The 60948-nt window shown below is 44.1% G+C and overlaps 1 protein-coding gene across 5 annotated transcripts; it reads right to left on the bottom strand.

Moving 5' to 3' along the window:
• Positions 1 to 25378: 25378 nt before the first annotated feature.
• LOC128341301 (pantetheinase-like) lies at positions 25379 to 57414 on the bottom strand. 5 transcript variants are annotated; one of them, XM_053287689.1, is made up of 9 exons: positions 57302 to 57414; positions 48663 to 48895; positions 47458 to 47588; positions 42443 to 42635; positions 40942 to 41233; positions 38335 to 38705; positions 36251 to 36421; positions 34849 to 34925; positions 25379 to 26117 (listed from the first exon to the last, which is right to left on the bottom strand). In XM_053287689.1, coding segments are annotated over exons 2-9 (1452 nt in total). In that variant the 5' UTR covers positions 48879 to 48895; positions 57302 to 57414; the 3' UTR covers positions 25379 to 26116. The 5 variants fall into 5 exon arrangements, with proteins under 5 accessions (XP_053143664.1, XP_053143657.1, XP_053143640.1 ...); XM_053287682.1 differs by lacking the exon at positions 25379 to 26117 and adding an exon at positions 53006 to 53219 and having other exon boundaries at positions 31294 to 34925; positions 48663 to 48821; positions 57302 to 57399; XM_053287665.1 differs by lacking the exon at positions 25379 to 26117 and having other exon boundaries at positions 31294 to 34925.
• Between the last annotated feature and the right edge of the window lie 3534 nt (positions 57415 to 60948).

Consider the following 60948-nt stretch of genomic DNA (forward strand, 5'->3'; position numbering starts at 1 on the left):
CATTATGCCTGTTCTTAAACAGTTGCACTGGCTGCCAATACATTTCTGGACAAAGTACAAAGTACTGGTTATTACCTTTAAAGCTCTGAATGGCTTAGGTCTGGGTTACCTGAGAGAGCACCTTTGTCAACAAGGTCCCCACTGCTCATTAAGGTCATCAGGAGGGGTCTGACTTTGGGTACCACCAGTTCATCTGGTGATGAAGTGGGATTGGGCTTCTCAGTTGTCACTCCTAGGTTGTGGAACAAGCTCCACATGGAGGATTATCTTCCTTGGAGGCCTTCAGGAGAGCCTTAAAGACCCATCTTTCTAGCCTGGCTTTTAATGATATCTAGTTTTAATTTTAATGAGTTTTAATCTGTTTTATCCCTTCCAACTCTTAAATTCAATAAAGATGCTGTAGAAGATTCTTGAAGCAAATGGGTAGGACTAGAAGATCTCCAATATCCTTTCCATTTCTAAAATTCTTTGATTCTGTGATTCTTTGTAAAAGATGTTTGGTGACTATGCAAAAAGTTGTGAGATAATTATTTTGTCATTATTGCTGGGTTTTAAAAACCAGATGGTATTTCTATCTTTCCCCTTCAACACCACTGGGAAAATGTGCCTATGATTTAAGCAAAAGCTGAGATTCTCAGGATTCATAAGCCAGGATTCATAAGACCACATGATCTCCAAGCAACAATGTAGTCTATGCCTGAAGTCCACATGAAAACAAATGACAACAAGGGATGGAGCCTGTGAGATTTAGAAACAATGCTAACATGTACTGCACCCCAAAAGAGGCACCACTTCTCACAAATAGTGCTACCAGATACAAATGTGATTGAATTTAAGTGTTGATTGTATCACTTGTGTGATTACATTTTACATAGAATCACAGAAAGGTGTCTTATAGCAACTCAGGCCCCTGATCCATCTCACTCAGTATTGTCTACTCTACACTGACTGGCAGTTGCTCTCCAAGGTTTAGGCAGGAGTCTCTCAGCCCAACCTGGAGATGCCAGAGATAGAACCTGGGACCTGCATTCAAAGCAGATGCTTTGCCACTATTCCATATTTTCCAATTTGTGCAAATCCCCACCTATACTCTCATTTTGTAAAGATATCATAATCTGTAGCCTGTGCTGTTGCTTCACCTCTGCCATACACACAAGTTTTGTCTCATAATTGTTTTATTTTTATGAGAAAACCCATGTAGTGTGTCAACAATTCTGTTTATATTGCATAAAATTAGACTGTGCCAGATGCTCTCAGAATAGAAATGCTGTTAAGAAATATCACCTGTGATCACTTCCGCACTTTACAACTGTGCAGCCCCACCCCCTCCAATCCCACATTAATCACGCAAGCACTGCCAGTTTTTTGCTAAATCATTATGGTGCTGCAGGTTCTCTTATACAATGGAGGACAATACAGTGCATACTTATAGCATCTAAACAAAATGGCCTGATTGTTTCTGCTCATTTATGTTCCATTTACATTACAACCTAAACAAGCAAGCACAAAATCTCAGCATACAAAAACATGAAGGCCAATTAATCTAGTTAATGTGGCAAGGTGAGTGAAAGTGTCTCTGCTTGGAAGCCCAATCCTGTTCCTTTCTGTAACTATTGAACTGATTCATCACGACCCATATGCCCATATGAATCTGCAGGGCTCCACATTCATCACCTCAAAACCTGCTCATGGCCCCACCATTGACTGAGATTCGGTTGGCAAGGACAAGAGACAGGGCTTTCTCGGCTGTGACCCCTCAGCTCTGGAATGCCCTCTCAGAAGAACTTTGCCATGATCCCTCCCTTGAGTTTAAAAAAATAAATAAATCTCAAACCCCATCTGTTTAGATAGGCTTTTAAAATATTTTAATGATAAATTGATGGACTATTTATTTATTTATTTATTTATTTTTAAAAATTCTGAGTTTGTTCTCATTGATTTTATTCTATGCTGTGTTTTGTTTGTGTATTAAACTTGTGTATTGTGTATTACACTTTATATTACTTCTGCTGTTGTGAACTACCCCAAGCAATATTGTACTGGAGGGGCAGAGTATACATATTTTAAATAATATTTATTTATTTATTTATTTAACATATTGTTATACCACCCAAAATGCAAGTTCTCTGGGCAGTTTACATGACAATAAAAACAACCAGTAAAAAGATTAAAACATTTCAACAATTAAAATTTAAAAAGTTAAAACTATTAAAACACAATTAAAACGCAATTAAAATAAATAAATTTTCTTTGCAACATTGTGCTTCATATAGATTACTCCATTTTGTCTTCATAACATCTCTCTAAGATGTTATGAGAGAGCAAGTCTTGACACACAATCATTTTAGGTGAGCCAGGAGCATAACCCAGGTTAGTGTGGTGGTGGATCACACAAGCAGCATCTCCATTGAACTCTGCTAATCTCACATACACATGATCACAGCAGCAACCAGCACAGCACACAGAAGTCCACTCTTCTGCCAGTAGAAGGGAAAAACCTCAGCCGTGCTGTGATTGGCCACTTGGGGGCAGGAGGTGGGGCAATCCCATTTAAGCCTTTGACTATAGAAAGGGCTGTGCAGAATGGCACTTTCATGGAGCACAGCCCCTCCAGCCACAGGACTTGCTTCAAAGCATGGTGGCCACCAGCCAAAGCCTTACAATGGAAGGGTAAGCGGTCACACAATTAACAAGCCCAGGCTCCAGTAACCCTGCTATGTACTAACCTTGGTTAAGGCCATGGTTTATTTTCAGGGTTGGTTAGTTTGGGGTAGCCTAGGTATGGGTGCCTTGCCCCTGTCGACATGACCAGCTAACCCATGTTATTCTGCCACTAACCTGGTTTACTGTGATCATGTGTTGAGGCTGTGGCTTACCTAAAGGCACTCAGCAAGTGTTATAGCTGAGGAGGAAACTGGATGTTATATCAGCGAACATGTGTTCCCAAGTCTGTATTAGCTGAGATAATGTGAATTCAGGGACAGGGGGCACTTGTAGGGCAGCACCCTTGGGTGGAGGGGAAGGGAGCATAACCCCTATCATTCTCTTTGACATGCAAATTCCCTGCAAATCGCCCCACAGTTGTTTGAGCCTCCGCAGAGTTGCATGCATGCTCTAAACAACAGCACACATGCACAGCGCTAGCCAGGGCAAAAGTGTAGCTGCCATATTTCCCCAATAGTGCCACAGAACCATGCTGCGTCCAAGGTATTGTGGGGGGAAACAAGGCAGCTGCTGAAAGAAACTCAGTCACAAAAAACCCCAACCCTTGAAAAACATTTTTATTATTAAAAGAAGAAAATAAACCCAAATCCGCTCCTGTTGCCACACTGAAATAAGTCCCCACCCCTGGTACCTGAGGGAGCTTGGTGAATCTCATACTCATGGTACACTAGGGATGTGCATAAAACCGGTTTGCCCGGTTTGGTTCAAATTCAAACCGGGTTCGAACCAGGAGGGGGTGGTTCGGTTTTGGTTTTGCTCAACCACCCTCTGGTTTGGTTCGAATTTGAACCAGTTTTGAACCTCCAAAAGTCAGTGGGGTGGTAGCTGGCACCCATGGATACCTGCCACCCAAACCCCAAAGCAATCGGACACTTGTACGATTTTTTAATGAATTTTTGAAATTTATTTTTATTTTTTTCTCATAGGGTATAATGGGACACAAACCAGCCCATATCCCCTATTGTGGAGCACCTAGGGGCACAAAAGTGGGGTGGGTGGTAGTTCACCTTACCACCCACAAAACCCCAAGGCAATCGGACACTCCTCTGATTATTGGTGAATTAAAATTATTTTTGAATTCCTCATAGGGAATAATGAGGATTGCAGCAAATGTATAGCTTCATGTAGCGGGGAAAGAGGTGTCCTAGAGCAGAGTGTGGTGGGTGGTAATTCCCAAGGTGGGCCAGGTAGCTATCAGAATTATTTGAAAGTAATTGGGCAAAAGGCTGATTTTTAAGCGATTTTTGAAGTTTACGCGTCTTTAAGGTTTTTCTCCATAAAGAAGCATGGAGGTGTCAGCAAATGTATAGTTTCATGTCGGGGGCAAAGGGATGGCCTAGAGCAGAGTGTGGTGGGTGGTAGTGCCCAAGGGGGGCCAGGTAGCTATCAGAATTATTTGAAAGGAATTGGGCAAAGGGCTGATTTTTAAGTGATTTTTGAAGTTTATGTGTCTTTAAGGTTAGCAATGAGAGTGGGTTCATGGTTTGTCATTGAAAATCTTATATGCTACCAAAGAATCTACACTCAGAACACTTCAGAAACAACAAAACCCAGGACCCCATGTGTTAGCAACCCATGGAGGTGGTTGGCACCCTCGCTCTGGGCCACCCCAGCACCCCCCAAGTGCAGTTATGGGGCTGCTGAAACCTCCATTCTTCCCTATGGATAAAAACCTTAAAGCCACTTGTGGGGTGCTGGGGTGGCCCAGAGTGAGTGGTGGTCTAGTGCAAAGAGGGTGAAGACATCATAAAGGCAGTTCCCAGACGGTTTAGAAAACTGAGGGCACGGCAGGCATCTTCAGGTCTCTTCCATGGAATCTGTACATGCCTGCTCTTCAGGTGCTGAGAAAAGAAGGAGAAGTGTCCTACCCTATTTGGGGAGCAATGTGCTCCCAATTTTTGATGGTCTGTGAAGGGGAAAGCAAGGTAGGAGGTATTAGATTCTCAAGGACAAACCATGAATCCACTCTCATTGCTAACCTTAATGACATATAAACTTCAAAAATCACTTAAAAACCAGCCCTTTGCCCAATTCAAAGCCCTTTGCCCAAAATCAGCCCTTTGCCCAATTCCTTTCAAATAATTCTGCCTGGAATATAGGCAGTGTGGAGCCGCACTGCGGCAACTCACAATCGGTGAAACGGGGTTAGCAGAGTGCTCGCTCCACTAACCTCATTTAAGGGTGGGGGCAGTTAAGAAGGTTTGCTGCTGGGAGCCATGCAGCTCCTGCTGCAGCACACGACCTCTGAAATCCAGGCTGGGCTCCCCTAGACCAGGTTTCGGAGGTGGTGTGGAACAGCCTCAAAATGTGCCATGGAGGATTTTTTCCTTCTCCCCTCCTGAAAAGCCCACTTCCTATGGCACACAAAATTACTTCAAAAGAACTTTCCTCCTCTCCACCAAGTGATGCCGCTCCTCCCAATTATCTCATGAAGTTCATGCCTTCCCTCTATTCTTTCTCCTCACTCAGACCTTCCTTGCTCTTCCCACACCCCTTCCACTCCACCTTACCTTGTAGTGGTGGCAGGAGGAAACACCACTGTTGCTCATTGGCCACTGGCCTCCCTGCTCTTCCTTCCTTTTGAAGAGGCATGAGGTGGGGAACTAAGCAAAAGGGAGTGTGGACTTACACTTCCTGCTGCTCCATTCCTCTCCCCTTGCAATGTAAATAGATGGGCAGCAGGGTAGGTAGGAACATAACATGATAACATATCCTTTCTCAAGTCCTGCCTCTCCAAGAAACAGTTGATAGATGTCCTGGAAATTTTTCTGGAACTGTTAGTGGTAATGTCATATATATAAAACAATAGCCTACCCTCTCAAAATGTGTAAAGGCTGAAGATAACAGACACAAATACTGTAAAGGGAGATTACAAATACAGTCTGGACTGGCAAAGCTCATAGTACTGCACTAGGGACCTGGATTTAAACTCATAAAACATTTTCAACAGTCTTCTGAAGGCATGTCAAGATAGTTAAATGATAAATGAGAGCCACACCTCCCTCTACTTTGTTTCGGAGTGAAAAATACTTAACTAAGAGGCGGGGGCGGGGTGGAAGAGGACTGGATCAGGAAGAAAGTCAATGTACTGAATCTAAGAGTAATTAAGCCAGGAATCATTAGCTCCAGACCAAGTAATACAAACACGGAATACAATGTCTGAGAAATACAGACATCATGTATTAAGATACAAAAATGCCCAAATCAGGGTAAATCTAATACACTGCTATATTGATGGTGTGTATTAACTATAATTGCAATTCTAAAACAGGGTAATGATACCCAAATTAGATTCAACTGATTTTAGAGAGCCGATTACAGAATGTTTCCGTTATTAATCATGTGCTTTAAACCAGTTAATCAAATACATCTTTTAATATATTTATGCTCTGCCTTATCAAAATTAGCCACCTAATGGCGCAGCAGGAAATGACTTGGCTAGCAAGCCAGAGGTTGCCGGTTTGAATCCCTGCTGGTTTGTTTCCCAGACTATGGGAAACACCTTTATTGGGCAGCAGCGATATAGGAAGATGCTGAATGGCATCATCTCATACTGTGTGGCAATGGTAAACCCTCTTGTCTTCTTCCAAAGACAGCCACAGGGCTCTGTGGTCACCAGGAGTCGACACCGACTCAACAGCACACTTTACTTCTACCTTATCAAAATTATTACAAGCTATCTCACAAACTACAAGAATATAAACAGAGTAAACATAAGACCAAAGAACATAATCACAACAGCAGCACTAAATCAACAGCAGATAAAGTAACTCATCATAAAAGGAAGCATATAAAACAATAGCAATTTTCACACATTACATTCGACTCTTGTACAATCTGTGTACAGTATTCACAGGTAGAGAGATGTATGCCGGGACAGTTATTCACATGTTATGCTAAATGCACGTACATTATTACACTTCCTATCTATACCACACATTTGAGGGTCCTGTACCCAGGTTCACTTTTAAAATGAATGCAGGTACAGCCATTCACACAAAAACATGACTTCTGACTATGGGTACAGCATAGGAACATAGGAAGCTGACTTAAACTGAGTCAAATTATTGATCCAACTAGCTCAGGATTGTCTACACATGCTGTCTGAATAGGGTTAATGAGTAGCCTGAACTAAACAGTATTCAAGCCTCGATAATACCATGGCATGGATGAACATGGCCAGGCTACCTCTGTGCAGAAAATATCACAGCTGGTACACCAAAATGCACTTCATACAACCAGTGCCACCTGAACAGCCAAAATAAGGGCTGAATCTCAGAGCAAACTGAAAATCTCATCCCCTTAAGGATCTAATCCTTCACCCTTAAGGATCTAATCCTTAACCCCCTTAAGGTTCTCATCGTCCTATCTAGAACCAGTTGAACACCACCTTCTCAGTAAGGCAGACTACCTATCAACAGCACCTCCATCTTGTCTGGATTGAATTGCAGTTTAATAGTTGTCGAGTCTGTACTTCCACTGTTTCTCCTGACCTTTAGAAAAAGGAGGATAGAGGCGGTTGTCATTAGCATGGCGAGACAAAAATAGAGCCATAAAGTACCCCTATTATAATCTTTCACATAGCTGAAAGGCTGTCTGTTTGAGTTCACCTCTGGGATAATTTGCTGCACAAGTAGAAGCAAAACCATCTAACAGCTCAGGGGAGGGAAATGCTGAAAGTGGTACCTGTGGCTACCAAACTTGCTGGTAGACCACTTGAGAAAACTCTGATGATGGCCCAGCATTCCTCACTCCTTTCTCAGGAAGTAGCCCTGCAGCTAACAAGACCTGTAATCTACAGATCTCTCCTCAAACATATGCTGTATCTAAAATATGATTTATTAAAATGTATGGCATAGAATTTGTGCGCGCGCACACACACACACACACACACACACAGAGGCAGTCCTTGACTTAAGACATTCTGCGTTAAGACAAACGACATTTAAGACGTTAGTAAATTGCCACCTTGTTTCAACTTTACAACTGTTTTTCAACTTTACAACACTGGCCGTGGGAAGAGAGGCTCCGTTAGATGGCTGCTTGTGTGTAGGCTAGAGGAGGTGATAACAATGGTGACACAGGCTTCTATTGTTATCAGCACTAGCGGTGGTAGCTGCTGCTGCTGCATCTAAGGCTGTGGAGGGTTTGGCTGACCCAACCCTCCAGGATGTGCCGCCACACTGCTGCTGCTTCCACTCTTCCTTCTCCAGGCTCAGCTGCTGTGCTGTAACAGCAAGAGGGAGAGAGCCCTGCCCACATGCTCTTTCCTGCCTACCCTCTTTCCTTCCCTGTCTATCCATCACTTGGGAGGAGAAGGAGATGGAGGTGAGCTACCCAGCTGCCTCCCTTTCTTCCACAGAAAAGAGAAAAAGCCAGTGGGTGGGAAGGCCGAGTCACTTCTGATACTCTACAACCAAGCTCTCTGCTGCATGCCTGCATGCACACACCACCAGCTTTGACAGCAGCAGAAAATAAAACTGGGGTCCAGCCAGGGCCGGTGCTAGGGTTTTTTGCGCCCTAGGCGAGATCACCTTCTGGCGCCGCCCCCCCCCCCCCGGCCAATCATATTTCAAACACAGATGTATTATAGGAAGAATGAAAAGCACAGAATTTGAAATTGTTAATTTATTTTTAAAAAATTGTGAAAACAAGTCATAAAACAATTTCTGGTTTATTTTCTCAAACAGAACACAGTTTTAGCACAGAAATCACTTTGAAAAATGTTAAATGTGATGCTGAAATTTAAGTCTCTTTAATGTTTCAATTTCAAGCAAATCAAAATCTTATTTTACGTGCCTTTTCCTTTGCAAATTTTGTTAACAGTTCCTTCAGGTCAAGTGCTGATGCTTCAGCATGTTCGATTGATATAGTTGCCAAACCAACTAGTCTCTTTTGGAGCATAGTTGAGCGTATGTGTGTTTTTATAAGTTTGAGTTTTGAAAAACTGCGTTCACCACTTGCCACTGACACTGGAAGTGTGAGAAGGATCCTAAGAGAAACAAAAACATTAGGCATACTATTCTGGATTTTGTGTTGTAGTATGAAGAGAAGTACTTTTTGTGGTGGCATAGACTCTGGAAGCCTTCGAGCAACTGCTTGAAGTTCACAGCACAGATCTTCAGCATCAATATCTTTGTTTTCATTGTGTGTCAATGACTGCTCCAAAGTCTTGCAGGCCTTTCGTACATCTTCAGTACATTTTTTGTTGATGCTGTATATATCATACAGGAAGCCAAATACGGAATTATAGTGTTGTAGTTGTTGGAATCTCTCTTCAACAGATTGAATGGCCATATCTAAAATAGCATAATAGAAATCCACTTTGAATTTTTGCTTTGGATCTTGTGGAGCCTCATCTGGGGCCTCATACCCAAACTGTTCTTTCTTTCTCCTTTGTCTAAATTGTTCTGTCTCAAAGTTTGGTAATATTTCTAACTCCTTTGCAATCACACTAGCATCTATCAAAACTTGTTCAAAACCATCATCACACCTACAGCCCACAAGATAATTCTTGGTTACTTGTAATTGACTTGTAGCTGAACTTAAATCAGTTTCCTTATTTTGTAGTAGTTTGCTTGTCAGATTTATTTCAAAAAGCATGTTGTACCATACAACAAGGGATACCACAAACTTGAACTTACTAATGCCTTCAGCAAGACCCTTAGCTTCAGCAAGAGATTCACTTGTTGTTTTATGTGGGTGTGGTTCATTATAGATCTCCATTAAAGCATCATATATACCACCAAGATGATATCTCAGTGGTTTCAAAGCATCAATCCGACTCTCCCATCTTGTTTGACTCAAAGGCTTAACAGTAATGGTAGGTACATGGCTAGTTAGTATTTGCCAATGCTGAGTTGATGCAGAGAAATAATTATAGATCTGTTGAGCCAACATGAAGAAGCCTGTTGCTTCCCGGCAACTCTTAGCAGCATCATTGACAACCGAATTGAGAGAGTGCACACTGCAGGGCACGAAAAAGGCACGTGGATTTATATCAAGAACTCTCTTTTGTACTCCATGTTCTTTACCTCTCATGTTACTCCCATTATCATAACCTTGACCACGCAGATTCCCAAGTGGTAATCCCATTTGCTCAAGCAGCCAAAGAAGAGTTTCTGCCATAAAGGCACCAGTAGTCTTCTTTAGAGGAACAAATCCCAAGAAATGTTCTTTTATTGTAACCTCAGGCTCAGATGTTTCAGTATCTGATGGCATGATTACATCAACAAAACGTACAATCATAGTCATTTGTTCAGTATGACTAACATCAGGTGTACATTCCAAAATAACTGAGTAGTATTTGGCGGAGTTTATACGTGCTAAAATGTTCTGTTTTATGGAAGTTGCTAGAAGCTCTATAAGCTCATTTTGGATCTCTTTTCCTAAGTAGTGAACCATAGTTTCTTCATCTTTAACTCTGCACACATGTTCAGTCATGACAGGGTCAAAAAGAGCCAAAAATTCAACAAGCTTCAAGAAATTTCCATTGTTCTCACTGTACAACTTTTCAGTTGTACCACGAAATGCCATGTTTTGCATGCCAAGAAATCTGACCGCAGCAATCAAGCGTTCCAAGACTTGTTGCCAATATTGCTCTTCTTCCCTTATTTTCTGTTGGTTGATATTATCAATTGTTTTTCCTTTCTGTAAGCGCATTTCAAGTTCTCTCCACGCCTGGTAACTGTATAGATGGAGAGTACTCCTCTCATGTGCCGACAGAATTGCTCCAATGTTCTTCCAGTCTTTTGAACCTGGGTCTTGTAAAGCTGTTGCTCCACCATCTCTTTTGCTGAACAGCCTACAGCAAAAACAAAAAACCACATCTTTTGAGGTAGAATATATCAGCCAATGACGTCACATTTCTTCACCATTTGCCAGTTTCCTCTTGTAATAGACAGGAGAGAATTTTCTTTTTTGGGAGTCTTTTGGAAATTTATATGATACAATCTGCCGTGGGCCATGCTGAACAATAAGCTGTCACAAATTTTCACTGCAATAGTTAGGCCAGATAGCAGGGTCACTGTAATCCAAGCTAGGCACAATACCAACGTGTTTTGTAGTAATTGCAGTACTCTCAGTTTCCTCAAAATCCTCGGTTTCCTCTGTGTGTTCCACTGGAATATCTCCAGACTGTGAGACTTTGTCCTCAGAAGTAATACCACTTGTAGTAAGACCAATACCACTTGTACTAGGAGTTTCCTCAGTGGTAGTTTCACCAATGGTACTGTCATCTTTTTGTTCTGTACTTGTTTTACAAAGGTATTTCCGGAAGAACACCTCTTGCTTGGCGTCTTCCTTGACTCTTTCTGCCTTTCGTTTGCGGAACTGAGCTCCAGATGGTTTTTTCCTGTCAGCCATAATTCCCTTGGAAAATAACCATATTTAAGAATGCCCAAAAGCCTCTCCCCGCGGAGTCCCCGGGCCGCACCACGGCCCGCGCGCCCGCCCGCAGCCAGGCCCCTGCTGCCGCGCCTTCCCCCTCGCCCGCCGCCCCTGGCCCCAGGTGGCCTTGATGAGGCCCCCGCCGCCTCCTGGCCTGGCGCTGCCGCCTTCTTACCTCGTCGTCGTCCAACCAGCCCGCAGCTCCGCCAGTAGCCCAGCACCTCCGCTCGCTACTCCGGGCCAGGCGCCAAGGAGGGAAACTGCGGTCTGCTGCTGCGCCTGCGCGCGAGGCACGAGGCACGAGCAGCACAGCAGCAGCGCCTGCCTCGGCCTCCGGAGGGCGGGCCGCGGGTAAAGAGAAGTGGGCGGGCGCCAGCAGGCTGTGTGGCGCGTGAAAGAAAAGGAGCGGCACCGGGCGGGGGGTGGCGGGGGTGGGGGGGCGGCAGGCTGGCCAGCGCCCCCTCCATTTTGGCGCCCTAGGCAACTGCCTAGTTCGCCTTAATGGACGCGCCGGCACTGGGTCCAGCCTTGGTTCCGGACCTGCCTTCCCCCCATTTATGGCACTGAGGTCTTTCCCACAACCTCACTGGGGAGGGCAGATGGGCTAACAAGACCTGTAATCTACAGATCTCTCCATATGCTGTATCTAAAATATTATTTATTAGAATACACACACACACACACACACACACACACACACACACACACAGGCTCACCTGCCTTTCCTGACAGACAAGTGACTGCTGTATTCCCCTCTACCGCATCCCTCGCCCAAATGAGTGGCGGCATGGCAATGAGAAATACTGGGAGCAGGAGGATGCCTCCTCCTGCATCCCAGGGTGCCCCAGGGCACAAGCGTGGCCACTGCTCTCATTAGAGCGGCCACCGTGCTTGGCGCCGTCACTCCTTCCCCTGGGCTTGCTGCTGGAAATGGTGGCAGGCTGGCGGGGAGCCGTTTAATCTGGCGACAATCACTGTGGTTCACAGACAAACCACAGGTTCACTTAACCTCAGTTAAGTGCCGAGTTTCAAAAGTGGGCCTTGGAGTGGGGGCAGTGCTGGGAGCGACCTTATTCCCAATGTTTCATACATGCAGCCTTACCCAGGCTGAGCATGTGAATACTCTTAGTGATTCCTATCACGAAGGAAAAACAGTTCTTGTGTTAAGATCTTTCAACTTAAGATGCAGTTTTCAAGAACCAGTTGTGTTGTAAGTCTGAGGACTTCTTGCAGTTTAACTTGCTTGTTTCTTAAATGAGTATTTTCAAGAGGCATGTATCCCTCCTCGTTTTGTACCAAGATAGATTACTAGGGATGTGCACGGAATGTGTTTTGCATTCTGTTCCAAGCTTCGGACAGAATGCAAAATGTCAGGATGGTCCGTCGGAACAACCCCATTCTGACCCGGAATGTTCCGCTGTTCCGGCCAGTTGGTAAGGATCCTGAGAGCAAGGGGTGGGGCACAGGAGGTACCTTTAAAATTTGTTCTTCCCTCCAATACTTTCAAGAAGTGGTGAGTAGTGGCACCACACCGGCATCCCGCGTGGCAGAGGCCTCTTGTACAGCGTGCAAATAGGCTCTGCACATGCATAGTTGCCATTTGTGTGCTGTAAGAGGGGCCTCCGCTGTGCAGGATGCCAGCCCAGTGCCACACCTCACCATTTCTTGCAAGTATCAGTAGTAAGAACAACTTTAAAATGTACCTCTCATCCACACACCCAGGCCTCAAAATGGCGGAACATTCCCGGTCAGAATGGGGTTAATCCATTCCAAATCTGGAACAGGCCCTTTATTTAAAAACAGTTTCATAACACTCGAAATGGCCCATTTCAAGTCGGAATGTTCTGCACATCCCTAATAGATACTTGTTCAGTTTTTTGTTATAACAGTATGTAAATACTTAGCTAATGCACACTTAGCGGATGCAAAGCTACCTTCTTACTAACATTAGGAAAGTTTCTCAGACCAAGAACTTTCCTTTAAATCGTTCTTAGTCATTACCCAAATTTTCCATGGCACATTTGACCATTCATCATGTTGCCAAAACTCTGAAATGTTTAATTCAGATGTTTTAAAACAAGCTCTTTTCTTGGGGTGTGACAAATTATAGTTGACAGTAAAAGGAAAACTGTAAGTCACATCATTTCTTCATTCTAACCTTTGTTTGTTTGTAGGTTGACAGACTGAAAAAAATAAAATAAACAGAAGGAGCAATATCTTCTGCTGATTTGTAGGTGGCACCATAAGTGGGTAAGGAAGCATGGCAGATTAATACTAGATGTTCTACTGTCAGGAACTTTCAACTGGTGCAGAACACAGCAATCTGCTGTCTAACTTGAGTGCGGAGGGCAAGGAACCAAGGAACAGGAAGGTTAGAATATCTCAACAGATTCTAGACCATATAAAGGCAGTTCACAGGATCAAGAATAGGGTAGGAGAAGTGTCCTGCCCTATTTTGGGAGCTGCACACACTCCCAATTTTTAATTGTCTGCAAAGGGAAAGCAAGGTAGGAGGTGCCAACAGTGATGGTCTGTTAAACAGCAGCTGCATTGCAGCGCTCTGTCCTACCCAGCATCTGCACCCAGCTGCTGAATGAGGTATGAGGAAAAGCCCTGCGACATACTGCTGTTTAACAGATCATCACTGTTGGCACCTCCTACCTTGCTTTCCCCCTTCACAGACCATCAAAAATTGGGAGCACATTGCTCCCCAAATAGGGTAGGACACTTCTCCTTCTTTTCTCAGCACCTGAAGAGCAGGCATGTACAGATTCCATGGAAAAGACCTGAAGATGCCGGCCGTGCCCTCAGTTTTCTAACCTGTCTGGGAAAGTGCCTTTATGATGAAGATGCTGAGTTAACTTTTAACTCCCAACATGCCCTCTGCTCCCCACTTTAACATAGAAGAGTTAGGTCCTCCTCCAGCCATTGAAATCAGGCTTGGCCAGAGGGTGAGGCAAGCAGCAAGGCTCCTCCATCAGTGTGAGGAGGACAACTACCTTCTGGACTCTCCTTTCTGAAAACTCACCACCCCCGACACACACGCGTGCGTGCACACACACACACACACACACACACACACACTTTTCTTAACATTAGTTTGATTTAAACAAAAAAAATTTTAGATTGTGAGCCCTTTGGGGACAGAAGTATTAATTCTAAAGAATATTGTAAGCCGCTCTGAGGCTTTTGAGAAGAGCAGGCTATAAATGTAACAAACAAACAAACATTCTTGATCCTGTGAACTGCCTTATTGTCTTCTAGGCACAAATCTAACTGCTAGCTTTAACCCCTACCTTTCAAATGGCTGGGCCCTAAATAAAAGACTGCCTTCCCCCATGTGTCTTGAGAATCACTCATTGTTTACACAGCCAGAGGAAGACTTCAATAACTACCAAAATAAACAGCATAGAATGACAAATCTGAACTTTGCCAAAGTCTTTTCTTCCTTCTAACTTTGTTTAGAACAGGGGTGGGGAACTTTGGCCCTCCAGCTGTTTTTGAACTGCAACTCTCAGCATCCCCAGCCACAATGGCTGGGGGTGATGGGAGTTGTAGTTCAACAACAGCTGGAGGGCCAAGGTTCCCCACCCCTGGTTTAGAATGATGGATCTCTGCTGTATTCTCACTTTGCCATTATTTTATTTGAACTGTATGTTTCAAGTCTTCTTCACAAACCTAGCTAGGTGAGGACCTAGCTAGGTTTCCTAGCTGCTGCCTGTGACAACTGAAGGAAGCATGCTTCTACAAACAAGGATGGCCCAAGATATTCACACCTGGAATGGGGCACCAAATGCTGTCCCTTTCTTCGTACTCAGCACGCAGTACTGAGTAACATAGCAATCTGTAATAATAATCAGCACATAGTAATCTGATGTGCCCAGCCAACAGGTAAAAAGAGCCTTCTTTCTCTTCTTTCCATGTTGAATCTGAAAAGGACGAAAGCAACAAAGCAGAAGAGGAAGTGAAATGCAGCAGAATGCTGGAGAGGCACTCTAGCCTGCCACTCTCCTCTCCTCCCTTTTCTGCCCTGCCTGTCTCCTCTTTTTCCAATCCAGTAGAGAAAGATGAGCAGCTCTTTACGCCTTCTGGCTGGACGTGGCAGTAGTATTTGGTACCTATAGCATACCCCTGCTACTTTAAAGTGTATGCCATCGAGTCCATTTCGACTCCTGGTGCCCAGTGGTTTTCTTTGGTAGAATACAGGAGGGGTTTACCATTGCTTCCTGCTGCACAGTATGAGATCATGCCTTTCAGCATCTTCCTATATTGCTGCTGCCTGATATGGTCCCAGTGGGGATTCAAACCGGCAACCTTCTGCTAGTTAGTCAAGCATTTCCCTGCCTGCTACTTTACTCAACAGGTAATTGATGTGCCCAGCAAGCAAGTACAAATAACTGTTCCTCTTTCTCCACTGGATTTGGCCAAGTGGCAAGCAGCAGCTCCTCCCTGCTGATAATCTACTACCTTAAGCAACCATCTTGATTCAGCTCATCATAAGACCATCTCTGTCTAAGATATGCAAGTTCCACTTGGAAGCTACATTGCCGTATTTGTTCCCATAGCCTCTAGTCAGAGAAGTGTGTAGATTACTGAAAGCAATATATCTGGGGAACAGTATAGACTATTAGGCAAACCATTCATTTAATATCTTCCTCCCCACACACCTACCTCCATAATCAAATCAAAGTGCAAGTATGATGGCTGCTATTTGTTGTAAAGAAAAGTAAATCTTAACTACTATTTAATTAAACATAACCACATTATGAACAAAAAAGAATGATACAGCATATGGCAGGTACCTTACACAAGCTTCTGTAAAGAAAACAAATACATAAATGGTGTTCCCTTTTGCATTTCTTTTCAAAGGGTCTCACTTTGTGTACAGAAGATGACACTAAATGTTCTGGTTCTGCTTCCTCTGCTGAGCAAACAGACCTAATCCAACAGACTAATCAGTTATTGTTTGTCTGCAAACAGAACTAATAGATATGTGTTCAACATACACAATGATCACCTATTTCTAGACACATCAAGAGCTGCAGATGAATAATACTAATTGCTTCCTCTACCACTGAAATGGCAAAGAACTTATTTTTATTTAAAATCATATTATAGTATATTAAACTATGGCAGTGCACAATTACAGCACAATTATTTTGAATATACAGAAACTGTACTTTTGAAGCAGGTCCTAGCAACCATTGTTCTGTCCATGTTCTGCATATGAAAAAAGGACATGGACACATCTCAGGCATAGCCTATTCTGAAATGTTTGAGCGGATCCAATGTGTAATTTGTGGAGGAGATTGATTGAGACCCCTATTTGTGGAGGAGATTGATTGAGCAGCAGTGAGACCCCTACAGGCAGGGCAGAGAAACCCTGCTTAGAATGCAGGAGGGGGCAGACAGTTAAATAGGGGAGAAAGTAAGCTGGAGACTTGGAGAGAACAGGGGTTCTGAACAGAGGATGTATCTGTGAAACAGAGAAAAGTGGGGCTTAGGCAGAGGCCAGGGGTGAATCTGCTCTCCATAAGAAATCCATTGCCTGTTCAGGGAAAGACCCAAAGGTCCTCAGAAGGGAGGCTGGTCAAAAACATTGTAACCAAGTGAGGCACCTGTACTGGAGAAGAGAAACAAGGAATGAATCATACCTATTTGCCATCTTGAAGACATCAATGCTGCTGTAAGTTGCAAGAAAGAGTTTTGTCAACACCCTGAAACCACTACACTTACGTAAATCTAGAACTTGTAACCATCACACTTTGAGGACTTGGCTAAAGCCTCTTATTTATTGTTATCAGTTACATTTTATTTCCTCTCCCACATCACCACAAGATAAAAGTTTGCCCCACACAGACCCCACACTGTCACACAACCATCCAGAGGGCAGAGGAGATTAGATATGAGTGGTGACAGCAGAAATAACCTGAAGCAGGGTGACCCCTCACAGATAGGAACATAGGAACATAGGAAGCTGCCATATACAGAGTCAGACCATTGGTCTATCTAGCTCAGTATTGTCTTCACAGACTGGCAGTGGCTTCTCCAAGGTTGCAGGCAGGCGTCTCTCTCAGCCCTATCTTGGAGAAGCCAGGGAGGGAACTTGAAACCTTCTGCAATGCCCAAAGCGGCTTCATCCCCTGAGGGGAATATCTTGCAGATCCAGATCCAGATTGCAGATCCAGATCTTTGGTGGCTTTCCAGTGTCGTCATAATTATTTACTTTTTAAATGCACAAATATGATTGTAAAATCCCAATTCTAACACAAAAATACAATGTATATAACTCAGTTCAAAACATAAAATGTGTGAGTTCAGCACACAATATTTCCCCATTGACTTCATCTGAGGGTAGATCGAACCTCTGGGCACTAAAATAATTTAGTCCATATAATAAAAGATCAGATTTGTGTGTGCAAACTGCAGCGGCTTGGCAGTGCATCCACTTTAGAGTCCTTCAGTGCCAAATTAAATGAAAGCAGAATTAAGAGAGGTTCCACACAGCATTTCATATAGCCCTGTATTAACTATTAATGCTCTTTCCCAAGGCTACGATCCTTTCATAACGTCCACTTACAAGGCATCATAAATACCTGAGAACACTGCCAGAGGCCAGGTCAGCCAACTGAGAAGTGAATCTGGCCTTCATCATCCATGCCTTTATCATGTCGCATTTGGTTTATTGCAAAGCCCTTTATGTGTGGCTACCCTTCAAACGTATTTGGAAATGACAGATAGTGCAGAACGTGATGGCCAGTTTGATATTTCAAGCTGCTCACACACACATATTATACCAGTCTTGAAGGTATGACACTAGCTGCCAGTCAGTTTCTAGGTACAATTTAAGGTGCTGGTTATCACCTTTAATGCCCTAAGCAACTTGGGCCTCAGGTATCTTAAGGATCACCTGCCCTCAGCTGAGTTTATCTACCCAATTCGGTTAGCTGGGGAAGCTCTGTTCCACGTGCTGATGCCTGCTGAAGCTCATTTGTTGAACGTGTAGGAAACTCGCTTTCAGATTAGGACTGGGTTCAGACATAATACGAAACCAGAGGTTGGCAAACCCGCGGTTTCAATTATAAACTGTAAATCACATCTCAGACATTCGTCCAACCATGGTCTGGTAACCTCCAGTTCCAGGAGAGAGGAGCCCCTTCCTGCTGCCTGGCTGCCAGGGCCTATCTCAGAAAGCTCCATGGCCTGCTGTCCCCCAAAGTGCCCTGTACCCAAACAGTGCCACACAAGCACAATTTTTGGGGGAGGGCCTGCGGGGGCATTATTCCCTGTTACTCAGGGAAGGGAAGGGAAGGGAAGATGATTACTCCCCAGGAGGAGATATGTATATGAGGGAGGGCAAAGGATCCGGGGGGGGGGGGTCTGTCCTGCCGTGACCCTTTTGTGAGGGATCACCCCAGCAAAGCAGCCCATGCAGACCAAACCGAACTCCAGTTCCACTGTCAGCTTTTATTGGGAATATAAAATCCCAATTCTAACACAAAAATACAATGTATATAACATTGGGGGGGGGGTTGGGGTCCTACATCGAGCCACATTGCTCTGGGAGGAAAGCTGCAGGGACGGCTACCCTGGCAACTGCTTTCCCTGTCTTGGCAGCTGCGACCAAGTAGCTGTCAAAGTGTGTCCTCCTCATGCAGCTTGCTGCCAGTGGGCTTGCCCTCTCATGAGAGGGCCATCTATTAGGGAGGGCCACAGAGTGTGAGCTCTCCCTTTGGACTGCATGCCCACAAATTGAGCTAAACCACCAAAGGAGGCCTCGCTTGTGTGGGGCCCCAAACTCTCCATGGTAAAAGATAGAACAGACTCTCTGCAAACCACCTCCCCCTCCCTGTGAAGCCTTGCATGCACCCAGAAGAGATTTTGATGCTCCATGTGCCATAGCCTGGCCTCATGCATAGACCCTCCCTGGCATCTCCAAGATAGGGCTGAGAGAGACTCCTACCTGCAACCTTGGAGAAGCCGCTGCCAGTCTGTGAAGACAATACTGGGCTAGATAGACCAATGGTCTGACTCAGTATATAGCAGCTTCCTATGTTCCTATAGGGGAAACACCGGGTTCTGGGATGGACCTTTAAACCCATTCAGAATTCCTGGGTTCGGACCAGCATTGTGCTGTATAGAGAACTGCTGGCACGGGGAACCATGGGAGAAGGAAGCCCTGATTTCCAGCAACCACAGCAGAGCAGGGTTGCCGTTTGGGGCCACCATTAAGGGTGCACATGTCCACATGGGCTTGCGGGGGACACACTTTGACAGCTACTTGGCAGCAGTCACCAAGACAGGGAGAACAGTCGCCAGGGTACTTGTCCCTGCGGCTTCCCTGCATAGAGCAACCTGGCTCAATACAGAGCCCCAATGACCTGACACTTTTGTGAGAGAGTGATACATGGGAGAATGGGTTGTTTTATCATGGTGCATTATTAGTGATTGCTAATCCATGCTCCCTCCTTGTTCCACACAGATGGCTCTTCTCATGACTTGTGAGAGGGTGTCCCCCATGGCCTGGCACCCTTATAAGTGAGCATGGTCTGCCCCAGGTCAGCATACTCTGGACTGGGTCTCACGATCAGGGAGACCCGGTTTTAACGGGTGAGCAGGAAGAGCGAGCTAAGCCCGCCCTCCCCGCTCATGAGCGAGCAGGGAGCCCTGGCTGGACGGATTGGCCGCCCACATGATGGCTGGCTCCAAGATGGAGCTGGCAGGGGCTGGGGAGCTCAGGGGCCGCGTGGCCCCCAGAAGCCCCAGTATGCCCTGCGCGAGCGCGCAGGGCATACTGAGGAGACCCCCGAGCCGGGAGGCTGATCTTAAGCCTCCCAGCGGGGGTCTACTTACAAGTAGCCGCGGCGCGGAGCCGCACCGCGGCTACTCATGAGCAGATAGCCTGGGTTTGCAGAGTGCTCGCTCTGCAAACCTGGGCTAAGGGGCGGGCTACAGGAGCGGGTTAGCTGCTCCAGAACCACCGGGCTTGGCTGCGAGCCCGGTGGTTCTCACAACCCACAAAAATCAGGCTAGGCTCTCCTAGCCCGATTTTTGTGGGCCGTGAGAATAGCCCCTTAATCTTCACAGTAGTGGACACTCTCCTTTGACAGGAATACTACTGACCCTGGTGACTGGCCCTGCTTATGAGTAAACCTAGGGAGCGCAACACACACACACCCCGGGAAGGGGCTGGACCCCCCTTCCCCAACCCTTCTGTCAAAAAAATAGAACTTGGCTGCTCCAGAATTCCTGCTTGGGGCTGCCTTTTAAACCCCACCCTGGGCACCCCCACCCCAGCCATTTGCTCCCCTCCCGGCACTGTGATGGAGTGCCCTGCTTATATTGCTTGCTGGTGGTGGGCTATCCCTCTCACGAGAGGGCCAGGATACTGGGAAGGACCATGGGTGTTAGCCCTGGATCTCCCTTTGGACTGCATGCTTGTGAGTTGAAGTAATCCCTCAAAAGGGAGCCCCACATGTGTGGGGGCCCCCCCAACTCTCAATGGAACATTTATTTAAACAAAAATAAATTTGTTTGTTCATCAAAGATAAGTGCTGCAACTCGCCCACCTTCCTGTGAAGCTTTGCATGCATCCCAAGGGGATTTTGATGCTCCATGTGTCAGAGACTGGCTGTGTGTGCAGGCGGCCGGGGGGAGGGGGGACATTGGGTGCGTGGATGAATCTTGAAACCCTTTCAAAATTCCAGGGTCCAGTCCAACATTGTGTCGTATGCAGATCTGCCAGCATGGGGATTCGCGATATCCAGTAACCCCTGGAGAGCGGGGTTGCCATTCCGGGGCACAATCAAGGGTGCAAATGTCCACATGGGTGGACGGGCTGGGCAGAGGGCAAGCTTTGACAATACTTGGTTAGTAGCTGCCAAGACAGGGAAAGCGGTTGCTAGGTTACCCATCCCCATGGCTTTCCTCCATGGAGCAACCTGGCTTGGTTTAGACTCCATAGCCTTGTCACTCTTATGAGAGAGCAGTCTGTGGGAGAAGGAGATGTTTTGCCATCAGGCATCATTATAGAACGTGCTTGGCAATTCTCTCTCCTCCCTTCTGATGGTCCTTCTCATGAGTGGTGAGGATGTCTCTCCATGGCCTGGAACTCTCGTGAGTGAGTGGTCCACTCAGGATAAGCATCCATCATTATCACATGTGAGGAATTTCCCCTCTCTGTGTTGGCAATGCTGTTCTTGCTGCCCAGCCCTTCTCATGAGTAAGCCTAGAGGCCACAAACACCCCAAGGGTCTTCCTATGGTGAAAAAAATCGCTGCTCGAGAATCTCTGGTTGGGGCTACCTTTGAAACCAGGCCCTGGCCTTCCACCTACCCCCCAGCCATTTGTTCTGCACCCAGTGCTATGATGGGGTGCCCTGATTATGTCGCCACCTGGAGCGTTTGTGCTTGTGGACATACATCATTGTTGCTTCATTCTCGGGGTGAAAAACACTTTGTGTCTGTCCATTTATCCCGTCAGCTTTCCCTCCAGCTTGCCAGGTGTGGGGAGCGAGGAACAGAGTGAGAAGAGGGAATGCCCCTGTGTTGCTTGGTAGGTTGACAAGCCAAGGATGTGACGTGGTGGCATCTCTGTTGCTGGGTAACTCCATAGCTGTGAGGGTGACAGGAGGGGTGGTGCTGCTGCTCAGAGAGGAAGCCAGAGGGCAGTGCCACAGGCATGGAGTGGCTGCGATATCAGGTGCATCTGCGCCACTGCCTCTATGGTTGTGGTTTTAAAATCGGCACAAAATTGCAGTTATGGATGTGTCTGGGTTCGGAGGTAATACTTCAACGGCCAAACCAGAGCTCTCAGTGAAAACCTTTGTGCAAACCAAAGATTCAGGTTGGAGGGCAAGACAAACTTAGGTTGCTTTCGGCCCCAAACCATGGTTTCCTGAATTCAGACGTACTGGAGTTCCAACCTCTGCCCCCATCATGTCGGAACCTGGCCTGTCTGCATGGTGCCGTCACTCTCTTTTTTTCAAAGGTAATTTTTATTCTTTGGCCAGTGATATGTTGATATTATATGACCCTTTGACCAGTGATATTTTGTCCTCTGGCTGCCATTTTAGCTGGCTTTTATAACTGAATTGGTTGGTTGTTTTGACTTCTTAAAATTATGATTGTTTTAATAATTGTAATTGACCATTCTGGGGTCCCAGGATGAAGAGTAGAATATAAATGTAAAAACAAAGAAATAATTCCATTCCACTTAGGTCCCTGACAACTTCAAATAAAAGTTTGTTTTATTATTTTTAATGAAATTTTAAATTGTTAGCTAGGGGATTAGTGTTGGCTTTTGAATGGTATCTCTGAATTATCCCATGTCAATTTCTGTTTCCACAGTGAAGTTTCAAGTTCAGCCTAATTTAATGCTTCTATCGACCTTAGCTGTGGGATTAGTGAGTAATTGCCCCTTGAATAGGCTGATTGTCCCATAGAGTTTCTTTCCTTGTGCAAAGGGCAATCCTTAATTACTGTTTTTTCTCTCATTATTTATTTTCTCTCTCTCTTAAAGATTGAAATAGCACTGTTTCAAGCTACCACTTGACAGAGTGGCACAAACATCTTTTGGAATAAACAAAAAAATGATGTAAACTGCTAGAATAGTACCATTAAAATAACCCTCCTAGGACATGAGCCAAAGAAAGCACTTTCCCAGACATTTTTCTTTGGTGGTCAAACAAAAAGTGGATTCTTGTTCTTCAGTATCACTGGCTCAAGTGGTGCTTTTGCTCCATTTGTAGTCTAAAAAAAGTGGGCATCAGTTTTTTGCTAGTTAAGAAATGTAAACAGCTTTGAGTTTGCCTACAATTCTCATGAAAACATTATAAAGGAGAGGTTTCCTCCACCTAGCCTGTTTAGTTTTCCTGAGACTCAGTTCTCAAACAATTTCAAGAAGGCATCATGTTAGAAGCACATAATAAGATTTTGTATGGCTAAAGAGAGAGAAAAATACATTATTCATGTTGCTGTGACCTATTTTGTTTAGATTCTCACTAAGAATTTATTTACCCATGGTTAAGAGGTAAGGACAGAGAACTCTGACTGGTGAAGAAAAAGGAATAGGTGTCATAGTGGAAAGAAATATTTTCCATCTTCTTCAGTAAGAAGCTGGGTGACATAATTGGTTTAGCCAGTCCAGTGTAAATCTAATAATAATCTTTAGAACTTTATTATATTGGTTTAAAGCTGAGGAAATGAGCAATTTCTGTAAAATATATATAAAACAACAAAAGCCTGTGTTGGTCCAAATATATATATTTTAAATATAGTCAGTTCCCCACATTCCATCAGATTCCCACATGACCAAGACAAAGACCACCTTTGGACATAATGGAGAACCTGAGGCAAACTCACCTCAGGTTCACCCCCGTTATGTTCAAATGATTGAAACCATGGTTCTTATTTTGCCCCCAAACCTAGGAATGAACCCTCAGTCTGTAGTGAGTTCCACTCACCCAACCAAGAGTCCGTTCCTTCCAGTGTTATGTCTGGATTGGGATTTTATCCCAAACCAGAGGTAAGGGAGGAAGCTCCTCCCAGGGGCTTCCCTCCCATAGGCTGGTGCAGCTAGTCCCGCCCCAGTTGCTGGATCCCAGACTTGAGATTGTAATTGCCTGGGAACGCGGGTCCAAACTGTTGGACCTGTGGTTTGCCGTTTTATCCAAAGGTGGCCATAGAATGGGATGGGGCTATGAAGACTGAACCTGGCTTGCTTCTCAGTGGCTTCTGTCAAACTTTATAGACCCTAGTAAATGGGCTCAATTCTGGGATGCAGCCAAGAAGGGCAAAACTTCTGACTAGGATTGCCAGAGCTACAGGGTAAAACTGTACATTTTACACTTACGTGTAAAACCATTTCTCCCACACATGCAGATGTCTGGCTGTAATTCATTCATCTGGAGAACACAGGCAGTGCTGGGCAGGGGGCAGATGTTCCCCAGACACATATCTCCTCCTGCCCACCCCCATTGCTGGATTCCTGTGTTAATGTGAAGGATTACTTTTTGCCTACTCAGTGCTTTCTTTTATCATCCAGCAAAACAAAGATCAGTTTCCCATGGGGTAACTTTGGCTTATGTTCAGGATGGAAGCATCAGTGTGTGCCCAGCCTGAACATATTGCACCTTAATTTTTCTTTCATATCTAACACATGGGGCAAAGTTTGCTCTCTAAATGTACTATGCCTCTGGTGCCACCACTGAAGAAGTCAAATAAAATCACTGGGGTGGGACCATAGCTCAGTGGCAGAGCATCTGCTTTGCCTGCATAAGGTCCAGGTTCAATCTCTGGCATCTCTAGATAGGGCTGGGAAAGTCTTCTGACTGAAACCTTGTAGACGCTGCTGCCAGTCAGTGTTGACAATACTGAGCTAGACAGACCAAGGGTCTGTCTCAGTATAAGGCAGCTGCTTTATATGTTATGTTCTTATGTTCCTAAAAGGATACATTTGAAAGCAAAATTGCAATGGTTGAAAGGAGGCATCACTCTGATATATCACCAACAGGAACCCAAGAGGAGGAAGCAATGCCCCTCCTTCCTCTCCTGTAAGTGGATGCAGGAGAAGCCAATATTGTTATGAGTTTGGACTGTCTTGAATGCTGTGAAGTGTTTCCTGATAGGGGTTATTACTTTTAAATTGTCTTTAAGTAATAAAGGTCTCAAAATATGATATACCCAAGGAAACCATTTTTGTGCAAAGAAACACTGTCTACGTTGGGGTTACTGGCTTGTACAGGAAATGGACCACATCTAAAGTAAATAATGAGTTCATTGATTCATTGAAATGTAAACTTTTTTAAAAAACTAGATTTTACTTTGAGTTGTCCCCTGTAAATGGATTTCAGGGCCAAGGGCATTGTTGTACATGAGGAATGCACCTCTCTTGAATCCAGGACTGTGCTAAAGTATTCTTTCAAATAATAAATTAATTTCTTGTCCTATTCAGGTAAAGACATAGGCTGATGCTATGCACAAGTGTGATGTTACACACACAAGGGCAGAGCAACAGCTCCACCTCACAAGGAGTAAGCCTTGTCTTGCAAAACAGTGAGCAGGGAGGTTTTTGCTTCTTTCCCCTCCACAAAACCCCCTCTTTCCTTGTAGGACAAGCTCTTGCTCTGCTCTCATAAGGGAATGTCAACCATCTTCATCTAATATCAACATTATAAGTAGCACCTTTATTGAGATTCTTGATGACTTTCACATAGATCTTTGTAATGAAAAAGACAAATGAGAGAAACTTATTTCTACCTTAAAAATTTTAACCATAAACTATAACCTTTATTTCAAGTAGATAAAATTATAAGTCAGACAGTCAATTTACTAAGGCTGCAATCTTATTGACACTTTCCTGGGAGTATATCTAATTAAACACAATGAGACTTACTTTCAAGAAAACATGCATAGGATTGCACTGTAAAACAGTTTATTATATTGCCAACTAGTAACTAGTAAATGCATTATTCACAAATCTATTATAAAAATTAAATTGATACATGTTGATTCTTCATTTCAGTTTTTAAATAAATGTTTAAAGTCTTGTGCTGAATTCTGAGCTTTTTTACCCTTTTTGGCCCTGGGGAAACTTTAAAGAGAAGTCAGTAGATTCTCAGTATTTTTGAGAATAAAATTGTATCATTATTTATACTTCTTCAACTGCTGTTTTGGACAGGCTGTTTATAGTTCTCTTTAGTATCGGGCAAAGTTATATTCCCATCATTGTGCAGCTAAAAAGGGAAGATTAGAAAAATCTGATGAAAACCTGTAGGGCAGGGGTGTCCCAACATATTTGCAAAATTTCCGTTTAAATTATCAGACTAGGAATAAATCTTACCTCAAAAATGCTTGAGCCAAGCAGCCTTATCAATCCATCAGAAAAAAGTCCAAACCATCACAAATATGAAATTTGGTCATGATTTATCACTCCATGCAAGTTCCAAGTAGTTGAAGCTGTGTCTGTCTGTCTGAGTCTGATTTTCATTCAGTGCCTGATGCAGTCTTAACCAACATGATGACGTAAATATTAAATAGACAGACAAGATAAGCAGATGATAAATCTTTCCTGCTACAGGGTTGCAGTGTAGAGGAAACAAAAGATTTCTTGGCAAATGAGTAGCAAGAGCATAGAAATAAGGAAGTGTTAAATAAAGACAAATATTTATGACAACTTAATTTACATATGTTCCACCTAGAAACATAATTTACTCCATCTTAGTTGGTAACAAACTTAGAAAAGTTTTGATATGATCGTGGGAATCTATAAGATACAGTTAATTTAACATACAAAACCACTGGTGACATTTAAAGCTCTCATACAATCAACTTTTCCTGGCTTAAACCTAAATCACACTGAAAATCGGAAGAGCCATTAAACTTTGCAAAGAATGCAAGGTGAGGCACTCCTTAAATTTTTTGCAAGGATCAAATTGGTCCCAAAGAGCTGCTCCAATGGTAACGGTGAGGGGGATTTTGCCCGATAATCATGCTGCCTGAGGCAATTGCCTTCCCTTACCTCACGAAAGGGGTGCCCAAGAAGAACCTTTGGCTTAATGCCCTAGTCACTGTAATTAAGACAAGGCTGAAATCCTATGCACACTTACTTGGGAGTAAGTTCAACTGTTCTTAGTCTCAGCTGTTAACATAGGGCTGTTCACTTGTTCCCTCTCACATGTTCAAGGAACGTGTGTGGGGAAAACAGGACCCTACAGGAATGCTGGCCATGTCCCTTGATACCTACACATTGGGCATTGGTGTGATGTGTGTATATGTGAGTAGGAGTCTTCCATGCATTCAAGAACCCTGCATTCCGAAATGCATGGAGGAACCTTGCACATGCAGAGCCTCTTTACATAAATGTCCAACACGTGGCTTTGAAGAGGCACATGTGGTCTTGTTCTCCATTCATAATTTCCCACAATACATGAAGAGGAAATGAGCCATGATGTCTAACTGAAACAAAAACCTTATTTTGTGTCATTGTATTTGCTCATATTTTATCTTATCTTTTACTTTTACCTCACTGTCAAAAGCTGGATTGTATTCGCCTTGAGGCAGGGATCTGTCTTTTTGTTATGTTGTTCTGTAAAAAATGTGTTGACTGATGATACGATGTCAGTAATAATACTCTAGTTTGTGCATCAAGGTGCTTGTGAGTCAAAACACTGCCTGGATTTTGTATCCTAAAAATGTCTTCCATTCATGGAGTAGTTTCATTCATGAAAATAGGGCTTTTTTCTTTTTCCTTTTAAAGAAAAATTAGAACTGCACAATGGTAGGCGAGTATAATTCATGCATGTAGCATGTCTACTATAACACATATCTGTGCATTTTCTTTGCGTGTGTACACATATTTTGTGGCCTATAATAATATTCCATAACATTTAGAAGTCTTCACAGAGTGGGAGAGAATCTGCAGAACCAGGAATTTGACAATACTATTGCAAGAAAGCATTTATTCACTGCTAAAGACTCTGTAGAGAGTAGCGCTGAAGTCTGTGGGAGGCACATTTCTCGTGGAGGAGAAATGGGTACGCCTGATCAGAATCTGGGGTCTAGATGAAACTGGATTTTATTTTTCTCATTGCTATTTTCTCATTGTCTGGATTTTATTTTTCTCATTGTTATCCATTGCTTTTCACATCATCTAACATAATAAAACTTTTGTATTACTTGGATTTTTGAACTGTACTTAAAAACAACAACAAAACCAACCCTGCATGTTTCGAGTCTGGTTGCCCATTTTAAAAAGAACTACATGAAAAGCAAGCTGGAATGATTTCCATCTCTTCCCCTGCCCCTCACATCTGCTCCTGAAAGTTGGGGATCCCTCAGGACTGGATTACTGGGGATTGCATGGGACCGAAGAGAGAAGGGGAAGTGGTGAAAATAACTCCTATCTGCTTTGCATGAGCAGAACTCCAGCAAATGGAAGACATTCTTAGGATACAGCCCATCAACCTTCCAATGAAAAATGAATCTAGCACTTTCAAACCATGGAAGAGCTCATAGAATTGAATTTTTACCTTTCAGCTGCTCTCTCCAGCTTTAAAACAATTAGACTCAATACCATCTTAGCACAGGTTTGCGATTCATTGTAGGAGCTCTGTGCTAGTGCTCTTTTTAAACATTAACTACTGTTGCCAAGTCAGCTAATCAATCCCCTTTTTAAAAACACCATGTTGTCATCCTTTTAAATATTAAGTGTTTCTTTTTGCCTACCTTTATTCATGATGCTACAGAATCAAGCATAGTTTTAGGACTGAATAGCATGCAAGCAATTAAAGTATTTCATTGTCATATTTTACTGCAAAAATCAAAACTTTTCCATGCTGACAACACTTAGCATGGTGAACTTCATCTTGCAATGCTAATATTTTAATTTCATTTTGTTTGTTACGTTTAGCAACTTAAGTGTATTAAGGCTCTTGTTGAAAATACCGCCCTCCTAGAAAATCTGTAGCACAATGGACAGGTGGGTCTTGTTTATCTTGACAACATCAAAAGGTTGTTAGGAAAGGATATTGACAAGAAGAAAGCAAATTATTCCAGCTAGGAAAGAGCTGTAGTAAATTATCCTCGCAGTCATGCTTCATCACGACTCCATATGGAGCTTCTTTTAGATGGACTAAGCCAGGATATAGATTACATTTACTGTTGATTCTTTCATTAGATATGTAAGTCTTTCAGAGAGAAATTAGTTTCCTCTCTCCAGTGTCCAGACATGATTTTATGTATATGTGTTTAGCCTTTTTAAAAAGCAGATTTGTAACTAAATATAATAATTCAAGAGAATCTCCAGGGGTGGATTTAGAAAATGTTGTCTCCCCGCTCCCCACAGCCCCTCACCCTGTTAGAATATGATCATCCTACTTTTGCATTCTCCACACAGTAGGATGTGTAGGCACAGCTAGTGTGAAGTTTATCATAGGATTAATTCAAATGACATCAGCAAGATATTGCCTTGCTCATTGTAAGTAGGTATTAGGACAGCCTGATGCTGTGCAGAATTTGGAGCGTAAATCATATTCAGATCAGGGCTAAACACAGGTTGAACAAGAGTTGGACTAGATGCGATATGGACATTCAGTCCAGAGAGGAGAGCTGGTCTTGTGGTAGCAAGCATGATTTGTCTCCCTAGTTAAGCAGGGTTTGCCCTGGTTGCATGTGAATGGGAGACCACATGTGAGCACTGTAAGATATTCCCCTCAGGGGATGGAGCCATTCTGGAAAGAGCGGGAGGTTTCAAGTTCCTTCCTTGGCATCTCCAAGATAGAGCTGAGAGAGATTCCTCCCTGAAACCTTGGAGAAGCTGCTGCCAGTCTGTGTAGACAATATTGAGATAGACCAATGGTCTGACAGTATACAGCAGCTTCCTATGTTCCTATCTGTATGGAATGCCTGTCTTCTTCACCCCCCAAAGCAGCCATAGGATGAGAGGTATGGGGGAAGATGAGTCCCCCAGTCAATTCCACAACTTTAAATCCATCCCCACAAAGCTACTATGAGCCACAGAGGGGAAAACTTACAGGTATAATTTCTGTGTGTGGATGCTTTCCCTTCCATGGCTCATGGTGTGTGGGGGGAAGGATTAAGCTGGAGAATCAACAAGAGTGCAATGGCTTTGATTCTCCTGCAGTCCACATCCAAATTGGTTTTGTCCCTGCCCTTGACTGTATTGGGACCAAAAATTGTAAAAAAAAAAAAAGTGGGTGGTGGTGGTTTCCAAACACGGAGCTCCAATAGCATATCTAGTTTAGCCCTAAAGTTCAACATCAAGCGTCTGTCTGGCATACAGAGCTGGAGTCCCTGGGTATACATCAATGCAAACAGTACCACATAATTGCTGACTTGTGGAGCTTGGGATTCAGTCCATCCAGAAGAGGGGCTCAAAGCACCAAAGATGGTTAAAAAACAGCCACAGTAAAAAATCAGGAAGGCAGACAATGAAACAGAAAGTAAAGTGGGTCCAAGCAGGCATTACAAAGAGCCTGGGAACATCAGAGAGGAGTGCAGACGGCAAGGTGAGGAAAAAATAAATGTATGAGGGATATCTGTTTGTAGATACATTCTGGTATTGCTCTTGACAAAGCAAGGCCATTTTTGGAATGTCAAGCCTGCTAAACCAAAGGGTCAAAGGACAAACTAGAGGTTACACTGAAGTGTATGTAATGTTTTCTCCCCTAGCTTTTTTAAAATTTTATTTTAAGAATACAATCTCAGGAGACTGCCTTTGGGAGCAAGGTAGGAAACAACAGATGAGTGTGTGGAGGGGGCGGGGGAGCTTAATTATTTCTCCTGTGTATTTCCATTCAAAATCAGCTTCCCTTTGAGTTGCTTCTCTCCCACTGGGGAAAAATGGATTTTGGAAGGGGTGATTTGATCAGGAAAAAATGGTCCACAAGGAGAGGGTGAAAAAAAAAGCAACCCCTTCCCACTTGTCTCTGTGGGGGAAAGCAGTTCAACTCCCATTAGCAGAGCAAAGCCAGTGTGAGGAGAATTCAGCCAAGCAAGAGGTCTGGGGACAGTTTTCCAAGTTTGAAGAACAAGGATTTATTTAGAAATTTAAAAAGAATAGGAAAGCTGAGCTTAAGGCTGAAAGGGAGGAGAGACCAAAACAAACAGCCATCTCTAGAGAGACAAAATGGAGACTAACACTAGAAGAACAGAGGAGGAGTCCAGCACTTTTATCCATGACCCGCAACTCCACCCACCCACCCCCAGTGGTCACTATGAGACATTACAGCTGAGAGCTGATGCTGCCAGGGTCCTAGCTCCAACAATTTCATCAAACCTGCAACTTCCTGAGGCTATTTTTCTTCAAAGGAAAGCTACATGTAAATGTAACACCTAGTGTGGCCTTAACATTTCAGGTTGTAATCCCCCACCTGCCACCGTATGTATTTTAAAGATTTCAAATCTATTTGATTCTGCTCTAGACCAGCCCATTCTTTCAGACACTCTAAAAAGTGTTAATCAGCCCATCCATTATGAAGCAAGTGCCCTTCTGCTTTATCACAGCGAATCTAAAGAATAGTCTCTAGAAAAGGCATCTAAGGGCTCTTTTATTTAGCTTCTATATGACGACTCATTTCTTGTGGTGTGGGTGCTTCCACTTTCTAGTGATTCTGGTATGCTATTAGCCTAAGGAATGTTATTAATCATAAAACCAGACCAGTTAAAAGGTTAACAAATTGTACTGAGTAGTCCAAGCATGCAGGTTACAATGAGAATAAATTATACAATGATTGCTCACGAGAATAAGGGTTACAGCAAAATTGACTATCATAGCACATAAATCCCTTATAAACAAAAGTCAGACTTAACAGAATCAAGAAATAAAAAATATAAAGAGATCACAACACAAAAGTAAGTTTTAATACTTAAAAGATGAGATCGATGATAGTTAAATCTTAACATTAGTGGTCAAATATTTCAGAGAGTTATATTGCCAGTTATAAATTAGGTGGCAGAGTTAAGAATAGAAAGGAAATCCCAATTTAAAAGACAGATAAAAACTTTAGCCTAAGCTATCATAGCCTATTTAGTATTGGCCAAAGCTATTGTACAACAATTTTATGTGATATGGGGCTTAAAACCCTGAAGCAATACACAAGTCACTCAAAAAATGCTAGGTTTAGAAGCAGCAAATTGCATATATCTTTAAGCCATTTAGTATTCTGTTCCATTGTGTAAGAGTTCTCTGTCAACAACACTCAACCATCTGGTATCTGGCCAGATAGCTTTAAGATGGATCATTCCTACTCACCAAATCTTTGGGAAAGAGGATTGGTTCTCTGAGGAGAACGACTCTATCACTCCTAACTCACTACTAAGGGTGCTCTACAAATTCCCTGTCTGAGCCATCACTTCCCGTTTTCTTGGAGCCAAGCTGGAGTACCACACCCAATGCACTCCTTGGATCTCACTAGCTTCCTCTTTCTCTTTGTTCTACTGTAACTTGATCTTGTCCTCTCATATTCTCTGCAGTTTCCTGACAGATGTTCTACCAGCTGCTCCTAGCTGTCTTTCCTCACATATCTGGTATTCTGCTGGTGATTATGAATATCTCCCCAGTCCCACCCCCAGAAGCCTGTTCTAACTTCACTTCTTATCTAAGGTCAACTATTTGCTGTCCCTCTGGCTTTCTATTCTGCTCATGCTGTATTACTAGGATTATTAAATTAATAGTAAATCAATCTATATATCCAATAATAGAATCCTTCACTATTCATATTGGCTGACATACTGCACAGCGAGCTACTTACCAGTCCATCGGTACTGCTTAAAATAGTGTGGGCTCCTCCGTGCCACCAACATGCAGTGCAACCTACTCGCATCATTCCCAATGAATAATGGAAACAATGAGGCTGTTCACATGAACAGCCCTACCCAGGTAGGGCGGCACGTGAGGAGTGCAGGGATTGGCCTGATCCCACTGCTGCCCCGCCGGGTAGCCTGAGTTTTTGTCCCAGGCTATTATGGAGGTTGAAGGGTGCTAGTGGTGTGCACGATTAAATTCTGGCAGTTCAGTTCAAGTTGAATTCGAACTGGACAGTAAGCCAGTTTGAGTCGAACCGGTCCCCAGTTCGGTTCGAGTGGCAAACTGAGCTGAACTGGTTTGGAACTAGTTCGATGGTTCACGGGGGCATGCCTGTAAACAGGAATCCAGTGACGATTCCTTTACAAGTGCGGGGGGGGGCTACCTACTTTAAAAAAAATCCTTATGGGGCAGGTGAGAGGACATCTGTAGTTTGAGGAGGGCAGTGGTGGTGTTGCTCCTCCTCTCTGGACCAGGACCGGCGCTCCGCACAGTCCAGTTCCTGATGGAACCGTACGCACTGAAGCCAGAACTGGGCCATGCTGGAGCACCAGTCCTGGTCTGGAGAGGAGCTGGCATGCCACTGCCCTCCTCAGACTACAGATGCCCTCTCACCCACCGCTATTAGGATTTTCTTTTTTTAGGTAGGCAGGGTTCCTCCTTTGCTTGTAAAGGGGAATCCTCATTGGATTCCCCTTTACAGGCATGTCCCCAAACTGGTTCATTAGAACTCGGGCTGGTTCAGCTCAAACTTGGAGCAGCACCCCTTTTTTGGGTCAGGCCTATTCAAACAAGGTTAGAATAGAACTGGTTCTGCACACCCTTAAAAGGGCACAAGTGTGCCCTTCTGCCTCAGCTCCCGGTCGTGTTTCTGCTTCATCTGCCTGCCTCCTCACAGTGCATTGAGGGATTTCTGGAGGCTGGGCTTTGTTTTCCCGTCCACCAGATGGCCATTCAGCTCCAGGCAGCGCCACTCCTGTGGGAGTGCGAGCTGTGCAGCCTAAGGAAAATTAAGAGATAATCGGGGGGTGGGGGGAGAGAAGTAAGAGCAATCCTGCTGCCTCCTGCTCCCCAGCTATACAGGGTCGTGTGAACAGCCTTAATGTGTTGGTGGCATGAAGGAGCCCCTGTCATCACTAGCAGTGCCAATGTACTGAAGGGTGGTTTAAAAGCAGTGAGCACTGATCCCTCTTGTATTCACAACTCACTAAGCAGTATGTCAGCCATTATACATTACCAGTTAACATGCTCAGCTGTGGTTTTATTCTCAAAATAAGTTATCGATGGAAGTCAAAGAGGTTACCATGCTGTTTGGATGTAGTACCAATTCCCCTTTTTGTAGGGCAAGAATGGGGCCTTTTCCTCAACACTTGCTGAGAGGAAGTGTTGTGCACAGTAAGAGATACACCTGCTGAGGTGTTTTATATATTTAAATATTAATAGTGGGTTCTTCTCAAGATTCAATTTAAAACATTTGCTAGAACAACTTTTTGGTCATGACGCAATTGCTGCTTCTGAAACTCAATCTCTGTTGTTATATTTGGAGCATTTATCAGAGCCACCAAAACCAGTAACTCTCCTTTATCAAAAACTTAAAGATATAGTCAAGATTGATACAGATTACATTTGAGATCTTTGGAATAATGAACTTGAGTATCCTATTCTTCCAAACCTATGGTGAGCTGCCTTGAAGGCAGTGAAGCATTTTTCTTTGGATCTAAAAATGAGGTTAATACAACATAAACATTTATATTGTATTTATTGGACACTTCAGAGAATATTTAATAAGGACTGGCTGCAGACTTCTAGTTGCTGGAGATGTAATTTGGATGTGGGAATACTCATATGGTCTGGTCCTGTCCTGTAATTGTTGCATTTTGGCTTGAAGTTCATAAGATTGTAAACATGACTTTACAGCGATCATTGTCAGTTAAAGATGTTCATGTTCTTTGGAGTCATATTCCTGTATAAGGAATTTATCCTTATATCAAGAATTATGGACTCTTCAAGCTTGGGGAATTGCTACAAGGATCCAAATTTACTCTGGATCTACAATTTTGGATAACTGACATGTGTTCCCTGACTGTATCTGAACTGGTTTCATTCCAGCAAAGCAGTAAAGAATTTAGTCTAAATTTAATGAATTATTTGTGTTTCAAAGAAATTATTCTAAGAAGGATGTTGTTGTTTTTGATACAGTATTCATATATTATTGTCAGTGGTTAAGATTTCCTTTGTGGGTGTGCAGCTGGACTGCAGAATCTAGCTCAGCTAAAAGAAACCCATTAGGACAGCCTCGCCTGCCCAGTTGCTGAACCCTAAGGTAACTGGCTGAAAGCAAAGGTGAAGGCCAGGCACACAGCAGAAAGGGAAAAAGAGAGGCCAAGACCGACTGGTGGATCTTTCTCATACCATCTCCCAAACAGTGTCACCGTTAACACTGGCTTTGATGTACGATTCTGACTGATCAGCTGCCCATCGCTCAAAACCTAGAATGACAGAGATGCAGTTAGCAGAACAATATTTTCATCTTTTGCATAATATTTTGCATACACAGAATTTATGGTATTTTTACTGTGTGAGAGAAAGAATGGAATCAGACAATGATCTAGTCCAGAGTCATTTGGACATTTAATGTGCACTCTATGCCTTATAAAGTATACATGGTGCTCCTGGGCATCTAGGCTCCAGCATCTGCACATGCAAATAGTAAATGACAAAGGGATCAGCTTCCTAAAATGTATAGGAAAGTTGCTACTGCTGGAAGTTTCATATGTGCTTCTGAGCTCTGGCACCCAGAAAAGGTTGCTGGACTGTGGCAAGTATTATCCTCTGGACCCATTTTTACTGATGACACTGGAGGCTTTTGTGTCACTTGAAGTCTGTGTGTAAAAGTGGTCACAGCAAAACAGAATAAACTGCTTTCTTATCAAAAATATGCAGTACCAATATGGACACACAACAAAATGTTACAGGTTATCCCTGGTGTGCAAATGTTTTGCCTGAGTCTGTGCCTGAAAATGGTGAAAGTTTAAGGCACTCTCATCTTCAGAAGCGATTGTGACTGACTTGAAGAAGTATTCTTCAAGCTGAGAAATTTCCTAGTGTTTTTGTAAAAGCCCTCCTATCCCACTTCCTCATTGAGATCCATTAGCTCCACCCATCTGATTGTCCATTAAGTTAGCTCTGAGTCTGTGAGCATTCCACTCCATTATATTGGAGCAGTTTGGAATTTTTTTGCCCCTTTTTTTCCTTCCGATTTTTGTGAAACCAACAAATCTGTTGGTTACTCTGAGTCGGGTACCTCCTTCTCACCAGCAGATGCTTTGCTTATGCACCCAAAAGAATAACATTTCCAGCTATTTCAGAAATAGATATTAGATTCAAACATACAGTAACATTCAATATGCAATACTGTAATATTTTGCAGTTAAGAGATAGATAGATAGATAGATAGATAGATAGATAGATAGATAGATAGATAGATAGATAGATAACCTTGAGGATACACTATAGGAAAGTAATGAAAAGGGCATGTACAAACATGTACAAAGGGCATGTTCAAACATGCACTAGGACAGGAAGATGAATTCAACTGTGTGTGGCCTCCACACAAGCATACAGATCAAGCTGGACAATAGAAGGTGTGGCAAAAGAAAACTGAGTTTACTCAGAATCCCCCTCTGAAGAGGCCACTGTATCACTTTAGCTTTCCATTACTCAACATATAACAGGATTTCTTTCCCTTCTGCTATCACAAGGGTACAGCCTGTTCTATGCCTTCCAGAGAAGGTTGGCAGAAACATCACCATACCTGGAACTCTCCGGGTGCCAGCTGAACTCCACTGAGCAGGACTTCTGGGAAGACGTAGTTAGTGCTAAAGGTGCCACTGAGACTAAACGCATCAAAATGGGTATAGGCAGTAGTCACTGGCTGGCCACAAGTCTGCCTATCTGTACTTCTACACTTCAGCAACGTACATATCTAAAATGGAAGAAAACAACTTATTGGAAGAATCCTCGCAATACACGTTTTACCAATATCAGAAAATTAATGCTGTATCATCATATACAGCAATGCAGAGATTTAAACATAACTGAGTAGACATGGTTGATTATAGCTAGGTATGGAAAAACTGAACAGTTATGTCTTATAGAGAGCCAATACTATTTTCTGACTAGCTGCAAAGCCAGCTCTTCGAGATGTTGATCATAGGGTGCCAGCTGAAAGAACATCAAAAAAAGTCCAGAAACAACATCCCAGTCCATACATGTCAGAGTGCCGCTGGCTCTCCTGCCTCCAAGGGCCTTTTCAAGCTCCACGGCCACCCCAACGGGCATGTCTGATCTTCCTCAGTGTCCCCACCCCCGCTGTCCCTCAAACAGCCTGAACAGCGACTACAGTCTCGCAGGCCAGTCCATTATCTCCAGCTACCATGATCCAACAACATCTGGAGACTCTAGTTTGAGAAGCCCTAGTGTATAGGACTGCAGCCTTAGCTAATTTAACTGGTTTGGCTTTTAATCAGCTGACTAGATGTATAGATATCTGCTTAACTACAATACCTCAACATACTTTGGCAGGAGAGCTGGTCTTGTGGTAGCAAGCATTAATTATCCCATTTGCTAAGCAGGGTCTATTCTGATTTGCATTTGAACAGGAGACTACATGTTTGAGCACCACAAGATATTTCCCCTTACGGGATGGGGTTGCTCTGAAAGAATACCTGTATGCTTGCATGCAGAAAGCTCCAAGTCTGCTTGCATGCAGAAAGCTCCTGGGCATCTCCAAGATAGGTCTGAGAGAGACTCTTGCCTACAACCTTGGAGAAGCTGCTGCCAGTCTATGTAGACAATACTGAGCTAGGTGGACCAATGGTTTGACATGGGCATGCGTGGTGGCCTCCAAAATGGCCGCCGGGATGGGGGTAAGGCCTGGAACAGGCCGAAGAACTCCCAAATGGGATGATTTGTGGCAGAAGGGAGGCTGGTGGGGGAAGGGGGAACCTCCGTGGACATCTCCAGTGGCCTTCAATAAGCCCCCCGGAGGGGATACATGCAATGTTTTAAGAAACAATTATCCACAATGGGGGGCGGGGTTGGTCCGGGGTCAAACCGAAGCAGGGGTGGTTTGGTTTGACTCCGAACTGTCAAACCGAATCAGTTCAACATCAAGCCAATTTGCACATCCCTACTTGGGAGTAAGCTCCACTGAATCCAGTGCTAATGTAGCACTGGAACAATACTAGACATACTGGTTGCTTCTGAGAAGTTCAACTAACTCAGCTCCACTGCTGACTCAGTAGTGGGGGCAAATTTCAGTGAGCTCCCCTTCCTCATGAAGTGCTCTGTGTGCCCAAAAATATGTCCCTGTGGGTCTCACAGCCCTCATGGATATATTTTCTGGAAACATAGAAGCCTTCTGAGAGAAGGGGAGGTAGTTGAAATTCTCTCTCTCTCTCTCTCTCTCTCTCACACACACACACACACACACGTACGTGCAAACACACACCACTTGTTTTGTTAGTCTGAAGCTTTTCAAATGCAATGGTGCTTTGTTAGTCAGGATGTCAGTCAATGAAACTTTCTTTCAAATAAGATGTGGCCAAAACTAAGTTTGAAACTGGTGGTTTTTTTCTTGTTGGTGCAGATTTTTGTTTATTAATGGCATGATTTAACTAAAAGTAAGCACATGTAAGTCTCAGTAAACCTGAAATGAGTTAGCTTCAACTGAAATGAGTTAGCTTCAGATTAATAGATTATATGTGTTAACTCAGCTAGATCATACCAGGCTTTTTAGGATATCTAGCATTTCTGCCTCATCTCTCCCCATTTCCACATGATGAACAAAACACAACACCAAAAAATGCCCATCTTAACCCATGAGAGCAACAAGACCTGTAAGTAATATTCGCCTTCAGTCTCATGAAGTCCATCAAAGGCACCTAGTACATAAACTTCATCATCTCGCAGTTCTGTCATCCTGTAACTCAAATGGCAGCAAAAATCTTTCTGGCACACTGTAAGATTGCCAGATTCTCTGGTGAGCTCAGAGAAGGTGAATTCATCATAGAAAACAATTCCTGTGAAATTAGGGTTCTCAGAGAATGGCTTGATCGTTGTGGCATATGAACTCCAGTTAATTGTCGGAAGGTAGGTGGGAGAAAGTGAAGGGTGGGAATACAGTTCTGCAACCAGAAGGTGGCCTTTCTCAGATTTTGCATCATAATGATATGCTCGGGATCCATCTGGTGCATAGATACCACTGCCTGAGAATGACACACAACAAAAAGACAGAAGCAGTCATTTCATATTGTCTGTGTACTGTCTGATCAGTATCTTAGAAAAGTACTGTCACTGGCATTATTAGCAAAGACCAGCGCTCAAAACCAGTTTTGGACTGGTAGGACTGGGGATCCACTTCCAGTGCCGCCCCCCACCCCATTACATTTTAAAAAACACAGTAGGTATACAGTTATATCATCATATTCCAGGTTTTGCAATGCAACCACAGTACCCTCCTAATCACATCTATCTATCTATATAATTTGCTTACGGACAACGTCCAGAGGTGTCCGGAGCCCTGTGGATGCCTGAAGCCATGATTGCCTAATGCCTTGGGAAGGGAGGAGCAGCAAGCTAGGGATGGCAGGCGGAATCTGCAGACTTAGGAGACAGAAGAAGAAAGTAGGAAAGGCAGAGGGGAAAGGAGAAATCATTGCCTGCGGAGGGACTGGGAGCAGCAGCGAGGGAGGTGGGAATCGGCAGGAGCGAGCGAGAGAGGCGCGGGGGAGAAGAGACAGAGAGAGCGAGAGAGGCGCGCGGGGGGGGAGACAGAGAGAGCGAGAGAGGCGCGCGGGGGGAGAGACAGAGCGAGCGAGAGAGGCGCGGGGGGAGAGACAGAGCGAGCGAGAGAGGCGCGCGGGGGGAGAGACAGAGCGAGCGAGAGAGGCGCGCGGGGGGAGAGACAGAGCGAGCGAGAGAGGCGCGCGGGGGGAGAGACAGAGCGAGTGAGAGAGGCGCGCAGGGGGAGAGACAGAGCGAGCGAGAGAGGCGCACGGGGGAGAGACAGAGCGAGCGAGAGAGGCACGCGGGGGGAGAGACAGAGCGAGCGAGAGAGGCGCGCGGGGGGAGAGACAGAGCGAGCGAGAGAGGCGCGCGGGGGAGAGACAGAGGAGGCGAGAGAGGCGCGGGGGGGAGAGACAGAGCGAGTGAGAGAGGCACGCAGGGGGAGAGACAGAGCGAGCGAGAGAGGCGCACGGGGGAGAGACAGAGCGAGCGAGAGAGGCACGCGGGGGGAGAGACAGAGCGAGCGAGAGAGGCGCGCGGGGGGAGAGACAGAGAGAGCGAGAGAGGTGCGCGGGGGGGGGGAGACAGCGCAAGTGAGAGAGCTGTGGGAGGACCAACCAAACGTATTCTCCCAACTAAACCCCAAAAAGAAGTAAACTACCACACAGATGCTCTGTGCGGGTTCAGCTAGTAAATATAAATACGCAAGTAAGCAGACACCAGCCCTCACACAGACAGACGTGCGCTTAGGAAAGCAGACCCAAACATAGAACCAAGCATGCAGAAGCACATATTAAGGCTCTCCACACAAGCAGTGTGGAGAGCCTGAATGGGGTTTGCGGGAGAGCGGGTTTGAACCACTCTCCCCACACATGAGCAGGAAGTCTTCCCTGGGCAGTCAAATCAGCCGCCCAGACGATTACCTGCTCCATCGATTGGAGCCGGTTGGGGCGGCAGGGTTCAGGGGCCTCCCAGCCTCTAGAAGTCCCAGAATAATCTGCACAAGTGCGTGGGGCATTCTGGGGAGCCCCCCCCCGATGCTGGGAGACTTGTTGTAGCCTCCTAGTCGGGGGGGCCCTACTTGTGAGTCGCTACGGTGCGGAGCTGCACCGACACACGAGCAGTTAACCCACTTTTTGGGCACTCCTGTGCCTGAAACTTGGGTTAAGTGGCGGGCTACTCAAGAGGTTTTGCTGCCACACAGCTCCCTGCAGTCTCACACGCACTGGGAACTTAGCCCAGTTTCCACTGAACGTGAGAATAGCCTCATTGTCTGCCCTCCCACTTCTACCTAATTGCAGTATTGACCTTTTTGCTGAACATGACAAAACGCAGGCATTCCTAGCATTTCAGGGGCAGCAGTTTCCTTGGTCCAAACTCAGTTTATCAAAAAATGAAAACGCATGCCTCTGCTTAGCCACTGACAACCAGTAGCTCCAGTTGCTACCAATGGCAGCCAGAGGCAAGACTTTTCTTTGTTTGGGGGGAGGAAAAAAGAGCCTGACAGGGATTCTATGTGCAGCAATCAGAAAAAGGATTGGCCTGTAGAAGCTTCAGAACCTTTATAGCTTCAGGAATCCTGCACCTTTGTTTTGGCTTGACCACACACTAAGGAAGGCCACAAGAGTGTACATCTGCAACCGCATGGAGGTTGTCAGATGACCGGTGAATGGAGCAAGACAGTAACAAACAGTGTAGTATAAAACTGAGTGTTACCTGTCATGTTAATGCCAAGATGATGAGTATTAGATGCCAGCAGATTGACGCCCATGCCCATAGCCCATGCTGAATGGAATTCAATAGCAGTTAAATGTGGAAGAACGTTCATCCAAGCTGTAGGGAAGAGGATCGTGTCCACATGGTGCTTGCTCACCAGAGCCACGGCAGGATCATGAAACAGTATATCAAAGCATGTGAAAATGCCAAATTTCCCAAAGGCAGTATCAAAGGTCACAAATTCAGGCTCTTTAGGGGAATCAAACTGGACTTCGGACATGAAGAGATTGAACTGTTAAAAGATAAAAAGCAATTAAGGCACATTGGCAAAGGCAATGCAACAAATGTGACATACAAATTAGAAAATTAAAAACTAGCTTTTAATTTAAAACATTTTGAGGCTGTTCTCACATGCAGCCTAACCCAGGCTAGGGAAGCCCAGCCTGGGCTAGGCTGCATGTGGGAACTGCTGAAATCAGGCCTGATCACAGTGGGGCAGCGCCACCTAGCCCGGGTTCTTCGCCTGGCCATCAGCAGAGGTTAAGGGAGCAAATGTTAACCTGGGCTGCTTCCAGTCCAGCCACACATAGAGATAGGCACCTAGAGCGCCTGTTTCCTGGGGGAATCCCCCAATGCACTGTGCTTGAGTGCAGTGTCTTGTGGGATTTTCACCACTGGTATGTTTCCCAGACTATGGGGAACACCTATATCGGGCAGCAGCGATATAGGAAGATGCTGAAAGGCATCATCTCATACTGCGTGGGAGAAGGCAATGGTAAACCCCTCCTGTATTCTATCAAAGAATACCACATGGCTCTGTGGTCACCAGGAGTCGACACCGACTCAGCGGCACAACTTTACCGTTATGCAGTCATGAATGCTAGCTGGCCTCCTCTTATCAGGCACTGGTTAGTATTTCAGGAGGTCAGTGGATGTCTCTCAAGGTGAGATAATGGTTGAAAGATCAGCTGGGAAAAGGAAGTGATCAGAATCTTCTATGGGGACATGTATCCTCCACCTAATGGAAGAGTCTGATGTTTAAGGTGGCATCTTTCCCCCTATCCTAACCAAGAGTGTGTGGATGTGGTCAATAAAAAGATGCAGACATTTCAGCAGTTTACCTGTGAGACAGAGAAAGAGAATGAGTTTTGGAGAAGCTAGAATGGAGATGATTAGGACAGAGCTGAAGCACCTTGGAGGGCAGCATTTTCTCTCTGCGGATCTGATGTAACCTATTGCTGACTTGTAGGAGTACTCAGCTATTTCAACTCAATCTAATGCTCAACATAGATTTGCAAATAAACTAAATATTATGAAGATACTAGCCTTGTGCAGATGTTACGTTCAGGTGTCTGTACACACATACATGTTTTTGTGTGAAGGGCGTTTCTGTCTTAGCATTTGAAAAGTAACATTAACCCAGGAAAGTCACATGTATAATTGTGGGGTGGAGGTGATGGGGACAGTTCTCAGAGGTGAATGGTGTCAAGTTTCTTCTTACCTTGTGATAACGTGCCACCAGTTTTCCATCTGAATCAAAGACAATATTTGTGTTGTACTGATAGTGACCATCACTGGGGCACTTGGAGTCAGCATAATTACAAGGCTTCTTGTCTCCAATATTGGCAACCACATAGATAGAGTTGTTCTTTGCCAGGCAGCTCAGTCTCTTTTGGACGGGGGCAAATCCAAATCTAATTTGAAGAATTACAAAAATGCAGGAGTGGAAGCAGAAGAGATCTGTAAATGATACGGTTTGACCGCCTGAATTGAGGGGAAATTTGTCATAGGGAAACATTTATAACAGATCACCCCATGTTGATAAAAACTGCAGGAGACAATGCAAAGGAAATGTAGAAGTCAGATTCTGGGCCAAACTAGTCTCCCATATAATGTCAAGTGTAACCTAGCTTGTTAATTTTTTTTAAAGAAGGGCAGCAATAGAAGCCTGTCAGTTTGTATAGAAGGAGGAGGCTGCTTAACTCTTTCCCCACCAGCCTTTTTACCTGCTCAAAACTGCCCCCAGCAGCTTTTCCACTCATGGGGCTTTGGAATGCCCTCTATGCAGAAGAGCTTCACCATGCTCCCCCTCTCAGTGTTTTTTAAAAACAATTAAACACACATTTTAAAAAAGGCTTTTTAAGGTTTTATCTGCTGCTGCTATCTGATAGGTCCTTTACTTTTTAGAGTCCTTAGTTTTTCACTTTTTATTAATAACTTTTAATTTGAAATGGTTTGGGGGTTTTTAAATGTAGTTTTAAATGTAGTTATGGCCTGATCTTTTAACTTGTTTAACTTTATTAATCTTTTATTTTACATTGTATCTATTTTGTTAATGTTGTGAGCCGCCTCAAGCAGTAGTATACTGGAGGGATTAGGTATAAATATTTCAAATAAAAGTAAATAAATAAATATGCACACCTGCTGCTTTCCCCCACCCGCATAGACAGAAAAGCAGCTGCGTTGTGAGCAGAAAAAGAGAAAGGATTAAATACACACCACCTCCCTCCACTCAAATCAGTAGCTTCTTGTGAATGTTTTCTACAAGAAAGACTGTCCAGTGGGGAAACTTGCGTCCCTTCTTCTAACCTCTAGCTCAAGAGTTGGCCAACTTCCACACAAAGGTATGTAGCAGTAGCTTGACAGCCCTTTTTCTACTTGAAGTGCTGCTTGCTTCAAGGGGGAAGGGGGTGATTGAGAGCAAAGAGGTGGGAGAGCAACAGAGGCCTTTTAGCCCTTCTCTAGTCCAAATCAACATCCACCCTCACCCGCTCTGGCAGCTTTGAAACTTCACTGGGAGGTGGGTTTCAAATGCATGTTTGCAAGGGTAAAGGGACAGAAAACTCCTCTACCAAGTTTCCCATTCTGATTTGCATTTGTATTGACCAAACTGGGAATTCTGAGACAACTCATCTCAGCTTACCTTCCACAAAGCTATTTGTGGTTTCAAAAACATATTTTCCGAAGAATCAACATTCAGACATTATGAAGTCACAGCCAAATACTAGACATTTCCATTCCATCTTAACACTTCTGAATTGCTCATTAACAAAAAATGTACAGAGAATGGGGGGGGAGTCATGTATTCTAGCAACTGAGTAATCATTCAGTTTCCATCTGAATTTCTATGTGTGGTATTTCTTTGATATCTTATCCTAGTTCATAAATTCATGCTAAATTGACTATATCTTTTTATAAAAGCCTTCCTTGACAAAATGTTTATTTTCAGCCCATTTCCTGCTCTACATCACAAAGAAGTGATCCTCTAGTTTTGTTTCCTCTCCTGTGCTCTCTGTTCCCAAGAATTCTCTAATCAGAAATTGCTTGCTTTATGGTTGCAGCTGTATATTTACCATGACCAAAGAGTAAATGTTGCAAGATTATCTATAATGTACATATTTTAAAAAAAGAAACATGCAACGTGGAGCAAATATCTGGAAAAGCTGCAATGGCTGTGAAAGAAAAGCAAACTTCAGCATTAGGGTGTGCACATATGGTTCTGATTTAAGGGATCCAAAGCTCCCCTTTGTGGCTTGTTTCCAATCAGGATGACACATCAGGTCAAATTACATCACAAACTGTAATTAATTCCCTTTCCAAAGCTTGTTGGCCTCCTCCTTTCTTTTGCTTTCCAGGGGCAGCTGGATGTAGTCTGCAGAGGATGACCAGGTTAGAACGCAGGCACTCAGTGTGTGCACCTTGCTAACACTGACTGATTATAAACAGGTGGTGGTACTGCTTTTGAAAGCTCTAGTTAAGTAGCAGAACACACTGGAAATCTTTGGCAGTCTTTTAACCATGTAAAATCATCTTTTCCCTTGCATTGCATGCCAAGTGGGAAGGAAAATATCCTCTCAAAAGGTTTTCATTTGGCAAGTGGTTTCAGCAATGCTTGGTTGTCAGGCATAGTCTGAAGGCACATGACACAGCAACCTTGCTGGAAAAGTTTTCTTATTTATTTAATGGATTTATGTTTATTAAGCGTGGCTTACAGATACTACGTAAGGTTTATAATAAAGCATTGTTATAAAAACATGCAACAGACCTGGATGACAGAATTTCTGAGAATTATGCGTACACTGATATGAGCTCCAGGGGTGGGGGTGGGGAGATGAGAGATAAATGAAATAATATATATATGTATATTTAAAAATCAATACAATAATGCAGTAGAAAAAAGCAACCAAGCAAAATAATGTAAGCTGCGCATTTCCAGGAAGCTACACCAATCCTATCCTGCTTTGTGGACCACTCTGTAACTTAAATCATTGTTTTTAGATTATGAGCCCTTTTGTATTGGGACTAGGAACCATCTGAATTCTTTTTCTATGTAAACTGCTTTGAGAACTTCTTTGTTGAAAAGCGTTATATAAATATTTGCACTAAATAATCACCACCACCACCACCAATGTGTAGGCAACAAAAATATGGGGACACCTGAAAACTGATCACATCGGGCTTTCCCAGACTGAGATCGATACCAGCTTCTCAGTGCTTAGGCTCGGAGCACATTCATACTAAGGAGGAATTGATGGCTTCAGGATGGCAGCAGCAGGGTGTCATTCACACGCCCAGTGGCATTATTCACCCTTTTTCTTGGCTCTTGAGGCATCATATCTGCGTCATTAAAAAGTAGCATTTTTAAAAATGCTCTGGTGGTATACTCCGTCATTTCTTTCCAAGGGGTTTCCCACTCCTTTTTTAAAATTGCTGCTTTACCACTAAACCTTGTCGCTCTACCACCAGAGCAGCAATTTTTTTATTATTATTTCTTGTTTACACAGTCAGACAGGTGTTATTGACTGGTTTGTTTTATCCAGACATTGAGTCCTTCCCAAGGACCTGGGATGGCTGAATTTTATTATCAATGTTGATGCTGTTATTATTATAGATATCGTTGCAGAATATAGGCTGTTCCCAGTAAAGTTGCTGTTTGTAATTGGCTGATGGTGATTTCCGTGGCCCCTATGTTGTTGAGGTGCTCTTCAAGGTCTTTTGGAACTGCACCCAGGGCGCCAATTACCACTGGGATTATTTGGATCTTTTTCTGTCACAGCCTTTCAATTTCCATTTGTAGATCTTTGTATTTGGTGATTTTTTTTCTATTTCTTTTTCTTCTATTCTGCTATCCCCTGGTATTGCTACGTCGATTATTTTGACTTGTTTTTCTTTCTTCTCGACTACAGTTATATCTGGTGTATTGTGTGACAGATGTTTGTCTGTTTGTAGTCAGAAGTCCCATAATATTTTTGCATCTTCATTTCCGACAACTTTTTCAATTGTATGGCCCCACCAATTTTTGGCTACAGGTAGCTTGTATTTTTTGCAGATGTTCCAGTGTATCATCCCTGCTACCTTGTCATGCCTTTATTTGTAGTCAGTCTGTGCCATCTTTTTACAACAACTGATTAGGTGGTCCGCAGTTTCATCTGCTTCTTTACAAAGGCGGCACTTGCTGTTTGTTGTTGACTTTTCGACTTTTGCTCTTATTGCATTTGTTCTTAGTGCCTGTTCTTGTGCAGCCAGTATTAAACCCTCTGTTTCTTTCTTCATGTTGCCATTCTTAAGCCATTGCCAGGTCTTGGTGATGTCTGATTTTCCACTTATATTGTGCAAATATTGACCATGCAGTGGCTTATTTTTCCATTTTTCCGCTCGGTCCTTGACTTGTTCTTTCTTGTAGGCCTGCTTTGTTTCATTAATGTTGAATAGTTTCTCGTTATTGACCATTTGAAGTGCATCTTCTTCACTGCCCTTTATATATTCTTCAAGGCCTCTTTTCTCCTCCTCTACTGTTTGATGGACTTGCAGCATTCCTCTTCCACCTGAGCTTCGAGGGAGGTATAGCCTATCTACATCACTGCAGGGGTGCACAGCATGATTGATGGTGATTATTTTCCGGGTCTAACGATCTAGCGTCTCTAGCTCTGCCTGGGCCCAGTCTATTATTCCTGCAGTGTATCTGATAACAGGTATAGCCCAGGTGTTTATGGCTTGTATGGTGTTCCCGCCATTGAGTTTGGACTTTAGGATTTTTCTAACTCTCCTGATGTATACACTTCCAATTTTTCTTTTAACTTCAGTGTGTGAGATGTTATCAGCCTGGAGAATGCTGCTGCTGCTGCTGCTGATTTGCTGCTCTGGTGGTAGAATAGTATAGCATAGTAGTGAGGCCCGTTTCCAAAAGGTAGTGCTAGGGGACTACTGCTCAACCCCTTGGCAGTTATGCTATGGGGTTCTGCAAGGTTCCATTATTTCCCCTATGCTGTTTAACATCTACATGAAACCATTGGAAGAGGTCATAGATTTGGCTTGAGGTGTCATCAGTATGCAGATGACTCTCGTATCTCTCTTTCCACCACACCCCCATTACATGGTTCTCAAAAATTCTGTCAGCCAGACCTGCAGTATGTACCATGACACTGCTGAACCATGAAGCCAAGTGAAGGCACTATCTAGATACACCCTTAGTGGGCTGTGATTTTTCCCCCTCCCAGAAGATGTGTTTAAAAATACCTTTCTGGGTCAATACATGGATTCCAGTTCACTTGCGGATCTGGAATATCTTCAAGGTAGGGATAAAATGTTTCTCTTGTGAAGCGAAAACCATAGATGCCATCTTCAGGAGTCACAATGATGCGTGCACCCTAACAAAAGAAGTAAAACTGAACCTTTTTCCACCATAGGACAATGTGAACAAATATTGAGCGACACTAAACAGTAGTAAAAGTGAATTCCAATTCCAGTCTGGAAGAGAGAGAAATAATCCAACTTCAGGAAATAGGGTTGGTTTTTTAAACTCAGGGCCTGTTTTATCCATTTCTGAGTCTCTTGGGCCCTATAGCGGTCCCTATAGATTGGACTCGATGCCACTGATATTGTGAGAGGGTCCAATCCTCTCTGTATCTTGCTTACCTGCTTGCCCCCCATTAGCCCCCTTTCCCCACCCAATCTATGCTTACCTTTCTTGTTGCCCTGACAGAGGCTATGACTACATGTCAGATTCAAGGAGCACTGGGAATTATCGTTTTCTCAGTCTTATTGATCCATGTGAGTAAGCTATAATTCCCAGACCTCCTTGCATCTGACATACAGTCATAGCAGTGTGCTGGTCATCAGAGAGAGGAGGGGAAGATGTCCCTCCATTCCCTTGGTGCTCATGGAGCAGCAAGAAAAGTAAGGGGCTGGGAGAGGGCATAGGGTAGATAGGACCTACATTTTCCTCTTTGGTTTAGACTAAAATATTGAGAATAACTTTGGGGTTCCAATGTTTATCTCGCATTGTGGCAAAGCATCATTAGTCCACCAGAGTTCATTTCCAAGCTCTGCCCAGATAATTTTTGTCAATGTTTAAGAGAACACCTCCATTACGAGCCCCACCACCTATTGTCGGCCGGAGGGGGGCTGTCTGTAGCTGCCATCAGCTTGTCTGTTGGCTGTTCAAGGACTGGCCTTCTCCATTGTTACCCAGAGGGTTTGGAATGCACTCCCTGCCGAAATAAAAGCCCTCTGCCCAATCTCTTGACAGCTTTTTAAAGGGCTGTTAAGATACATTTATTCACCCAGGCTTTTAATTAGACTTCTAGAATCTATCATTGTTCTAAATGGATTTAATATTTTGATTTTTTAAAATCTGTGTTTTATTGTAAACTGCCCAGAGATGTTAGTTTTGGGTGGTATACACATATGCTAAAGAAATAAAATAAATCATCATCAAGTACCTGCTTTGCTGCTGTTTTGATGGACTCTTCCAAAATGTCAATATTTTTGTTCATCAGTTTTAAAGCTTCTTCAGAAGAAACAGGCTTTTCAGTGCTGTCTGGCAGTATGACTGAGTGCTCATATACTGCTGCAGTATATTTGTCCAAGGCAAAGGTCCTCTGGCTCACCATGAGAATGAAAACATAAACATACAGGGAAGACCAACAGGAGATCATTGCTACAGCTCTGTCTTCTGAAAAGACAGAATAAGAAAAGCAGTGGGGGAGGAGTACTAAGGTGGCTGATATAGTACTGGCAAAGTCCACATGTGTTGTGTGGTGACACTGGATAGTTACTACACTTTAAATGTGATTTTGTCCAAAATCAACAAGGGAATTGGCTAACAAATGATGACACTGGATAACAAATTTCATTTTGATCCTCTCAGAAACTGTACATTAGTTTAATTGCAACTTGCAACAGAGGGCAGGAACATATTAATGTGTGTGTACAAGCAAATGATCTAACATGGTATAAGATAGCCTTCATATGTCCATGTGAATGAAATTAACCTCACTTCCTGCACCTATCTAAGAATTTGAATTAGTAGGGAAATCTAGCTTAACAATGGATCGTGTGGAAGTTAATTTTTCATTTTAACAGTCTAATTACATGATAAATCTAAGAATGATTTAGGTATTACTCTGTTGCAAAAACTCAGTTATGCAGCAAGCTTCTGGGCTTTACTAACAACCTTGCAGAATCTAAATTCAGTGTTTTGTCTCAGCTGGAAATGACTTGCCTAGCAAGTATGAGGTTGCTGGTTTGAATCCCTGCTGGTATGTTTCCCAGACTATGGGAAACTATGTTTCCCAGACTATGGGAATGTTTCCCAGACTATGGGAAACACCTATATCGGGCAGCAGAGATATAGGAAGATGCTGAAAGGCATCATCTCATACTGCACAGGAGATGGCAATGGTAAACCCCTCCTGTATTCTACCAAAGAAAAAACACAGGGCTCTGTGGTCGCCAGGAGTCGACACCGACTCGACAGCACGCTTTACCTTTAAGTAACATAGATGAACTATGGTGAGGGATCCGGTGGTTTCCCCATTGTCATGGATGGACCACTACCTGGTAAAGGTTCATCTCACAGCCGCAATCCACCCCTGCAGGGGTGGTGGACCTATTAGGATGGTCCGTCCAAGAAGACTGCTGGACCCAGTAGGATTTCAAAAGGCCTTGGAGGATTTTGACGCCGGTGCGGCCAGTGATTCTGTTGATGCCTTGGTGGGAACCTGGAACAGGGAACTCCTCAGGGCAGTAGACATGATTGCTCCTAAGCGTCCCTTCCGACCGGCTGCAAAAATGGCCCCTTAGTATGTGGAGCAGTTACAGGGGCTGAAGCGGCTGGGTAGGCAACTAGAGCGCAAGTGGAGGAGAACTCAGTTTGAATCTGACAGGATGCAGCATGTGACCCATTTGAGGACTTATGCAGTGGCGGTGCGCACAGCAAAAAAGATATTCTGGTCTGCACGCATTGCAGCTGCAGGTTCACGCTCGGCAGAGCTATCCTGGGTTGTGAGGAGTTTAGTTTCTGCTCCTTCTACTTCTAATCAGTCCCCAGAATTGCTCTGCTGTGATGCTTTTAATGGGTTCTTTGCAAATAAGATCTCCTGTATTCGGGCCGACTTGGACTCCACTATTTCTGCCAGGTCTATGGAAGAGGTGTCCAGCAATTCCTCTTGCAGTATTAGATTGGATCAGTTTCAATCTGTGACTCCTGAGAATGTGGACAAGCTGCTTGGGTCAGTGCGGCCTACCACCTGTTCTCTAGATCCACCTACCACCTGTTCTCTAGACTTGGCTGCTTCAGTCTAGCAGGGAGATTGTTGGAGGTGGCCTAGTTAATATCATAAATGCATCGCAGAGGGTGGGTAGGGTGCCTCCTTGTCTGAAGGAGGCAATGGTTAGACCACTGTTAAAGAAGCCTTCCCTGGACCCCTTAGCAATGGACAGGCCAATCTCCAATCTCCCTTGGTTGGGCAAGGTGATTAAGAGGGAGAAGGCCAACCAGCTCCAGGCAGTCTTGGAGGAAATTGATTATCTAGACCCATTTCAAACGGGCTTTAGAGCTAGCTATGGGGTTGAGACAGCCTTGGTCAGCCTGATGGATGACCTTTACCGGGGAATCGACAGAGGGAGTGTGACTCTGCTGGTTCTTCTGGATCTCTCGGCGGCATTTGATACCATTGACCATGGTATCCTTCTGGATCACCTGTGGGAGTTGGGGATAGGGGGCACTGCCTTGCAGTGGTTCGGCTCCTATCTCGTGGGTAGATTCCAGATGGTGGAGCTTGGTGACAGTTGCTCCTCAAAACGGGAGCTGTTATATGGAGTTCCCCAGGGCTCCATTCTGTCACCAATGCTTTTTAACATCTACATGAAACTGCTGGGTGAGGTCAGCAGGAGGTTTGGTGCTGGATATTGTATGCTGATGACACCCAAATCTACTTCTCCTTTTCATCTTCAGGAAATGGCACTCATTCTCTAAATGCCTGCCAACAGGCAGTAATGGGCTGAATGAGGGAGAACAAATTGAAGCTGAATCCAAGCAAGATGGAGATGCTAATTGTGGGGGCTCAGAATCTGAGGGGTGAGTTAGATCTTCCTGTGCTGAATGGAGTTACACTCCTCCGGAAGGAGCAGGTGCGCAGCTTGGGAGTACTCCTGGACCCAGGCCTCATCCTGGTATCTCAGGTGGAGGCCATGGCCAGGAGTGCTTTCTATCAGCTTCGGCTGATTCGACAGCTGCGCCCATTCCTTGAAGAGGATGACCTCAAAACAGTGGTGCATCAGCTGGTAACCTCCCGGCTTGACTACTGCAATGCACTCTACATGGGGCTGCCTTTATACATCGTCTAGAAACTTCAGTTAGTTCAGAATGCGGCAGCCAGATTGGTCTCTGGGGCAACCCAGAGAGACCATATTATGCCTGTTTTGAAACAGCTACACTGGCTGCAGATATGTTTCCGGGCAAAATACAAAGTGCTGGTTATTACCTTTAAGGCCCTGAACAACTTAGGGACATAGGAAACTGCCATATACTGAGTCAGACTATTGGTCTATCTAGCTCAGTATTGTCTTCACAGACTGGCAGCGGCTTTTCCAAGGTTGCAGGCAGGAATCTCTCTCAGTCCTATCTTGGAGAAGCCAGGGAGGGAACTTGGAACCTTCTGCTCTTCCCAGAGCGGCTTCATCCCCTGAGGGGAATATCTTGTAGTGCTCACACATCAAGTCTCCCATTCATATGCAACCAGGGCAAACCCTGCTTAGCCAAGGGGACAAGTCATGCTTACTACCACAAGACCAGCTCTCCTCTCCGGCTTAGGTCCGAGTTGTCTAAGAGAGCACCTTCTATTACATGATCCCCACCGCACATTAGGGTCATCTGAGGAGGTCCATCTCCAGTTACCACCAGTTCATTTGGTGGCAACTCAGAGGCAGGCCTTCTCTGTAGTTGCTCCTGGCCTGTGGAATGCACTCCCGGCAGAAATCCGCAATCTGAATTCTTTATTGACCCTCAAGAGAGCCCTTAAAACCTATCTATTTGGTCTGGCCTTCCAGGGTTTTTAATTAGTTTTAATTGTTTTAATGCTATAACCTGGTTTCCAGGGTTTTTTAATTGTTCTAGTTGTTTAATTCTTTTTTATGATGTTTTAATTGTTAATTGATATTTTATATTGTTTATATTTGTTTTAACTGTTATTCATTTTAATGGTTTTGTTTTAATTGTAAACTGCCCCGAGCCACTTTGGAAGGGATATATAAAAATTGAATAAATAAATGAACTGTAATTTTAGATAAAGTGTTACACACCTTCCAAAAGCTAATAATAGTGGGTTCAGCTAAAACTGGCAGACATTTGCTTCAAAGGGGTTTGCTAATACTGTACATGGCAAAACTGAATGCATTTCCAAATGTGATTAGCCGTGAAGTCATACTTCACTCCCATGGACATACGAAGGCTATCTTATACAGAGTCAGACAATTGGTCCATCTAGGTCAGTACTGTCACACTGATTGACAGCTTGAAAGGGTTTCATGTGGGTTTTCCCCAGCCCTATTGGAGATGGCAGGGATTGAAATTGGCTTCTTCTGCATGCAAGGCACATATTCCATCACTCAGCATGTCTCAGCAACCAGCCTATAGTCCTGGAAATTCATGGCTAAGTGAATCATTTATGAAAAATACAACTTCCTGACCTTGCCATTACACTCACACACTTTCAGTGCTTATAAATGTAAACCACACATTAAAACAATGCCAACTGTTTTTATTAACTGGAATTCATTTTACCATGTATGAACTTTGCATTGCCCAGAGTTCACAACCTTAAGGGTTGGCTACATTCCCAGAGTGCAAGTGATGACTGGCTCTCAGCAGGCTTGGTTCCAGCATCCTACACTTTTTGCCTAACCCTTCTTGCTGTTTCGGCAGAGGCTATGACCGCATGCCAGATTCAAGGAGTGCTGCGAGTTGTATTCTGACACTCTTCCCTCTCCACATACACCTGGATTGCAGAAATCATAAAACTGTCTTTAAAGAGTAAATGGCTTTACAAGTGTTTTAACAATTATTGGTATGTTTTCACTAAACATGTGGCTACTGGCATGATTGCTCAGCCAGTAGGATGCTCTACAGCTCTTTTAAACTTCCTCGATCCCTTTTTATTTTCTACATATTTGTCAGTGATGACAATTGTGCCATTGTTGTAAGAAGAAGAAATAGCTGAAGCTTAATTACTGGAATGAATTAAGTGGACTTTGTGTTTGTTGCAAATTTTATTTATGTATTCAGTTTAGAACCCTGACCTTTGCAGTATATATTACAATAACTATAGCAATAATAAAACATTTTATCTGAAATAAATATGCATTTCGATATTAAGTTTATTGTATTTATTACTAAAACAGATACTTTGTCCTTTCAAATAGGGCTGTTGAAAATGGCTTACATATCAAAAACAATAATAAACTCAACTCATGCAATAACATATCACAATCAATAAACAGGCAGCATTAAAAATGAAAGAGTCAACGTTAAAAAATTAAAAGCTTGCCATAAAAGAAGGGTCTTCAAGTAGTGACAGAACACTGGCAAAATGCAGTACAACCAAACTTCCTGAGGCAGGGAGTACCACATTCTGGATGCCACAACAGAAACGGTCTGTTGCACACCCCTACCAACCATACTTCAGAAGGCAAAGAGATGCATAAATGGGCTCCAGATGGAGACTGAAGTGACAAAGAGACAGATTCATTTGACATGAGACGGTTCTTTAGTATTGTGGTCCTAAGTCATGTAGGACTTTCAGGTGATAACTTTAGTCATTACGAATCTGACTGCTCACTGATGTTATCTGAGGAAGCCTTGCTTCAGGTCCCTTCACCAGCTGAGGTGCAGCTAGTAGAGAGACTTGGGACAGGGGCTTTTCTGCAGTTGTATCCAAATTATGGAACACCTTCCCTCAAGAGAGTATGGCTGACCCGCTCAACTGCTGTCTTTAGGATAGCTAATACCACCTGTTCTGCCAACCTCCGGCCTTCCATAAGGGCTGCTGATTCATTAGCTTTTAGTCTGAACCCGCTGATCTGGACTGTGTTTATGCAGTTTTGTTTACTTATCTCTGTTGTTTTAAGATGGAAGAAACACCCAAAGCCTTGTACAACAGAAAGGTGTATACATTTTTAGATAAATAAGCAAACACCACCCCAAACTGCACCTAGAAATGGACCAATAACCAATGCAACTGATACAGCCAGGAAGTAGTAACTGGTCTCAAAAATCTGAAAAGCAAAGAATCATTGCAGTATACAGGATGGGATAAACTAAAATGTTTTTTCAGCATAAGGCAAACAGACAGTGTGTGAAGCAGTCATTTCTTTTCAAGGACACCAGCTCTATATCTAACACTGCAGAGTGGGGTGGCCTATATACAAAACTTTTATATATACACTCACGCACTGCAGTTGATTAAAATATGCATCAAAACACAGATTATAGACAACTATAATCTCCTCATACATTTTTCTCACCCTCTTACAACACTAAAACCAGGGATCATCCCATGAAACTGAAGGCCAGAAAATTTAGGGCCAAGAAAAGGAAGTACTTTTTCACACACAGTGCATAATGAATCTATGCAGTTCTTTGCCACGGGATGTGGTGATAGCTTGGATAGCTTTAAAGGGGGCTTGGGCAAATCCATGGTCTATAAATGGCTACTAGTCTGGTGACTATATGTCACCTTCATCCCTTCAGAGATGCAAGATGCATTTAAATACCAGTTGCAGGGGAACAACAGCAAGAGACAGGGCATGCCCTTGCCCTTACCTCTTGCCTGTGGGGCTTCTTAGAGGCATCTGGTGGGCTGCTGTGTGAAACAGGATGCTAAACTAGATTGGCCTTGGGCCAGCAGAGCTGCTGTTATGTTCTGTGTGCTACAGATGTTTTTCCTACATCTCTTACTGAAAACAATCAGATATGTTAAAATATACATTCACTTTACCTGAACCAGGTTTTCTACTTTCCTTTCTGAGCAACACCTGTGTCTTCTCTTTTTATCTGATAGAGGGGCACTCACTTCCCTCTAAATTCCAACTTTCCATTCCCATAAGCTTGAGTTCCAAAAAACAGCAATGGCCTTTACAAAAAGCACAATCTCTAGGAGCAACATCACATCAATTACTCTGTGGCCTGGTACGTAGCAATCCAAACAAATTCCAGGACAGGAGGAGCACAGTGGATATTTCCTAACTCTTAAGAACAAATACTCTTGTGTTTTGCTTCATCATAGCTATATTTTTTAATTTATTTGTGTGTTGTCTACATTAGATGCTTTTTTCAATATGTCCTCCGTTCATTTTCTCCATATTATTCATGATATACTTCGCTTTTAGCCCTGTTCTGTTAGCTGTACAGGGGCATAACTACAATTAGGTAGGGGGAGGCCATTGTCTCAGGGGCCCCCGCCTTCGGGGGGGCCCTCAGAGGCTCTCCCCCACCCAGCGCCTACCCGATCTTCCTTGTGAATTGATTTTTAAAAAATTTTCTCCTCCTTGTTCTGGCGCCGCCTATTTCCTTGTTGTTTGTCTCCGCGAGTCCACCCTTTGCATCGTGGGGGCTCCTCCTCCTTCCCCAAATCCCCATCCATTGGCTGGCTGAGCAAGCAAGCGGACTCCTGCAAACAAACCGCCTGCAAACAAAACCGCTCGCAAACAAACCACTGCCTCACACTTGTATTTCCTCCATCATTTGGCAGATTCAACAAGTTACATTCATAAATGGTTCTTTGAGGGTGATGTGGGGGACGGGAGAACCAGCATTGACAAGCATCTGATCACAATCTACCCCTTTACTCCTCCAACAAGCCCCTGGCAAGCAAGCGGACTCCTGCAAACAAACCGCCTGCAAACAAAACCGTTCACAAACAAACCGCTCGGAGGAGGACTCCAGAACTGTCCAGAAGTGCCTCCAAATCCTTACACGCCTTCATGGATTATGTGCAACCCCTGGAAAGGAAGGAATGCCCTCATCTCTTGCACAGTAAGAGGCCTCTGTGCCTTTCACCGTGCAACTCCAAAACTTTCCTATCATTGCACCAACAGCGCAATGAACGCAAACGAACCCAATATGTATAAACCAATACAAAATCAACGTGTGTGTTTTCCGTATCACTCACTCACTGTTGTATTAGTTGGTTCTGCTTTCGTGTTATCTATACCTTGCAACTAGTTGGGATAGTTAGCAGAGACATCGGGCCAGAGGAAGGAGAGGTAAGCGGTGACGGCGGGGGGCATTTAAGAATCTTGTCTCAGGGCCCACTCCAACCTAGTTACGCCGCTGTAGCTGTATAAGCACTAAGGTTATTAGATTATACAGTGCAGGAATCTAATTGTTGGGAAGAAGAAAATACAGTTTATATACTGCTTTTCGTCACAAAAGCAAAGTTTGTCAAAGCAAAGTTTACTTTTTTTCATATATAAAAAAAGATGGTTCTCTGCCCTGAAGGCCTCACAAACAAGACTCCATGGATGCTGTTTTGGGGGGCTGAATAGGGACAAGTTGCTTCCCCCAACCAAGAGAGCTCCCACTTTAGTGCCTCTTCTTTGCCCAGTTAGCAGGGCTGTTTTATCTTTAAGTCAGCATGATTTTCGGTTGGTGGAGCTTGAATTTTGCAACGCCTTCTGAAGGAGCTTCACCCAGCCATTTTCCTCAGGAATTTAAAAACAACCAACCAACCAGCTAAAGACCCATCTTTTAGAGGGGGTTTTCAATGTTTTGTCTGCAGCTTTCAGCTTCTCTCTGTGGCGTTCTAAACCTTTTAAGACTCAGCTTTTAAATTTGTTCTTAATCAGGTTCTGGTTTTTTTCAGTAAAGATTGATTTTATATTGTTCTGTCTGCTTTACTAATTGGGTGAGCCACCCGACGAGGCTCGTCTGGCAAGGAAGGCACGCCTCCCCAGCGGCAGCGTGAAGTCGTGAGAGGAACGACACCTGAAGTGAGCAAACAGGAATGCGATCTTGTCCCTGCTGAAGGAGGATTCTTCCCTAGCCAATATCCACCAGTCCAGCAACATGTTGAGCAATTACCTTCTACGCAACAGAGCTGCAACCAAATGTTCTGAGGGGAAGGGAAAGATCAGCCAACGAGGCAAGCAGTCTCCACTTTCAGTTCAGGCACCTCCTGCTGAGCTCCGGGACCCTTCCCGGCAGGGCCTTGAAGAAGTCCAGACTCAGAGGCTGCCTGACGCTCTGCCCGAGCATGGAATTTTGCAGGATTTTGACGGGGATTTAGCAATATTATCCTGGCAGACAGACACCTACTGAGAGAAGATGGATGACTTATTGCAAATGGGCAAGACTTTCCACTGAGAGTGGGGTGTGGCTGTTTGATGCCGGCCTGTGGGAGTAAAAGCAGGCTGTAGTAAGGTTTTGATTTGTGGGCAGTTGTATTTTCTCTCGTAAATGGAGTGGAGAAGCCGGGCCTTCTTCATTTTGCAAACGTCACTGGGACGCTGGCTCAACAGGCACTGTCATAACCTGCCTTCCTGTGGAGCCAGGCAGGCTGCTGCTCTGAGCTAACCGATCGAGATAGACTCGGGGAGGGGGTGGGGACGTTGGGCTTCCCTCCTGTCTCCCTCCTCTGTCTGCTGTGCTGTCGTGTTGTTGTCGACTCAGGCAAGCAGGCAGAAGGCTGCCTGCTGCTGCTCTGCTGAGTTCGTCACTGGAAGGGCATCACTTCCACGGCAGGCGGGAGCAAGTGTATGGGGAGTGTTCAGGGAGCTGTGTAGGGCGGTGGAGCGGAGCCATGGCGGGCGTGTGGTCTTTGGAGCTTGCTGGGCTAAGGAGGGATGTTCTGTTCCATTCTGTGCAGTGTGTGAACATAAGAACAGCCCTGCTGGATCAGGCCCAAGGCCCAACTAGTCCAACATCCTGTTTCGCACAGTGGCCCACCAGATGCCGCTGGAAGCCACAGACAGGAGTTGAGGGCGTGCTCTCTCACCTGCCATTACTCCCCTGCAACTGGTACTCAGAGGCATCCTGCCTTTGAGGCTGGAGGTGGCCCACAGCCCTCCGACTAGTAGCCATTGATAGACCTCTCCTCCATGATGTCATCCAAACCCCTCTTAAAGCCATCCAGGTTGTTGGCTGTCACCACATCCTGTGGCAGAGAGTTCCACAAATGGATCACGTGTTGTGTGAAAAAGTACTTCCTTTTGTTGGTCCTAGACCTCCTGGCAATCAATTTCATGGAGTGACCCCTGGATCTAGTGTTGTGTGAGAGGGAAAAGAATCTCTCTCTCTCCACTTTCTCCACACCATCATGATTTTATAGACCTCTATCATGTCTCCCCGCAGATGTCTTTTTTCTAAACTAAAAAGCCCCAGGTGTTGTAGTCTTGCCTCATAAGAAAGGTGCTCTAGGCCCCTGATCATCTTGGTTGCCCTCTTCTGTACCTTCTCCAGTTCAACAATGTCCTTTTTAAGATGTGGTGACCAGAATTGTACACAGTACTCCAAGTGTGGTCGCACCATAGTTTTGTACAAGGGCATTATAATGTTAGCCGTTTTATTTTCAATCCCCTTCTTAATGATCCCTAGCATGGAATTTGCCTTTTTTCACAGCTGCCGCACATTGAGTCGACACTTTCAACGAGCTGTCCACCACAACCCCAAGATCCCTCTCCTGATCAGTCACCGACAGCTCGGATCCCATCAGCATATACTTCAAGTTGGGGTTTTTCGTCCCAGTGTGCATCACTTTACACTTGCTAACATTGAACCGCATTTGCCATTTTGTCGCCCACTCCCCCAGTTTGGAGAGATCCTTTTGGAGCTGCTCACAATCAGTTTTGGATTTCACTACCCGGAAGAGTTTGGTATCATCTGCAGATTTGGCCACATCACTTCTTACCCCTGCTTCTAGATCATTTTTGAATAAATTAAAAAGCACCGGTCCCAGTACAGATCCCTGGGGGACCCCATTTCTTACTTCCCTCCATTGTGAAAACTCTCCATTTATACCTACCCTCTGTTTCCTGTCCTTCAACTAGTTAGCAATCCACACATGTACTTGTCCCCTTATCCCATGACTGCTAAGTTTCCTCAGGAGTCTTTGATGAGGAACTTTGTCAAAAGCTTTTTGGAAGTCCAGGTAGACTATGTCAACGGGATCACCTTGATCCACACATTCGTTGACACTCTCAAAGAAGTCCAAAAGGTTGGTGAGGCAAGATTTACCTTTGCGGAAGCCATGCTGGCTCACTCCCAGCAGGGCCTGTTCTTCTAGGTGTGCAAACCTATGTGTGTGAGAGAGATCAAATGTGTTTCCTTCAGTCACAAGAAACATGCCCCTTAAAAGGAGGACAATTTGACATTTTCCTGCAGGGCTTGTACTTCAACCTAATCTTGCCCTTTCTAGCAGCCCTTCTGCAGCCTCCTGAGTCCGTTCAGTCTCTCTATTTTGAAACCTTCCCTTCCAAGACCTGTTGTGCCCAAGAACAACTATGAGAAGAAAGAAGACTTCAAACAGGCACAGAGGTGGGGGGTGATTATGTGAGACCCCTGAAGGTTGGCTGAGGAGGGTTCTGGGCAAAGGGAGGTGTCTGAGACCAGTCACTAGACTAGACAGAGCAACAGTGAGTGCACCACACAGTTCCCCACATGTGTGGAGAGCTCATGAGAAGCCTAAAACCTTGTGACATGACACACGGTGGGTCAGAACTGAGCTACCCAGCAACTTCATTGCTACAGTTTAGCAGCCCCTCCCTGGACATAGGAAAATGCAATTGGCTCACAAGATTTGCAGCATGAACTTAGGTATGCTTACTCAGAAGTAAATCCCACTCAGCTCAATAGGACTTACTCTCCCAAAGACATGTACAGAACTGCAGCTTGTCTTTTCCAACCTTTGGAAGAGCATAGCTGCCTTCCTTCCTGGATGTGAGTGTTAAGACCTGGAGCTATCAGAACAGCATGTCTTTCTCTAGTACCATTAAATGACTTGCATCGTCCACAATTTACAAAACCTTATATATATATATAGAGAGAGAGAGAGAGAGAGTTTCGGCGGGGGGGAAGCATTTTAAAATCTTGCCTCTGGGCCCACTCCAACCTTGTTATGCCCCTGAAGCAGGCTCTGCATCTGCTGCACTGGAATGGGGTGAATCTGGCATGGCGAGGAGTGCTAGTGCATTTAAGGTAAAATGTGCCGTCGAGTCAGTGACGGACTCCTGGCGACCACAGAGCCCTCTGCTTGTCTTTGGTAGAATACAGGAGGAGTTTACCATTGCCTCCTCCCGTGCAGTACGAGATGATGCCTTTCAGTAGAGAGGTTATTATGGCCATGGGAGCAACACATAAGGCTCTTCTTTATTTATTTATTTAACATATTTTATACTGCCCAAAACTTACGTCTCTGGGCAGTTTACAACAAAATAAAAACAAAGTAAAACATTAGTTAAAAAAAAGTTTAAAACTTTACAATAATTTAATTTTTAAAAAACAATATTAATTAAAAGCCTGGGTAAACAGATTGTAAACTGCCCAGAGACGAAAGTTGTAAACCACCCAGAGATGAAAGTTTGGGGCGGTATACAAATTTGATAGATAAATAAATAAGTCTTTAAAGACTTTTTAAAAGCTGTCAGAGACTTTTTAAAGGAAGCCATATCAGCTATTTGCCGAATCCTTTTTTGGTTCTTTTTAACTTTTTTTAAAAAAATTATAATTTATTT

Source organism: Hemicordylus capensis, chromosome 1, assembly GCF_027244095.1.
Source record: "Hemicordylus capensis ecotype Gifberg chromosome 1, rHemCap1.1.pri, whole genome shotgun sequence".
Taxonomy (NCBI): domain Eukaryota; kingdom Metazoa; phylum Chordata; class Lepidosauria; order Squamata; family Cordylidae; genus Hemicordylus; species Hemicordylus capensis.

Excerpts from the sequence above, each read along its gene's own strand:
- LOC128341301 (XM_053287665.1), bottom strand. The coding sequence starts at position 48,878 with ATGATCTCCTGTTGGTCTTCCCTGTATGTTTATGTTTTCATTCTCATG. Across the intron at positions 42,636-47,457 it reads CCATGTATTGACCCAGAAAG|ATTTGGATTTGCCCCCGTCC; the intron begins GTATTTTTAAAC and ends TCTTCAAATTAG. Across the intron at positions 38,706-40,941 it reads TCTTGGCATTAACATGACAG|GCAGTGGTATCTATGCACCA; the intron begins GTAACACTCAGT and ends TGTCATTCTCAG.